Source organism: Salvelinus namaycush, chromosome 11, assembly GCF_016432855.1.
Source record: "Salvelinus namaycush isolate Seneca chromosome 11, SaNama_1.0, whole genome shotgun sequence".
Classification (NCBI taxonomy): Eukaryota; Metazoa; Chordata; class Actinopteri; order Salmoniformes; family Salmonidae; genus Salvelinus; species Salvelinus namaycush.
The window spans coordinates 10285564-10355000 of NC_052317.1; the positions used below are offsets into that span (position 1 = coordinate 10285564).

General features: G+C 42.3%; 2 protein-coding genes across 2 annotated transcripts; both read right to left on the bottom strand.

Annotated features, from left to right (window-relative positions):
- Nucleotides 1-2286: 2286 nt before the first annotated feature.
- LOC120055793 (MARVEL domain-containing protein 2-like) lies at nt 2287-8997 on the bottom strand. Its single transcript, XM_039003760.1, has 6 exons — nt 8857-8997; nt 6973-8193; nt 5200-5408; nt 4791-4962; nt 4430-4480; nt 2287-4106 (listed from the first exon to the last, which is right to left on the bottom strand). Exons 2-6 carry the CDS (start codon nt 8104-8106, stop codon nt 3990-3992), a joined length of 1683 nt encoding a protein of 560 aa, XP_038859688.1. The 5' UTR covers nt 8107-8193; nt 8857-8997; the 3' UTR covers nt 2287-3989.
- An 8847-nt stretch (nt 8998-17844) lies between these two features.
- Nucleotides 17845-56467, bottom strand: LOC120055503 (small conductance calcium-activated potassium channel protein 2-like). Its single transcript, XM_039003367.1, has 8 exons — nt 56099-56467; nt 51271-51366; nt 50230-50648; nt 36619-36760; nt 36241-36351; nt 24924-25051; nt 21966-22035; nt 17845-18150 (listed from the first exon to the last, which is right to left on the bottom strand). The coding sequence occupies exons 1-8, from the start codon at nt 56462-56464 to the stop codon at nt 17845-17847; spliced, it is 1638 nt and encodes a 545-aa protein (XP_038859295.1). The 5' UTR covers nt 56465-56467.
- Nucleotides 56468-69437: the final 12970 nt, after the last annotated feature.

A 69437-nucleotide genomic window follows, 5' to 3' on the forward strand; every position in this document is an offset into this window, starting at 1 on the left:
GGCCCCTGCCTGCCTTGACCTGTCGTTTGCCTGCCCACGTTGCTGTAATAAACATTGTTACTTCAACACAGTCTACACTTGGGTCTTACTTGAAACGTTATAGAAATATGGAAATTCACAAACAATATTCAGTTCATTAGCATTTACTAATAGGGGTAGGCAACCCTGGTCCTGGAGTGCTTCATGTTTTGATTTAACTGACTTGGAAGACCAGGTGTGCTGAATTTAGGCTATCACTGAACTGATCAATTAGCTCAGCAATAGAACGTTCATTTGAACGGAAGTGGTGCTGTACTGAACGACCAGTTGAAAAATGGGGAAGTGTTGGGTTGTGGGTTCAAAAGGATCAATATAGGATCAATCCCTTCTCTTTGAAATGTTTGGCCGAGAACTGAGAACTTTCTCTCTGTCCTGGTACCTCGGGAACTGGACAAGGAAGGGTTGTGGGTTCTGGTCAGGGGATGGGCGAGTGACCTGTGTGCCCGTTCGATGACCAGGGGCTCAGAAAAATGTTCTTTGCCCAGAAGGAAGGGGATAATGGCAGCAGAGAAATCAATGGGGTCCATCCCCTCACAGCCCTCGCGGAGGCCGATAATTCTAATGTCGCTTCGCCTACTGTAGTTTTCAAAATGGTCGACCTTATTCATCAGGTATTCGTAGTTTGTTGCGCAGTTTCTGTAATTTCGTCCCCATGCACTCTAGCTTGTCCTCAGCACTGCTGACGCACTCTTCAGCCTCTTCCATTCGTGATCCTAGCGGGTTGATTGATGTTGTCAAACCTGAGATGGAGTTGTTGATTTCAGCCAGCTGTGCTGAGATGCCGCTAATCTCAGCCGTTTTCAAGTTAAACTCTGTTGTGGGGGAGTTATTGCTTTCTTTGATCACTTTGAGGATGGGGGCTAGCCTAGCTTCTTCCTGAGGTGTAATGACGCCATCTTGGGTTTCCCATTAGGCCATTGTCAGAGGTTCTTTCTCCATCGTTTCTTGGTCTGTTTTAGTGCTTCTCTTGCCTTTTTTTTTTGTCTCGTCGGTATATCACCAGTTATCAAGTTTTAGGATAAGTTTGTTAAAGATTCATCGGGAGTTCTGTCAAGCTTCTTCCTAGCTTCTCTGCATCATGTGACCCCCCACATGTGGAGTTATTAAATGAAATTCCAAATTCCGTATCACCAAGCAAAAAAATGGTAGTGCCAACTGATAACGTTCACTTCCCTGAAACGTCTGTAATGTCATGTTTCTTCTCGCATTATCACATTGTTATATTTTAAAAGTTACGAATGTATTTTAAGTTTAACATTACAGTTATTCTCACTTCGAATATACTTTCCGAAGCTATCATCCATTTCTCATGCATGTACATCTCCTCAAACTATCAAAAACATTAGCCATGTAAACACGAACCTCACCACAGATGCTCGGAAATGCTAGCTCTGTCACGTGCAGCAGCTAAGATGGTGAGGAACCTCCTCACGCGGTACAAAACATGGATTTAATATATTTAGGAATTCTCTCAGTTTTTTGTAGATCATCTGCAACTGGACACGGACATTTATAAGATACACTGTTTTCACCAAATCGAGAATGAACAAAGTATCGCCAATACCAGGTTAGTTGAAAAATTATATGGTGCCGTTTTCCGTTAGCCAAGCCGTAATGTTGACTTTGGAGTCATCACATAACGGCGTTACAAGTCGTAACTACAAGAATGTGCACCCTACCTTCTCTTGTGGCTGCTCCAAAACGATCTCTCTCTCCTTCAAAATGTGGAGATATACGGAAAGGTGGAAGATATATGACACTTCTGGAAGATTTTGTAATTTGCACCTGCTGTATAGGCTAGCTGCATAACTCTTGACATTAATACATTTTTATTCAACACAAAACAAAGAAAATTGCTAAAATAAATGTTTATACATCAATTCTTATTGCTGCAGCTAGCACATAACGTTCTGAGAACCAGATGTTTCTTAGAGCTTGGTGAGAGCGTGGTTGTCCTATAGTTATTATTTTTAAATGTTTACCTTTATTTAACTAGGCAAGTCAGTTTTAAGAACAAATTCTTATTTTCAATGATAGCCTAGGAACAGTGGGTTAACTGCCTGTTCAGAAAGACAAATTTGTACCATGTCAGCTCGGGGATTTGAATTTGCAACCTTTCGGTTACTAGTCCAACGCTCTAACCACTAGGCTACCCTGCCACCCCATTTTGCATACAACCTTCCCACAACTTTCTGGGAATGGTGCAGGATAGTTGCTTGGCTTTGGAACATTCTCAGCTCATTTAAGGAAATTGATAAACAAACTTTATTTTCTTGATATTTTATTAATAATATAAGCCATTTAGCAGATGCATTTATCCTAAGCGACTTACACTCATGCGTGCATTCATTTTACATATGGGTAATCCTGGGAATCGAACCCACTAACCTGGCATTAGAAGTGCTATGCTCTACCAACTGAGATACAAATGAACATATTACTTATTTCTTTAACATAACCTTTCCTAAAATGTCAAACATTAAATGTTGGTAATGTTCTAGGAACGTTCTCCAACTGGTTTGACATTGGGAATATTCTCAAATAGTTCAGAGAATATTAAGAAAAACATTTCTGTGGGAATTTTAGTACTTCCGCATAACATTTTCTACAGGTTTCCACGTGGTTCTATTTAAAGTTATGTTCTCAAATTGTTCAGAGAACGTTAAGAAAACGTTCCATAAAAAAAACACAATAAAACTTTAGTAACGTTCAGAGGATGTTCTAATAATGTTATTTAAAAACATATATATTCCGTTCTCATCAGCAACAAAACTCTCTATCCTCTATCTTGTTAAGTGTGTTCAGGTGTGTTGGCCGTCCCCACTAATTGGCCACACCTGATCTTAATGAGTGCTTGTTTCCTTTGAAATAGGGTCTATTTGAATAGACTTAAAGGAACAGCCTTTTATGCGTAAAAAAAACATGGCACGCTATCTCCGACCTGGTGACTTAGTGGACTTATTCCAAGGATCAAGAACAAAAGATTATAGGTTTGGATCTCACTGATGCTGTGTCACAAGTTAAAAAAAAATCTGTTTGCACGATTAATGCCTAAGGAAATACATTTCCATGTGTCTTATTTGTGCTTGGAGTTCAAAAAAGTTAACCCAAAATAAGCTAGTAGTGTTATTAAAAGTCTTATTGAAACATTCAGTGAAAGTTTTAAAGAAGTTAATTAAAACCCTCCAGTTAACCAATAATTTCCATTATCAGAGCATTAATAAAACTCCTAGGAAAACATTCAAGGAACAAGGGTAAAACGTTCTCATAACCTCCCTGCAACCTAAAACTAAACGTTCCCAGAACAGGCGAAATTGTCACTTCTGTTCTCAGAGATTTTGTTTTTTAAACGTACAGTTTTACCGTTCAGGAAACGTATGACTTCATCTCCACAACCAATGTGGAACCAAAAACATACATTCCCACAACTTCCAAGGAACCAAATGTGCTAGCTGGCGCATGTCATTAGCCTATTGTTTTACAGCTTCAAATTGATTGCTGGTACTCAACTGCCCTTTTAGCATTTCATATTTTAAATTACATATGACAAACTCTCCAAGGATTTGATAGTGTATTGCCCTGTAGGCCTACAAGCGTAAATGCAATGTTTGTCGATGCAATGGGAATTGACCCTGTTAGCATTGTTCACAAAAGTCCAAAGGTATGTACACAACTGCACTCCGTTTATGAGTTTATGAGTTCATTCACTTCATGACTGAAACTCACACACAATATTCGTGGGAAAGTCATCTTTACAGTAAGCACAAAAAATGTTGCAGGCTATAATGTAACAACACACAGTTTACTGATTTGTACAGCCATTTACTGAAACCGACTTAAGTAACACACCAAAAACACAATTAGTGCTGAAATAACAGTCTCACAGAGAAGACGTGACAGGAACAGAATAATAATGTCCCCTTTGTTCCCTCTGTGTACGCGCTATTTCTTCACATCCGACCCTTTGCCATGGTGTCTTGGTCGAAATTGCGGATCCTGTTCTTGATGTGGCTTAATTTAGCTTTCAGATAGTCACATCGTTCCTTCTTCTCCAGGAAAGCAGGGTCCTGTGAAGTCACACAGAAACACACATCGTTTTGACTGCAGCTCTATCACTCCACCTCTCCCTCATAGCCCCAGATTTTGTTTGTAATGTAGATGTGGTAAATTACAATTTCCAGAGTCCCCATTTCAAAGTGGCAGCAATATTATTCGCATGAATGGGCAGTTTTATTGAAAAAGATAATACTACCTGGGTGTTTACACAACAGTAACAATTCTAATAAATCTCAGTTAAATGTGAAAATGATTGCTGAATGATTTTTGGAATTGTTTCAGCGTGAGCGAGGAAACGTGAGAGGAATGTTAGGGACCTCTGCCCATCACTTACGCTCTTTTTTTGCTCGTACTTCTTCAAAATCCGCTGGATTCTCTTCTGCTCCTACAGACAGAACAAACACCCACAATTCAATTGGTTAAAAGGATGACAGATATTTATGTTTAAAAATAGTATCATCCAGACGTCACATGCTATTTTTAGTGGAAGCCTTTGCTCAGAACATGGAATGTAACATACCTCTTATTGATCGGTGGCCGTGACGATGAGATAACAAAAATGCTACTTATATTGAGAAGTGCAGTTACACTTCCAGACAGAGGAAAGTTATCGTGGTGTATCTTATCATAGTGAGATTGAAAAAACACCATCAAGCCTCAGGCCCAGATTTAAAGTGGTCGATGAAATCACTCACCTCATGACTGTTGCCATCTTTGAGGAGTTTACCCATCATGGCATCCAGCTCTCTGAACTTCACGAGGGTGTCACTGATGTCTTTGTGAAGGTCCTTGTACTCCTGATACTGGTCGTTGAAGACAGCTTTGTATTTCTCCCTATCCTCCAAAGAGGAGATTTCTGGATACTTCCTTAAGGAATAAGACAAGACACAAGACTATGTTAGATCATGCTAATGTATTATTACCTGCCATACCATTACTACACCCAGCTTATTTCATTTACACAAAATACCAGCGCTCTGTCATTTTAAAAGTCACTAATAACATTTGAGTCTGTCTCTCCGTATGCACCTCAGCTTAAGTGAGAGCCTGACATCCTTGCTCAAAATCTGTCTCAGGATATTAGGCATAGGTCCTCTCACTCACATGACATAATCTGCGATGACTCTGGGCTTCTGGGCGTACCCTGTGGGGATGGCTCTGTTCCGGCTGCCTGGCTCCTCTTGCTGAAAGTCTGTGATGTGGAGGAGTTTGGTTGCCCTCACTGAGCTGTCCATCTCATCCTCAAACACAATCCTCTTGGTCTGCGGATTGGGAGATTTGGTCTGAGCCACAGGGATGGGCCTCAGATGCTCCTGAAGCCAAAGTGGAAGCATAAGGTATCATGCAGCAACTCAAAGTATATTAGCTACCAGAGCATCCAATGACACATGTACACTGTGCTGAAAGAGTGAAAGCAACATGTTTCCTTCTTACGCGATCCCTCTACAGTAGGGATGGGCAACTGGCAGCCCGCTGACCCCTTTTGTAGGCCCGAGGATTAAAAAAAAAATATTCAGTCGGGGTTACAGTTGAGAGTTAGAATAGTACAATACAAAAAGTTACATTGCCGAAATGTTGTTGCGCATCAGTAGTCTTTCTCTTGTTATGTCAGTCACTGACTGACAGTCACTCAATTAGCCATGTCAGCTAACATTTTTTAGATTGGTAAATTAGTCTAGCCAGCTATCTAAACTTATTGTAATCATGGTCGAATTACCGACCGGGGGCCCCCATTTATTTTGTTATAGTCACTCTCACTCAGATTATATCATATTAAAAACTGTGAGAGAAAATAATCTCCACCACAGGAGGTTGGTGGCACCTTAATAGGGGAGGACGGGCTCGTGGTAATGACTGGAGCGGAATTAGTGGAATGGTACATAATACATCAAACATATGGTTTCCATGTGTTTGATGCCATTCCATTTGCTCCGTTCCAGCCATTATTATGAGTCGTCCTCCCCTCAGCAGCCTCCTATAATCTCCACCCCATGGCAAAATGAGTAGAATTACAGGAAACTAGCTGTAAACTGCACATGTGGGTACTCAGACCCTCGAGCCACTTCGGCCCCTCATGATGAGTTCAGATTTTTTTGTGGCCCCCACACCCATCCCTGCTCTACAGTAACTGCAACTGTGTGAAGTTATGTATGTAACTGTATGACATTGTTCAGCTTTATCTAAATAAATCATTTTAACAGTCTCCCTCCTGAGATGCAACACGTATGGTCGAGAATCATATTGTTCCTATATGTTGTCTTCAGTTGGCAAACTAAGCTTATTTGGTTACATTAGCTCAGCTGAATGATGCAATTGCTGTTTTCGCTCCTCACATTCCGCCCGTGCTTATCTTATTAATACATGATCTCTGTTGTTTTTTTTACCTATAGTTGGTTGCTGCGAGAACTGATAAGCTGGACTATTTAAAAACAGTAATAAACTTGGGCTGTAACAGCCAGCTGCACTGCTTTATGAAACAATGGTGTCCCCATACGTATCCACATGAGTAGATTCACTGCTGTTGTTTTGAGACCCAAGGCATTGTGGGCTCATTCCCAGTTCGTAACGGTACTTTCCGTGACCTCTAAGTGCTGATTGATCTGACACCCTTCCCACAACAACTTCCAGATGCCAATGGGCAAGCGAAATACCATGAGTCAGGTTCCTGCTGTAATAAGTGTCATACCTCAGTCAGAGGAAAGGGCAATGTAGAGAGTGTCAAATTAGATTAATACACTAGACACTAGATTAATACACTAAATGTACCTCACTTGAATGGTGAGATGTGTGTCTGCTAAATGACAACCCCAAAAAATAAAAAAAAAGATGATAAAGGATCAGTGAGCACTGTGATTTAAAAAAAATCCAACCACCCACCTGGTTCTCAAAGAACTCCATCTCCCTGCGGGTGGCCTCGTGCCTCCACATCTTCAGACACACCAGGAAGCTGATGAGGTACATCAGCATGTTGATGAAGATGAAAGCCGTGCCAGCCATCTGGCCCCCGTCCACCCGACACAGGCTGGACATTATGGGGTTAATACCTATAGTCATGTAACACAAACCCCCACGGTTGAGATCATTCAGGTACACGATACCAGCAGCCATGTAGAGGAGGAACAGGGCGACGTTGATGACGCCTTCAGTGAGAGGCCACCAGGGTGAGTCCAGGAGGATGGTGCGGTAGTACATAGTCAGCCCTATTACCAGTAGGAGGATGGTTACAATCCACACCACCCCAACCACCGCTATCACAAATAGAGTCATAGGTCCATTATAGGACTTCCCCGATGTGCCATATCCATTGTTATACGCACCATTGTACAGTCCATACGCGTTCGACCACTCACTGTCCTTATGGATGTAGGCACAGACACAGGCAAGGACCATACCCCCAAAGAGAAGCTCAAACCCAGCCAGGAGTCTCAGTAACCCAGGCCATGATTTCATATAGGAGTATTTCAGCTTGTAGACCTCCACCTTCTCAGCATAGTACTCAGCTGGATGGATACTGGTCAGCTCTGATTCCTCTGGAAGATAATGGAGTAGGTCATTGTCTATAGGAACGTCCCTCAACAAGGGCCTATGGGAACTCTTGCTGGAGGTCCCCAGTGAGTCCTGAGTGTCCCAGTACCTCCTCTCCAGTATGGGACTGACAGGTGGACTCACCCTGGTCCCATTGGGCACAATCTTGACCCCTGTGGAGCCCAGGTCAGAGTCAGCATCCCCATTGCTCCATTTCTGGAGAATACTGCCCCATGATTGGGGGAGGAGAGTTCTCAACCTGTTCTTAAGGGTCCCCTCGTCCCCACCACCCCCCACTCCTTGTACAGATGGGGGTGTGCTGGATGAGTGGGCAGTGGAGTTTGCGTCATCTGAAAGGTCGTCATCTAAGGCCCTCTGAGGTGTTAGCTCCAGCGGGGCATTGTTCAAGGAGTTTTTCTTCAAAGAGGAGTTCCCATCCACACTCTCCGGGTCTCCTCTCTTGAATATCTTATTCCAGCTTTTCATACTATGGGCTGATATACAGTAAGGGGGCTCTGGGTTTAGTTAATCATTGAGGATGGAAGAAAGATACCATTTCTTGTCGTAGAGGAACTGTGTGAATCAAAGAGGAGCAAAAACACAACAGGGTTAGGCCTATCGTAATAAGGATTTAGCACTTTTGAATACGTGTGTTGTGTATTTTTTTGCTTGTAATAATGGCTGATATTGACAAACTTTTCGACCAATTAATCCTATATGACATCATTTTCTACTCAATCCCCTTTATGATGTAGCACAGATAAGTTATATGTCAGCTGTAAATAGTGCTCCATAAGAATCTTTGATCTTAAGAAAGAAAATGACCATGGTGGAATGTTTGTGAAACACTTTTTTTCTTTACAGCGTTAGGAAAGCAGCATACAATAGCCTCTCACAGGGCTAGAGGAAAACTCATTTATCACATTGTGCAGTCAAAGTCGCTCACAACTCAAAAAAGGAGAAAACCAAATTGCTTTATGGTCCGAACCCTGCATTTTTACAGTCGGCTACTCAACACACAAGACAGAAGAGACTTAAAACTGACCTTTGGCTCCTTCACAATAAATGTACACTTAGGCTTAACGTCTACACAAATGATCAACTTATATCTGTCAACATAAAACCTTCAAATAAAGTCTTAAATAAATCACTTGAGGATTTTATTTACAGTGAAAATCTGATTTATATAACATAATGTGGAAGTTAAAAATGTCCTTTAAAATGTAGGCAGCTTACCTTGTTGTGGCTAAGTGCAAGCTCCACACTGGTCAGTTGTGAGTTTAGCAGACATTTGAGTGCTGTGAGGCAAAAACCCTTCTCAAAATGGATGCCTCTACAGCAGGCCCAGCCAAACCTTCTCAGGTGACTCAGTTTTGTTATTGCAGGCTGTTGAGCTGAGAGGGAAGCAGAGCTTAAACATTAAACCTGAACAGCCTTCTGTTAATGCTGCTGATTGGCTGGCACCGCTAGACTCATTTCTGTGGGAGAACAGCTATAAACTTCTCTGACGCTCAGTGTATTTTACGTCAACAGATGTTTTGAATGTGTTTAAGAAGAGAACAGACTTCACATTTCCCTATGAAAGAATTACGTTTATTCTGAAAAGGTTATCTCTGGTAATACAAAATACATGTTAAACATTTATCGGGGGCATCCCCTCAGTTTGATATCAATCAAATGGTATTAATCACATTACAACCACTATCTAAGATCTACAAAATAGCTTATCCCATTATCTATAATTCTATTCTATTATCATAATCTAAACAGAGCCAAGTCTGGCACTAGAGGGCACCATACTCCAGTTCTGAGAGCACAACACCAGCAGCCATGTACCTGCCTCTCCTGCCTCTGTTTCCTCAGTCATGTACTGTATAAAAAGGCTTTGGACTTTCTCCGTCTGATTTGAGCACGGCTGGACTACAGGTCTGTCTTTACTCACTTTCAGATTTGTCAGGTTCAGTGCCGAGCCTGAATCCCTCCGTGCCTCGATCCAAACCAGCAGCTAGTAACACCTCACCTGTAGTGAGGAGTTTCCCTCCAGGGTTGGAATGATTTAGGAACTGCTGATGCTGAGCTAACTAGATCTTGCTTCCCCTGGAATGCCTAGACTGAAATAGAAAGTAAGGCATGACATTTGGGCCTCATGCATGTGTCTGTGTTCTTCAGAATCTGCCGCGACTGTAACATTAGTCAAAACAATGGCCAGCGCCACCTGTATTGAGCCATCCATCAGTCAATCAATCCGATTCCATCCTGCACCACTCACAGAGGTTGATGTTACATTCCACACCATTTCTGTATGGAATGAGATTTTTTTTATTTTAAGTAATGATATCAAGATATTATCGTCTTCTCTCAACAATGCACATAGATCAACTCCATTCCGTTGCACCTCACTGACACTCCAACTGACATTATCATGAGGACATGAGAGTGCGTTGCGCAATGACATTGTTTTATCATCCAGCTAGCTTTTCCTCCATGGTCAACAGTATTGTACAATATTAAGAACGTACCCTAAGCTCACTCCACAGCTAGCTTGAAATGTCACGGGTGGAGCCATCCAATACCTTCTGGGTGGCTCAAACCGTTGGAATGTTGTCGAGGAGCGTGGCCGCGTGTGTTAGCAAAGCAGAGGTCCCGAGTTTGAGCCAGGTATGAGCCGCATATTGCGGGGAAGTGGTACTCGTTAAGCAAAGCAACGTGACGTTTGTTCCATGTGCACATTTATATGGGGAGAAACCTCAAGTCAAGGACATCTGAAGTGAATAGCCCCAACCCCCTCACATAGAACCTCCTACCCCCTGAGTGAGCACTGTATCCCCCCCCCCCCACGGTCTTACCCGGCCTCAAGCCACCTCATCTGGTCCTGTCCTCTGCTGTCCTCTGTGCTGACACCACAGGGGCATGTTCAGTTTGGAACACATAGACATGGAATGCATAGAATAGATATGAATCTCTTTTCCAGGTGGCAGTGGATCTTGTCTGTTATGTACATTATGCTTCTAGTCAGCTGCTGTTGATGTTGTGTTTTTGAGCAACGTGATGGTCACTTGTTCAGTTGAGAACAACGTTGAGAGCATTGCAGATAGAAATGTAACGTAGATAGAGAATGAACAGTTGGGAACTCTATTCCACATGACAGAGGATCAGAGCTGTTCTTTACATTACGTTTCTCTGTAACTGATATTATGTTTTTGCTCTAAGTGACTTTCCCTGTTTATTAAACGGTATTGGTATCTCTGACTCTGATCACTGAGTAGAGGTTGTTGTAAGGGATGACAAAACACCAATTTAGATGGCCTCCGAGTGATGCAAGTGTTCGATATTACTGTACATGGACACGTTCTAAAAAAAACAATATGCAACATTTTAAAATTGTGAGATATGATCATGGATCTGAATCACTGGCCTTGGTTGGAGCGATTGTGCCAGATGGAGGACATGTCCAACAAACATGCACACACTGCTTCATGGCTCCGGTCCTGACGCATGGCTCAGGGCACCGGAATGGGCCTCTCTCTCCCTCGTCACAGCTAAATGAAGCAGAGGAGCCACGGCATCCTGCCACAGACAAGCTCATTTGTAACGTTTCATCCTGTTTCCCTCAGACCTCCGAGTGAGCAGGATGATGGATACAGAAATGGGAGACGCTCGCTCAAAGAAACATCTCCACAGGAAGCCCGTATACTTCTCCTCCTCCTCCTCCTATTCACCACTGTCCATCGAAAAAAGACAGAAAATATAGATACATTCCTATCCTCTTTGATGCCCCCAAGTGTATGCCCAACCACGTTAGTGGAAAGTGATTGGAGGAGTATAAGCATATTGCAGCTGGTAGTAGCCTCCAGGGCAGACAGGGAGAGGCAGTGGGCACATAATTCCATAAATGACTTCCTATGCCAGCGCTGGCGACCCAAAGGGACCTTTTTACACTTCAAGGCCTCTGTGAGTGTTGTGTAATACCGAGGGGTGAGTGGCCACACTTATTGGGAAAAAAGGTGTGTCATGATCTCTCCCATGATTGGCCACTCTGTATATAATTAGCGTCAGGGGATCGTTTTATATATGTAAACATAAATAGCCTCTTTAAGACGGGCCTGTACATTAGTGGGCGTGCCCCCGTAGCCTGTCCATTTGTGACGACAGCTCATAGTTCACCTTAGAATGGGGCCTAAGCAGCCAGATGTCCCCTGGAGGACTGTGTTTATGTTTCAATACAGACTCCGGTAATGTTTTAGGACATTCCCCTCCACAGGATTTATTTACAGGAGTAGCACACGTTTTCTGTGGCTGACACAGCACCATTCTGGCTCTCCGTCGGCACTTGGCACAGCATGTTCCAGTTTCTCTGCTCCTGGGGGCTCCACTCAAAAACAAATGTGCTCATGAGAGGTTGGGGGAAACTGTCAAATATGGATTTACAGAACTGATGCCAAACACACATTCAGTTACAAATACCACATGAAATGTGTTATGATGATACCTTATTCTATCAAAAGGGAATCTGAGGTGCAGTATGTACTGTAGGTGTGGTTGTAGAGGTAGTGAGGGTGATCAGTACCACACACTTGTTTAACTTAGAAATATTTACAGTACTATTTACACTGTCAAAAAAGAATTATTTCAAAATAGTATTTATCCCAATGTTTGTCAAAGATTGGAGAGCGAAATCATAGCTGAAGATAGTCTTTAATGACCAGACGTTCTCCTCTTTGTGGTACAACTGTTACCTGCAAATGAAAGAACAACAAACTGTATACAGAGCACATACTATCCCCGATTGCCATCCATTAAAGCTGGTTCATTCCGCTACTACAAATGCATTATGTGGCAGTGTACACATAATAATGGTATACTTTACTTTTCGAGTTTTCATCCTGTTTAACCCAGTTTAAACATAGTCAGATGCCAGCCTGTTATCTTTGATAGACCTACGAATTCTTTATTATATTCAGATTATTAGCCGAACCAGATATTATCAGCATATTAATATGAATTTCCCTCTTTCTCTTTGCAAATTTCTTGCATTTTTAGCGAGGACTTTCAGAAAACGAGGACTCTATTTTGCTGTAACAGCTATTGTAATGATATTTCGGCAGTTAGCGTGTAGAAATACCCTGGGGCGTGTCATAAGGAAATATAATGTCTCGAACTGAGTTCTCTAGTATAATGTGAAATACAGAGAGCAATACCCTCTCTATACATTACTTTATTATTTATATTTCTGTAATGTTCTGAACATTGCGCCCCGCTGCATCTGCCCCTTCGTTATTACATTTGTCCCATTTGCTCCGTGACTTCCACAATGAGGTCATATTCACGGGAAACCCACTCTTGCTGCTTCCAAACCCCATGGGGCAAAACAGAAATCTGCCAGTAAATTAGGTATAGCTCTACTCTTCCTCTCTGCAAGCTGCAGTACCTCTACTTTCTGGGGAGGACATTCAAGCACCTGTGATGTCTGTTTACTGGTACGGCAACTGCTCAGCCCACAACCGGAAGACTCTCCAGAGGGTAGTGCGGTCTGCACAACGCATCACTGGGGGCAAACTACTTGCCCTCCAGGACACCTACACCACCCGATGTCACAGGAAGGCCATAAAAATCATCAAGGACAACAACCACCCGAGCCACTGCCTGTTCACCCCGCTATCATCCAGAAGGCGAGGTCAGTACAGGTGCATCAAAGCAGGGACCGAGAGACTGAAAAACAGCTTCTATCTCAAGGCCATCAGACTGTTAAACAGCCACCACTAACATTGAGTGGCTGCTGCCAACATACTGACTCAACTCCAGCTCACTTTAATAATGGAAATTGATAAAAAAAATTATCACTAGCCACTTTAAACAATGCCACTTAATATAATGTATATGTATATACTGTACTCTATATCATCTACTGCATCTTGCCATCTTTATGTAATACATGTATCACTAGCCACTTTAAACTATGCCACTTTTATGTTTACATACCCTACATTACTCATCTCATATGTATATACTGTACTCGATACCATCTACTGCATCTTGCCTATGCCGTTCTGTACCATCACTCATTCATATATCTTTATGTACATATTCTTTATCCCTTTACACTCGTGTGTATAAGGTAGTAGTTGTGAAATTGTTAGGTTAGATTACTCGTTGGTTATTACTGCATTGTCGGAACTAGAAGCACAAGCATTTCGCTACTCTCGCATTAACATCTGCTAACCATGTGTATGTGACAAATAAAATTTGATTTGATTTGATTTGGTGCTCAACTAAGTATCACGTACTAAATGCAATCTGGAGAGGGACATGGGGGTTCCCCCATCTATTGACCGAATTTTCACACCATCAAAACGGTTGTTGAAGCAAAAACATAATGAAAAATATAATTCATTGTGGAGCTTTTATTTTTGGTGATGACAGATGAAGGAGTTAAATCTCAAACATACAAGGAGGGTAACCCCGGTATGCTTGGAACAGGTGAGAGCACAATGGAGTAGCCCTCCAATCATCTTGAAGGTGCAACACTGATTTAAAGAGAGACCGTACGTAATGGAGTGATATCCCTCAGTTGGAGAGGATGGTTAGAGTGTTGGGGGGGGCAGGGAAGAGTCATGCTTGATTAAATCAAGTAAAAAAAAATACAAATAACAAGATTCACGCTTGATTAAGTCCAATTCACATCAACCTGAACATGTTATTAAACCAAGAGCTCTCTCTCTGGACAGCCAGCGGACGCTTACAGGTACAAACTTGGTCGACTGGTCGGAGGAAGTCAGACTACAACGTCTAACTGACTTGCTGACATGGTTTGTTCTCCTTACTAAAGTCATATCGTAATACAGTGTTCTCTTGAGTGATAACGTAAAAATATATTTTTTTTAATGGGAGATCCATCACCTTTTTGAAGGAGGTCAAGGTAATGAGTATCTTGGACACCTTGGTACTGTGAACCAATTTACTGTCTATAACCATCCAAGTATTTATTTAGTACTTTTTTATATGTACAGTACTAGTCGAAAGTTTGAACACCTACTGATTCCAGGGTTTTTCTTGATTCTTACTATTTTCTACATTGTAGAATAATAGAAGACATCAAAACTATGAAATAACACATATGGAATCATGTAGCAACCAAAAAAGTGTTAAACAAATCAAAACGTGTTTTAGATTGTTCAAAGTATCCACCCTTTGCCTTGATGACAGCTTTGCACACTCTTGGCATTCTCTCAACCAGCTTCATGAGGAATGCTTATCCAACAGTCTTGAAAGAGTTCCCACATATGCTGAGCACTTGTTGGCTGCTTTTCCTTCACTCTGCGGTCCAACTCATCCCAAACCATCTCAATTGGGTTGAGGTCGGGTGAAGGCCAGGTCATCTGATGCAGCACTCCGTCACTCTCCTTCCTCGTGAAATAGCCCTTACACAGCCTGGAGGTGTGTTTTGGATCATTGTCCTGTTGAAAACAAATGATAGTTCCACTAAGCGCAAACCAGATGGGATGGCGTATCGCTGCTGAATGCTGTGGTAGCCATGCTGGTAAAGTGTGCCTTGAATTCTAGATACATCACTGACAGTGTCACCAGCAAAGCACTCCCACACCATCACACATGCAGAGATCATCCATTCACCTACTCTGCGTCTCACAAAGACACGGCGGTTGGAACCAAAAATCTCAAATTTCGACTCATCAGACCAAAGGACAGATTTTCACTGGTCTAATGTCCATTGCTCGTGTTCCTTGGCCCAAGCAAGTCTCTTCTTACTATTGGTGTCCTTTTGTAGTGGTTTCCTTGCAGTAATATTGGGGCTCCCGAGTGGCGCAGCGGTCTAAGGCACTGCATCTCAGTGCAAGAGGCGTCACTGCAGTCCCTCGTTCGAAACCAGGCTGCATCATATCCAGCCATGATTGGGAGTCCCATAGGGCGGCGCACAATTGGCCCAGTGTCGTCCGGGTTTGGCCGGGGTAAGCCGTCATTGTGAATAAGAATTTGTTCTTAACTGACTTGCCTAGTTAAATAAAGGTAAAAATAAATAAATAAATGACCATAAAAGCTTGATTCACACAGTCTCCTCTGAACAGTTGATGTTGAAATGTGTCTGTTACTTGAACTCTGTGAAGCACTTATTTGGGCTGCAATCTGAGGTGCAGATAACTCTAATGAACTTATCCTCTGCAGCAGAGTTGGGTCTTCCTTTCCCGTGGCGGTCCTCATGAGAGCCAGTCATCATGGCGCTTGATGGTTTTTGCGAATGCACTTTTAAAGTTCTTGAAATTTTCCGGACTGACTGACCCTAAACTAATGACGGACTGTCGTTTCTCTTTGTTTATTTGAGCTGTTCTTGCCAAAATATGGACTTGGTCTTTTCCCAAACAGGGCTATCTTCTGTATACCACCCCTACCTTGTCACAACACAACTGATTGGCTCAAAAGCACTAAGAAGGAAATAAATTCCACAAATTAACATTTAACAAGGCACATCTGTTAATTGAAATTCATTCCAGGTGACTACCTCACGAAGCTGGTTGAGAGAATGCCAAGAGTGTGCAAAGCTGTCATCAAGGCAAAGGGTGGCTACTTTGAAGAATCTGAAATATAAAATATATTTGATTTGTTTAATACTTTTTTGGTTACTACATGATTCCATATTTGTTATTTCATAGTTTTGATGTCATCACTATTATTCTACAATGTAGAAAATAGTAAAAATCAAGACAAACCCTGGAATGAGTAGGTGTGTCCAAACTTTTGACTGGTACTGTATATATATATATTTTTTTTTTCTTCATTTTAAAACAGGGAATGCATTTGTTATACAGTAACACATTACTTAAACTCTCTAGATTTACAACTATAGAAATTCTAGTTTCCTAATAAAAAAGAAATCTCTGTAAAAAAAAACAAAAAAAAACAAAAGTAGCATAAAATCTAAATGTAAATTTTCAAGCCATCCAAAAGGTTTTGCTCCATCGTCATTTTTGCACAGAACCATGCAAGGGGTGGGGTTGGTTTCTCAGTTCGGTCAGTATAGTGTGCCTGTCGCCATTTACCAGCAGACGTCAAGCCATGCCATTATCTGAAGACCTGTGGAAGCTCTGATTTGTAGTGATGGAAAAGGTAGACTACATTTCATAGTTTTGTGTGAGCATGAGCGCACAGCATCGAGCTTGAAGTGAACTCTCTCTCTCAGACACATTCTCACTCGTTTTTCTCTCTCTCACTCTCTTTCTCTCTGACCTATTCAGATTTTAGTGGTTAGTATAAGTAGAAAAAGAAGAAAAAAACTTTTCAAAACATTTAGAGATATTGTGTAATGGAGGCAACGTTATGCATTACATTAAGACAATTTCTTTGAGTTTTTGAAGAGGAATGTATCTGAAAAAGGAATGCAATGCTTGTATTCAGAGTGTTAATTAACATCATAAAAAAACTTGCTCTGAAATTAGTAATTAAATAACCCTCTACTATTTGTACATTCAGGCACTGAAAAATCATGTCAATATGTAACTAAAAAAGATAGTCACACTCAACTTTCCCTTGGTAAGAACAAGGGAACTGAAACGTTGAAATTGGCATTCGTGTAAATGTTCCTACTCAGTAGTAATGTCATGTGCATTTCCCTTGCTCTCCTTTTGTATGACCCCCCCACCCCCCCCCCCCCCCCCCCCCCCTCCCTTTAAGTGCGTTTCAATACTGAACTGACGTCAGAGCTTTCAGAGGCCCTCTTAAACCGCCACCTTGACTTACGGGGAAAACGAAGGCAAATGTCCACCGTTTTTAAGTTTCCCTCCGTGCAGACGCAGGTGTCCTCTGTCCTCCAGGCAGCGCCCCCCCCCCCCCCCCCCCCCCCCACCCCCCCCACCCCCCACCCAGGTGTGATAGCCAGCTCTCACCCCAGCAAACCTGAACTCAGTCAGTTTAACTATACAAGGGCTTTTACAAAAAAAGCTAACTTGAACAGCCATACAATGGCTAAAACATAAACCATATCTCTACTTGTCTCGGTTTAAGTCATTTAGGTTGTTGTTTAGAGGATGTGTCGAAGTTTTCACTCATTCGCATTGGAGCAGTTTCCAGTTCAGTCCTGCCCTGGGAGTTCAGTCACAGCGGTGTTGGTTTTTGGATGTGAAGGCAGAGGGGGTTTAGGGGGGTTAGGGGAACGTTATGGGGCTCCAAAGGAGAAGTTGTTGTCGGGGGTGGTGCGGTTTAGGGCAGGTTCAAGGGCTAGCCGCTGTCAGAGGAGGTGTGCGGCGCCGTGGAGGGCGAGCGGCGCCGGCGGGCGGTGGAGGTCCAGGAGCGCTCTGAGCGTTCGGAGCGCTCTGAGCCCAGCGAGGCAGGCCGGAAGCGGTGCAGGAAACCGTCCAGAAATTCCTGCTGCTGCTGGGTTATGGCTTGGGAGATGAGGCAGGGCAGCGCCTGTAGGCTGCCCGTCACCGAGTCCAGCTTGTCCTCCAGCATGCCGATGCGCTTGTCCAGCTCCTCGCTGCGCTCCTGCAGCTCCGATACCAGGTCGTACATCACGTTCTGGGTCTGCAGGAGGAGAGAGAGGTGGTGATGGATTTATTACGATATACTGTATGCTAACTGAATTTACTGTGTATATAAAAATGTCGTAGTCGTTTGACAGCCGTCATAAATTGCACTAAAACGTAAATATTGTATTCTATCAGTATTATTGTATGGTGCATCTTTCTGCCAACGAGCCAAAGATAGAAATTAGCCTAGTAGCTTTGATCTCACATCAGTTGCGCATGACCCCTTACGAGGTAATAATGAACAAATGAATGAATAAATAAATCATGTTAGAGTAAACAAGCAAACAACTAGAATCTGAATCTAAGGATCTCAATATCAGAGTTGACAGGAAAGAGGAAAATATCTGGGGTAGAAGGGGTAGTAACTAGGGCAAGAACAAATTGATGGGGATCTTTTTTTTATCAGCTATTTCTAAACACTCAATCACTGAAAGTGTATTCATATACAGCAGGGTTCCCCAACTGGTGTGATTTTGTTTCACTCAAATATTATATATGTTTGTGCTACAAGCGGTCAATTTGCAGTCTACAAATGATTATGTTCCGGCACCCTAACCATCCGCTCAACAAAAAATCATCTCACACATGAGTCTAGTTGATGATCCCTGATATATAGTGGGGCAAAAAAGTATTTAGTCAGCCACCAATTGTGCAAGTTCTCCCACTTAAAAAGATGAGAGAGGCCTGTAATTTTCATCATAGGTACACTTCAACTATGACAGACAAAATGAGAAAAAAAATTCCAGAAAATCACATTGTAGGATTTTTTATTTATTTATTTGCAAATTATGGTGGAAAATAAGTATTTGGTCACCTACAAACAAGCAAGATTTCTGGCTCTCACAGACCTGTAACTTCTTCTTTAAGAGGCTCCTCTGTCCTCCACTCGTTACCTGTATTAATGGCACCTGTTTGAACTTGTTATCAGTATAAAAGACACCTGTCCACAACCTCAAACAGTCACACTCCAAACTCCACTATGGCCAAGACCAAAGAGCTGTCAAAGGACACCAGAAACAAAATTGTAGACATGCACCAGGCTGGGAAGACTGAATCTGCAATAGGTAAGCAGCTTGGTTTGAAGAAATCAACTGTGGGAGCAATTATTAGGAAATGGAAGACATACAAGACCACTGATAATCTCCCTCGATCTGGGGCTCCACGCAAGATCTCACCCCGTGGGGTCAAAATGATCACAAGAACGGTGAGCAAAAATCCCAGAACCACACGGGGGGACCTAGTGAATGACCTGCAGAGAGCTGGGACCAAAGTAACAAAGCCTACCATCAGTAACACACTACGCCGCCAGGGACTCAAATCCTGCAGTGCCAGACGTGTCCCCCTGCTTAAGCCAGTACATGTCCAGGCCCATCTGAAGTTTGCTAGAGAGCATTTGGATGATCCAGAAGAAGATTGGGAGAATGCCATATGGTCAGATGAAACCAAAATAGAACTTTTTGGTAAAAACTCAACTCGTCGTGTTTGGAGGACAAAGAATGCTGAGTTGCATCCAAAGAACACCATACCTACTGTCAAGCATGGGGGTGGAAACATCATGCTTTGGGGCTGTTTTTCTGCAAAGGGACCAGGACGACGGATCCGTGTAAAGGAAAGAACGAATGGGGCCATGTATCGTGAGATTTTGAGTGAAAACCTCCTTCCATCAGCAAGGGCATTGAAGATGAAACGTGGCTGGGTCTTTCAGCATGACAATGATCCCAAACACACCGCCCGGGCAACGAAGGAGTGGCTTCGTAAGAAGCATTTCAAGGTCCTGGAGTGGCCTAGCCAGTCTCCAGATCTCAACCCCATAGAAAATCTTTGGAGGGAGTTGAAAGTCCGTGTTGCCCAGCAACAGCCCCAAAACATCACTGCTCTAGAGGAGATCTGCATGGAGGAATGGGCCAAAATACCAGCAACAGTGTGTGAAAACCTTGTGAAGACTTACAGAAAACGTTTGACCTCTGTCATTGCCAACAAAGGGTATATAACAAAGTATTGAGATAAACTTTTGTTATTGACCAAATACTTATTTTCCACCATAATTTGCAAATTAATTAATTAAAAATCTTACAATGTGATTTTCTGGATTTTTTTTTCTCATTTTGTCTGTCATAGTTGAAGTGTACCTATGATGAAAATTACAGGCCTCTCTCATCTTTTTAAGTGGGAGAACTTGCACAATTGGTGGCTGACTAAATATTTTTTTGCCCCACTGTACATATACATTTAGGAAGTGTTCTACATCTGTAAATTCCACCGGTCCTAGTTCTGGGACAATTCAGGATCAAGGATGTCTTGTCAAAATGTAGACTAATAGCCATGCAGTTAAATTAATGAGAGAATACATATCTCTGAGCTAATTGGTCATTTTTCATCATCATTATATATCTGTCATTAACAGAATCATAAAAAGCAAAGCCCTTCTGTGTGTTTAACTGAACAGGCTACTACCCAGCAAACAGGGGGCGTTCTAAGGACATTATTAAGCGACGTTCCTATAAGGTCCCTTTAAGGGTTTTGGCAAGACATTATCCAACATTATTACATTATTATTTATTATGTCCATTAGGGAATGATACGTAAAGGTTCCTATTTGGTTCTGATAGGACGTTATCCATGGAACATTTAATGACCACAAGGGGACGTCGCATGATGGTCCCAAGGGAACGTTCTCTGGGGACCTTTGTCTAGTTCCTTGTAAGTTACCAGGACGTCCGTGAGGACCATGTCTCAGTTTTACTAGTATGTTCTCGGTACGTTGTGTCATGGTTCCCAAAAATCTCCAGGGGACCATGACACAACATCTCAAGAATGTTCTAAAAATGGCCTTGGGGATGTCCCCAGAACAAACTTGGGAACTAGATAAAACTGTTGTCACACCCTGATCTGTTTCACCTGTCCTTGTGCTTGTCTCCACCCCCCTCCAGGTGTCGCCCATTTTACCTTTGCCCCACTACTCTGGATTGCCGACCTCTGCCTGACCTGACCCTGAGCCTACCTGCCGTCCTGTACCTTTGCCCCACTACTGTAATAAACACTGTTACTCCAACACAGTCTGCACTTGGGTCTTACCTGAAATGTGATAACCGGCAGGAGACTATGACACAAAATCCCTTGAATGTCCTAAAAACGTCCTTGGGGATGTTCCCAGAACAAACCGGGAAAATAGACAAAACCTCCAGGGGAACATGACAGAACATTCTAAGAACGTCCCATAAACATCCTTGGGGACGTCCCCGGAACAAACTGGGAACTAGACAAAAACATCCACGAGTCAATGATACAACGTCCTAAAAACATCCTAAAATCGTCCCTGAGGACGTTCCCGGAACAAACTAGGAAATAGACAAACCCTCCACAGGACCATGACCCAACATCCCAAGAAAATCCTAAAATTGTCCTTGGGGATGTCCTGGGAATAAACCGGGAACTACACAAATCCTCCACAAGACCATGACACAACGTACTGATGACTAAAGGCGACCATTTTGCGAGGTTCCGGGGACGTCCTAACGACTCATTTTTGTTTTGCAGGGTAATGACTACTGAGAAGTTTGAATAACGCACATACAGTTGCAGAGTTTACCTGTTATTTACATGGCTATCCAATGCTATATCCCCTAGGACTAGACAGACTGCTTTAACCACATGTGTAGAGAGAGGGGTGGGGGTCCGGCAGTGCAAACACACATTAAAGCACCATCTTCTGAACATTTTAAAACAGACACCTGGAGTGCAAATGCCACCCACATCAATGCAGTGGCTGGCGGCCAGCTGCGGCCCTTTGAAAAACCCCAGTCTTCTTACCTTCGCCAGGTCCACTAGCGTGTTGGCCTGATCGTTGAGTTTCCTCTGCTCCATCTTTACACTGCGTAGTCTGGGCAGAGGCAGGGGGGTTGGAGTGGGGAGAGAGTGGGGATAGAGGGCAGGGGTTGGTTGGTCGGTCATCAGGGTGAAGGTGGATGGGTGGTAGGGGGGGGGGGAGAAGCAACACATCTTTGTCAGGAGAACGCTCTCTGGGAGCACGTGGAGGAGAGAGAGCCTGCATGCATATATAAGCATTCCCAGTCTTGATCATCGCCATACCAACACATGCAAAAATGCAAAGAAATCTATGAGTCAAAACAAAATAAGTCTGTCCCCCACACATTTCTGTCAATAAAAATGTATAAATAAAGCCTTTCATAAAGGTGTATGCTTCCAGCTGTCACACCTTTCCAACTAGCTCAGTGGCAAGCCGTCAGAGAAACATCAGTCATTGGGTGAGCTTGCAATGACTTGTGAGTGACGTGCACTTATGGTGTGGAGGGTGCTAGTGGGGGAAGGGCCAGAGCCTGTGAATGTGACATACAATCATTCTTGCAGTGGCACTTTAAATTCAATCTATGGCACCGACCGATAAAACACAGTGGTTACGTTAAATTACTTTGTTGATTTATGATTTTGATGTCCTACACTTCCTATAACACTGATCGTCTTGATCTGGTCGCCCTTGAAAATGAGATTCCTTATCTAGGATAAGGTAAATAAAGGTTCAAGAATGGTGTAGCATGTTCAATGAATACGGAAATACCTTGGAGATTTGTGCGTTGGTTTGGAGGGATGACGCCAGTCAATCAATGGATCAACATTCTGGTGACTTGATCAGGTAGAAAGTCCTCTATAGGGCTAATTCTGATGCCATGACATTCAAGGACATTCATTCATGTGCAAATTGGGAGATCACAGCAAAGGCTCTGTTTTCGGCTTCATCTAACGAGAGAGGCTTAGTTTGGCACTGTCCTTTCTAGCTCGTGCCTGTGAAGGAAAGGACCCGAGCGGGGTACAAAAAAATATTCTAAAACTGTTTACCAGGGTACCACTATGGTGAGTAAAGATACCACTTGATTTGTGCTCTTTATTGTGAGTGTCTGATATGGCTGAGTGTTGATTTGCACGTTAAAAAAAAAACACCCCAAAACAAAAACAGACTTTTTAAACCCTGAAGATATGTGTTTAATACAAAATCAGGAGCAAGGATGGGTCTGCCAATGCAGGTTAATATAGCCTACATATTGTAGCTATATTAATCATGGTAACATCATAGATGGCGACTTCATTGATGAATGGACTCTGGCCAAGCCGACAAGCCCCAACAAGCTCATACTGCCAGATGCCTCTGACTTTCTTCAGACACCCCACTACCATGTCATCATCAGTGGTAATGTTGATGCTTTTTGTCATTCCATTCAGAGGATGAGGGTAAATGGAACATTAAAAGGAAACCAAAACAATCGGCATCCAGCATTTGAAGGTTCATGCATGTCAAACGTAGACATGGAGAGAGAGAATGTAGAGGAAACAGGAGGAGAAACATAGAAGACTCGACTTACTTCTGAGCTCTGCAGTGATAGAGCAAAACAAAGACAGAACACAGTACAAAGTTTTAAACCCCACAACATCCACGAAACAAGTGAACCATTACACTTCTCACTGTAAGCACAGGGTAAGGGTTGGGAGAGGGGAAGGGCAGGGCAGGGGAAGGAGAGCCATTACAGTGCATTGTAGTTTAGACTGAGGATGGTGTGTGTGTGTGTGTGTGTGTGTGTGTGTGTGTGTGTGTGTGTGTGTGTGTGTGCGTGCGTGCGTGCGTGCGTGCGTGCGTGCGTGCGTGCGTGCGTGCGTGCGTGCGTGCGTGCGTGCGTGCGTGCGTGCGTGCGTGTGTGTGTTAGAGCTTTGCTACCCAATCCGGGCCCTGTCATTATACATTGGGTTAGGGGACGTTTTTTTCATCAATAACTAGTGTACGGGCAGGGTATCACTAAGTTGATCACTAACATTTTGAAACTGAGCCATTTGCTTGTGCTCTGCTGCGCAGTACTAAGATCATAACATGGTGTCAGAAGTGCTTCAACCTCGTCAAATATAAGACATGAGAGATTATTTCACAGAAAGTAACAATGTTCCTTGAGTTTTGTCGGAGTTTAGAGTGACGAAAAGTAGCTAACTGCTCTCTCATGTCTCTTCATTGAGCAAAGCAGCCCAAACGGGCCGTTGCTATGGATACTCACAGACTCAGAGCACCATGAACAGAGGGCATGCAGAGCGAGCTGCACGCAGGGAGCGAGTGACAGACAGAGAGGAGCAGCTAATGGATTTACTAACAGAGGAAGTTATTTTAGATTTCGGGTTTCAGGCAGGGCCTTAAATTTGGCAGAAGCAATTGGGCATGGGTAGGGCTCGGGCTTAAAATTCATGCCCGTGCAGGGCTTTAGTTTGTGTGTGTGTGTGTGTGTGTGTGTGTGTGTGTGTGTGTGTGTGTGTGTGTGTGTGTGTGTGTGTGTGTGTGTGTGTGTGTGTGTGTGTGTGTGTGTGTGTGTGTGTGTGTGTGTGTGTGTCAGGTGCAGCTGCGTTTTGTGTGTGTGTGTGTGTGTTATTATTTTTGTATACTACTGAATAACACAACTAGCTAACTAAACACATAGGATATCGTCACAGGAAATGGCAGAGAGAGTAGGAAAAGTAGGACATTATAACGAATACTACCAGTAATGCTGCTGGCTAGGAGTGCTGTTAGGAATACACAAATACAGCTAACTACTGTTAGTATGACAGCAGTGCAACTAAAACCACTTTTACTTCCTACTGCTTCAACAACAAATAACAATAAAGACAATAACATATATTTAACAACTTTGAACAGGTGGTAAAATAAACAACTAAGTGTTCACATAGGCTTCAGGCATGCTTACAAGGAAGTCATATTCTTTGGGAAATGGTACTTACTGATGGATGGCCTGTAGAAACTTCCGCTGGTGTTTGCGCACTTTAGCGTGATCTATCTTCTTGACCAGCTTAGTGTGTTTGTAGATGAGCCATGTTTCCCTGAGTACATTGGCAGCTGTGTTCTTTACCTGCGGAACAATGAGGAAACCAATGTGAATCCTTACAACATGGGCAAGGTGTCATGCAGTGTTGTGTTCGAGACCACCTAAAGCGAGACTGATTCAAGAACAAGACCGGAGCGAATTCAGTCTGAGTCAAGACCAAGACCGGAAGGAGGGCGAGACTGAGTCGAGACCGAGACCAGAAAAATGGAGTTCAATTCAAGACCATGATTGGAATTTTGTCAAATCGTCACAATAATAAGAGTTCAAAATGTCTACTATTTCTGTGTTCATATTTCAGAACAACATATGGATTCTTTAGACATTCAGAATGGTGAAAAAAAGCATACTGAGGGAAAATAAAGCCACTATACACATTTTTACTAACCCAAAGACGGTGGGGAACAATTAGGGCCTTCTACACTTTAAGAGAAAGGCTAAGGATTTATAAAATAAAATAAAAATATATTTTCAATGATGTTCTGGTTTAATCTCTTATATTTTTGTTGGAAAGGAAAGGGTTAACACGGAATTTAAAAAATATCCAATCAGGATTTTTCTTTGGTGGTCTCTGGGGAGATACATCTAGCTAGCTAAGTCAGCCATTGGCTAGGCCATCAGAAGCTTGATAGAAGGCATCTGCCATTAACTGTATTAGGGCAAAATGTTGGAGTGACTTTGAAATCCACCAATCACATTGACTTGTAATGGGTGGGACTGTTTTTACAGAAAGTATGGAAACCTTTGCCTTCTCGAAGGCCAACAAGTCACTGTGCAATAGCGAGCAGTAGCTTTCCACGGTCTAGATGGCTAGCTTTTGTTGTAGGCTAGTTTGCAGCAGCTGCAGCAGGTGTTATCGAAGAGGATGTTGTTGCTAATTTGTTAGGTTCTCCCTTTTCAAGAATAACTTTCAACAAGAAGTTAAGTTTCAAATGATTATCATCTGGTGAGTGGAACTGTGTTCTTTATTCCAACTCGCAACATGTTTTACACTTTAGATCACTGGTTACTTTGTGTGCTATACATGAAATGTTCTTTTTGCAATGGGAAGTAATAGTTGTCCATTTCGACTGGGAAATGCTTATCCTAATGGTTGTGTTTTGTATTATGATTGGGACCTACTGGCTTATTATGTCTCAGTGAATGGACTGCTTTCTTTCGGCCCTATGCAGTGGTGTAGTGGTGCCTGGAGAAGTGGGTCCTGTGTGAAAAATCCCGTTTTCCTATAGATTTTTCTGATTTTCACTCTCAAAATCACACGTTTTCAACAACAAAAAAGACAAACATTTGAGGTCTGGGAAAAATCTAAAATATATATTTTTTGGGAGGGTGTCATTGCCCTTTAATTCAATTGAGCAAAACAAATGTCCTCCCATTGATACAAATCAGAATGATATAATTCTGTCAGGTAGGCCTACATTGCATTCAACATTTAATTGGAGCGGTTTTTAGGGGAAAGCCTTTAGAAATGTTCATGCTGTTGGATTCGGGGTGAAACAGTGTTATACTCAAAGGTATAGGAACATTAGTTACAAAAGAGACATGAGGGGTGCCATAATGAAGCTTGGGAGGGGCTGAGTGCAGGGGAAACGATCGCATGTGGCAGTACTGATAAGGGGAGAAACCGTTGAAGGATCATGTCACTTAGCTCCCTGCTTAGCAAGATTGATGCAATGTTTAGCGATAAGGAGGAGACTCCACCCAAAGTGGGGTATGAATACTACCACGGGGCAAGCCATATCTGTGTCTGAATTACAGCTGTATCGACCCTTTGGGAAGAATTAAACTTGGTTATGCTTCTCTAGAAACTAACAGTTGGCGTTGTCGGCAGGATTCACCACAATTTGTAGTCAAACCAAAGAGTCCAGATCAGTGGAGCAGGAGCTGGTAACAGACAAGGTAGGCAAAGTTCCTATACCTGTTTCCACTCATTTTGACATCTTGGGGAGATGAGAATTGTAGGCTAAACAATTATAGGATACGGACCTGGAAAGCAGAGTTTAATTCGGTAGGCCCATTGTGTAACGACAGGTCGTAAATATCTGGTATAGGGTAGGTTCAATAAGGATAGGTCCCAAGTGGAGGTTTTTGTCTGCGAGATCCAGGAGTGACAATACAGTGGAGGGTAGGTTCCGTATTAGGATAGGTCCCTAGTGGGGGTAATCCCCTGCGAGATCTGTAAAAGGGACAAAAGTCCCAGCTGCAGTGACAGTGAGTTTCAGGAAGACAAGAGTTCTAGCAACTAGTGAGTTTTTGTAAGATGAGAGTTCTAGAAGCTAGTGAGTTAAAAAACAAAAAGGAAAAATAAGATATTCGAACACTGTTTGATTTACATGTAGTAGCAGTATCAATACGGGGAGAGGTTGGTTTATGCACTATGGGGATGGGGAGCCATGAGAGATTGTGGGTTATCAATAATAGTGATATTTGAGGAAATACTGGAATAAGACATTAAGTAATCTGTATTCTCCAGTAATACATTTGCAGACGCTATAGTAAAGGTTCTAATACAAGGTATTAAGTGCCATGACCAATTAATTATTGTCCGGGGAAGTGGGTAGCGCTACCTTGGAAAATAGTTAATAGAAGGTGTGTATTATAGACAGGAGGGCATTGATAGAATTTGCACTTATGCTTTGATGGCAGGTATGAACCCTGTGATCAAAACGGTAATTGCGGGGTTAGTGGGTGAAATAGAGCAGGATGTTTTGAGAGTGTAATATAACTCCGCTCACTTCGCAGACATGCAAGGGGGTTTATAGGGCTATAGGGAAAATCACTAACTATAGTTTCAATGGCCAAGGTAAACCAAAGAAATGTAGCGGAAAAACATCAAAGCGTAGGGAGACAGAGTCCTGTTTCATGTGTGGGGCTATTTGGTCATTGGAAAAGGGAGTGTAAAGTGGGTATGGAGCCTGCTGTATTCGGGGGAAATGCTGCCAGGCAAGTATTAGCATCTTTTTCAAAAGAGCAACAACAAATTGTTTTGAGATTAGCAGGAGAGGATTATTGGTTCATAGAGATTACAGTTTCTATGTGAAGGAAGACCTATGAGATCACGTCTTAGCTAACTTTTTAGTGGAGGCCAGGGATCAAATATCGCGGATTCCTTACGATGAGAAATTAGCTAAATTTGCCACAGGAAAATGTATTTTGGGTTGAAGAATCTAGGCGAAATGCCAGGGGAATGGATTCTAAAGGTAACAAATTTGAATTATATGGCCAAACACTTGCAAACTCAGAAAGCCTTAGGGTGTTTTTTTGATCTCATGAGACATTTTATGTGGTTTAATTTTGAAATAGATTTACGTTTTATGTCATCTTATTCTGAAATAGATTTCTAGAATATACGAAAGGGTGGAGGGGTAACAAGGAATTAGCAAAGGAGTTACTAAACCTAAAATTAACTTTTACATTTTTTAGTTAGTTCATGAACATTGTGGTGGATTAAAACAAACATTTAATGATTGGATTAAGGACAGTGGATTTACAATTATCATGTTTGGTTTGTAATGAATACTTTTGGATTGCTGATGAAATTGTAGCATAATGAATGCTAATGAAATGTACACATTCTGTTCCAAAAGAGGGGGTCTCTCGTTAGAGGTATTGGGGAGAGCAGTTAGTGATATTCGGCAAATTTAAGTCTAAAAGTATCTGAATTAGGCCATAAACGGAGTTCCAGATAAGTGAGGCCTGCTCATGTGTGTTTTGGACCTACGGTTCACCACATGCACACACAATTTACTGGTTATGAATATGCGTTAGTGGTGTTGATACTGTGGGATTTATTTTGGATGGGGGTCTTTTCAATTCAGTTTTAAATTGGGTATGCAGAAGTGTGGAAATGTTTTGAAAGGCATTTAAATGGTTTCGGAAGGTCAGGGAAAGAAAAGGGAAAGGAAAGATTGTAATGGTGTCGAATCCTGACTTTCTGGTGAGGCCTGATCAATCTCACTAGAAATGATCGGAACAGGTGGGATTTAATTATTAAATCAATGAGAAACACTAGTCTCTATTCAAAGTGTACCATTACTTTATGAGATACTATTATTTCCTTAGGGAGTTATAAAGAGTTGTAATTCTAAGTTGATTAGTTATTCGAATTTGTTTATTTTTGATTTAACATGTTGTTTTTGAATCACGTGTTCGAAGGGGAAAATTGCCAGTTCCCTGGGGTTATGGTCTTTGGGTAAATATACAAAAGTGCTTTGTTCAGTCTGCATATAGAAGGGAAAATATATGTTAATAAGGGATGACAGTTACACCAAATGGATTGTGACATGTATTGCTGATTTCATTTGATTGTTTTTGTTTCGATACAACGGTTCTCTCCCCCAGTTTCAGTCGCATTAAGTGTGGTGTGAAGTTATTAAACATGTACTTTTATTTCTCTTTCCTTTTCAAGGTTTCGTGGAACATAAGAGTGATCATTGTTCCAGAGGAGGGACTGATGTATATTGACTAATTGATTTGAGAATGTTTTAGTATGTTTATAACTGTAGAAATGCATTAGGAGTAGTAACTAGTGTGTTATGGGTTAGATGGAATGATATATGTGCAAATGTATCTGTAGCAGGAGGAGAGGTGTTTGAGACAGAATGTTAACATAGGGCTGTTAAGTGGGATGGAAAGTGACTGCAGTGAAGATCTGTGGGGGCTCATAAATAAAGGTTGTGGTGATGGAGAAGTATCATTCCCAGAGACTGTATATTGTTACAGGAGATAGCGCATAGGAGAGGAAGGACAGCTAACTGTACACAATATAGGGATTTAATTAAGTTAAATTGAACATTACACATACCCAGAGATAGTGGTGGCATTTCAGACACTATGGTAAACTTTCAAGAAACCTGTGACTCAGAGTTTTGTTAAGCTGGATATTCTTCCAACTCATTAATCTCTTTCCCAATTTCTAACCGCCGGCGAACACTTGACAGATTACATGCAGAAGTTATTCTCACGGCAGTCGCTCTAGCGACCGTAATTGAAGGAGGCATGTTAGTAGTAGCAGGGGTTACTTTAGTAGCATTGTTGGGATATCAGGTTATGAGTACTCATGCCACATGGCATGGTAACTGGTAACTGGGAGACTGATGGGAGTACAGGGGTGGCTATTATTCAAATGTCACAAATTAGTGATCTTGCCATAATAGGTGAGTCTATGTTGTCAGGAAATGACCCATGTGTTGCAGTGTGTATATCCTCAGGTGAAAGCAGAGATAACCAAGGGCACGGACTGAATTCTCGAGATTGAGTGTACATCAAGGTACACCAGGCGGGGGTGTTGGGACAGCGTTGGTATGGTCCACACACACTACTCCTTACAGCACCTGCAGCGGTAAAGATCGTCATGTCTCTCCTCGGTGGGTGCATAGTTCTCATGTGAAGTGAGGTCCAGCTGCATAATCGGTGAGCTTGAAGACACCATGACAGAGGAAGCGGAGCGAAAGAGAGAGAGAGACTAGATTCCACTGTAAGACATGCAGATGGGTTGGGTCTGGGAGCTACGTTAACTTCTTTGTGATAGGGGGCAGCATTTTCACTTTTGGATGAATAGCGTGCTCAGAGTGAACTGCCTCCTACTCTGTCCCAGATGCTAATATATGCATATTATTATTACTATTGGATAGAAAACACTCTGAAGTTTCTAAAACTGTTTGAATGATGTCTGTGAGTATAACAGAACTCATATGGCAGGCAAAAACCTGAGAAAAACAGGAAGTGAGAATTCTGAGGCTGGTCGATGTTCAACTCATCGCCTATTCAAATCCCTGTAAGATATGGATCTGTTTGAACTTCCCACGCCTTCCACTAGATGTCAACAGTCTGTAGAACGTTGAATGAAGCCTCTACTGTGATGTGGAGCCGGATGGGACATCTTTCAGTCAGTGGTCTGGCAGAATGCCAGTTCCTGGTTACGCGCATTCCAAATGATATCGTCTTGCTTTCCATTACTTCTAGAGACACAAAGGAATTCTCCGGTTGGAACGTTATTGGATATATATGATAACAACATCCTGAAGATTGATTCTCTACTTAGTTTGACAAGTTTATTCGACCTGTAATATAACTTTTGAAGTTTTCGTCCGAGTTCGCCTGCATCTGCGCGAGCGTTTGGACATGTGTACTAAACGTGCTAGCTACTTGGAGATAAGTAATGGACATTATCGAACAAAACAACGATTTATTGTGGAACTAGGATTCCTGGGAGTGCATTCTGATGAAGATCATCAAAGGTAAGGGAATATTTATGATGTAATTTCGTATTTCTGTTGACTCCAACACGGCGGCGAAATGTTGTTATATCTGAGCGCCGTCTCAGATTATTGCATGGTGTGCTTTTTCCGTAAAGTTTTTTTGAAATCTGACACAGCGGTTGCATTAAGAATAAGTGTATCTTTAATTCTATGTAAAACATGTATCTTTCATCAAAGTTTATGATGAGTATTTCTGTTATTTGACGTGGCTCTCTGCAATTTCTCCGGATATTTTGGAGGCATTTCTGAACATGGCGCCAATGTAAACCGAGATTTGTGGATATAAATATGCACATTATCGAACAAAACATACATGTATTGTGTAACATGATGTCCTATGAGTGTCATCTGATGAAGATCATCAAAGGTTAGTGATTAATTTTATCTCTATTTCTGCTTTTTGTGACTCCTATCTTTGGCTGGGAAAATGGCTGTGTTTTTCTGTGGCTATGTACTGACCTAACATAATCGTTTGGTGTGCTTTCGCCGAAAAGCCTATTTGAAATCAGACATGTTGGCTGGATTCACAACCAGTGTAGCTTTAATTTGGTATCTTTCATGTGTGATTTAATGAAAGTTAGAATTTTATAGTATTTTATTTGAATTTGGCGTGCTGCATTTTCTCTGGCTTTTGGCCAAGTGAGACAGTAGCGTCCCGCCTAAACTCAGATTTGTGGATATAAATATGCACATTATCGAACAAAACATACATGTATTGTGTAACATGAAGTCCTATGAGTGTCATCTGATGAAGATCATCAAAGGTTAGTGATTAATTTTAACTCTATTTCTGCTTTTTGTTACTCCTCTCTTTGGCTGGAAAAATGGCTGTGTTTTTCTGTGGCTATGTACTGAGCTAACAGAATCGCAAGGTGTGCTTTCGCCGTAAATCCTTTTTGAAATCAGACACTTTGGCTGGATTAACGAGAAGTTTATCTTTAAAATTGTGTATAATACTTGTATGTTTGAGGAATTTTAATTATGAGATTTCTGTTGTTTTGAATTTGGCGCCCTGCAATTTCACTGGCTGTTGGTTAGGTGGGACGCTACCGTCCCACATATCCCAGAGAAGTTAAACATCATAGTTGGGTTGGGGTTAGCTGCTTTATTGGTTAGTGCATCATATGAAAGAGGATAGATGTTGGGGTAATTAATTGTACTCTAAACAACATGTTGAAGGCATTGATGTGAAAGCATATACAATGCTGAGTTACCTCAAGAGGATGTAGGGTTGTGGCAATAAAGGAGATGGGGAACAAAGTGAAGATGACATGACTTGGGAACACCTCTCGGAACCTGGGTCCGGAAAGCGGAAGACTGGGCAAAAGCATGAGGAGGCTTTTTAGGGCTTTCATTTTTGTGGAATCCAGCAGAAAAGTATCCTGGAGGCATAGAGTCAGGTGAAGAGAGAGTGGGAAATTTCATGGTCTCAGACTTTGCTTTTTATGCATATATAATTATGCGTAGCTTATCACATTGTTAATACTGTTATGTTTTGTGTGTCTTTTTGTTGCTTTCCAAGTCTTATGCTATCACTCTCTTAGGAACCAGATGGAGAAAGTGGAGAAACAAAAAGCCGCTCCAGCTGACATGGAACAAGACAGCAGATTCAGCTGGAATATCATTTTGTTGTGTGCTGAGAGATGGAAATAAAATTGTGTATGGTGTGATCATAGAACAGAGGCCATAAGTCTCTGAGTTTGTAAACCTCACGGTGAATGTTTTGTTATCATTGTTCGTTCATTTATAATTATTTTTTTAGTTATTTTAATTCATGTTTAATTATCATTGTTTGTCTATTTATAAGTAATTTCCAACTTTATGTAAGTTGAACAGTAGGAAGCTATTGTTCAAGAGGAGGGACTGTTGGATTCGGTGTGAAACTTTGAACATTGTTATACTCAGAAGTATAGGAACATTAGTTACAAAAGAGACATGAGGGGTGCCATAATGAAGCTTGGGAGGGGCTGAGTGCAGGGAACATGATCGCATGTGGCAGTACTGATACAGGGAGAAACCATTGAAGGATCATGTCACTTAGCTCCCTGCTTAGCAAGAATGACGCAATGTTTAGCGATAAAAAGGAGACTTCACCCATTGGGAAAAATTTCACTTGGTTAAGCTTCTCTAGTGTCCGTGAGTTATTTACTCTGAAAATTAGAACCTAACAATGCAAACAGCCATGATGACTGGATTACACATCACAAATAGCCTAATAACTAAGACTATGGACCAAACTTTTTCAATACGTCTTTTACATACCCATTGTTGACTTAGTTAGCATTTACTGGTGAATATAAGTCGAAATGTCTTTCCTACCTACCGGCTAGAGATGTCATTCTTCTGTGAGCTGCTCCGTGGACAACCAGTTGAGAGCTGCGTGCTCTTGCTGCCTGCAGATGATATTCCGCTGAAACTAGGCTATGTGTGCTGAGCGCATGTAAATATATGCTTTGCGATTGTGTAGGCTTAATAAATCGTATACATCCACTATACTACTTTGATATGCAACAGTGGGGATTAAGAAGTGAGTATAGGCAATTCCCACTGGACAAAAAGTGGGTATAGGGTGTATACCTGCTTGTAGCCTCCACTACACCACTGGCCCTTTGTGCTTTACAAAAAGTGCACTCTCCTACATAAGTAAGCTGGTATTATGGTTGCTGTCCTTTCAGAATCACAAACCTGTCACACACCGAAGGCCTATGTCCAATAGGTTCGCCACTGCTCCAACATGTCTATTACAAATATAAAGACCGTTACAATTACTCACACTCTTCCCTACCAGCAAGTCAAGGAAATGTGGACAAAGTTTGAGGATATTTTTCAACGAAAGTAAAGGACAGTAATGTTATGAGTAAAGTAGGAATCCCAGGTGTCAATAGGCGATATGATATTAATGTTTCAAGAAAGGAGTGTATATATTTTTGGCCTGGCTAATCACTTTTATGCGCTGAGTCCAGACCATGTAAAAATGTATCTGAAACAAAGACAAGACTGAGACACTCAATATGTGGTCTCGAGACCGGGCTCGAGTACTACAACACTGGTGTCTCGAATAACACCTGCTTTGTAACATATGCTCTTTATGGATTTACTTTTAGAGGAATTGAGAAAGGTAAACTGCATTGAGAAAGGTAGACTTGTAGGGAACTGAGAAAGGTAAACCGATTAAAATACATCTTATCATAATAATATTTAATATATGCCATTTAGGGGATGCTTTTAGTCAAAGTGACTTTCATGTCACGCATGCATACTGAAGTATAGTATCTGAGGAGTGGTAGGCTGGTTTTTACATCAGAAGTTATTGGTTTTCTGTAGGAGCCAGATGGCTTTGGAATGTGTTGGTTGGATGTGAGGAAGTCACAGGATCCCTATAGGGGATACGGGTGGACATCTGTGGATTAGGCAAATGAGGGGTTGAGGCCAGGTCAGATCCCCTTAAACCTTATGGTTTATTACCCAATTACTTCGTCTTCCTATCGGACCATAATTGATGTAAGGATTGGAGAGAAGGAGGAGTGCCTAAATTGGAGTATATATACTTGTGGTGGTGGAAACATGTTTTGTCTAATGCAGCTATATTTATCCTCTGGTCAGAATAAACTTGGTTAAGCTTTCATAGTGTCCGTAGAGTTTTTTAACTCTGAGAATTAGAACCTAACAATACATTTTACGTATGGATTGTCCCAGCAATCAAACCCACTACCAGTAGTGTAAAGTACTTAAGTAAAAATAGTTTTGTCATTTTTTGGGGTATCTGTACTTTACTTTACTATTTATATTTTTGACAACTTTTACTTTTACTTCACTGCATTCCTAAAGAAAAGAATGTACTTTTTACTCTGACACCCAAAAGTACTCGTTACATTTTGAATGCTTAGTAGGACAGGAAAATGGTCCAATTCCTCCCTGGTCATTCCTACTGCCTCTGAGCTGACGGAATCTAAACACACATGCTTCGTTTGTAAATTATGTCTGTGTGTCGGAGTGTGACCCTGGCTATCTGGAAATGTTTTAAACAAGAATGGTGTCATCTGTTTTGCTTAACATAAGGAATTTGAAATTATTTTTAGTTTTGATACTTAAGCATATATTTTAGCAATTACATTTACTTGTGATACTTTATAGAAATATTTTGATTTACATATTTCGTGACTACGATCTTGTCTCATCACCGCAACTCCCCAACGGGCTCAGGAAAGGCGAAGGTCAAGTCATGCGTCCTCCAAAACATGACCCGCCAAGCCACACATCTTAACACCCGCTCACTTAACCCGGAAGCCAGCTGCACCAATGTGTTGGAGGAAACACCGTTCAACTGACAACCAAGTCAGCCTGCAGGCGCACAGCCCACCACAAGGAGTTGCTAGAGCGTGATGAGCCAAGTAAAGCCCCCCCGGCCAAACCCTCCCCTGGATGATGCTGGGCCAATTATGCACTGACCTATGGGACTCCCGGTCACAGACGGTTGTGACACAGCCTGGGATTGAACCCCAGGCTGTAGTGACACCACAACACTGCGATGCAGTGCCGGAGTCCACTGCGCCACTCGGGAAGCCTTACTTGTGATACGTAAGTATATTTACAACCAAATACTTGTGAACTTTTACTCAAGTAGTATTTTACCTGGTGACTTTTACTTGAGTAATTTTCTATTAAAGTATCTTTACTTTTACTAAAGTTTGACAATTGGGTACTTTTTCCACCACTGTTCATTACATGCGTCATGGTCTACCAACTGAGCTACAAAGGACCACCAGGGACATGAATTTGTTTGTACTTTTTAACAGTTATTAATACCATGTTCCATCAATACCATGTTCCACCATAAACGACAGTTCTTGTATTATTTTTAGACAACCTCCCATACAGTAAGTGATGTGACATTTACTTTAGTGCTCCGTGGTGGAAGATCAATGGTGCCACTAAAGCGAGAGCGGAGTGACTCACTCGTTTGCAGAGTTGTGTGTCCATCATGAAGTTGTGGACATGCTTCTCAGCCTTGGTCAACTCCAACTTCCTGGCTACCACGGCGACCACCAGCGCAGTGCAGCCCGCTCCCTATTGGTCAGAAACATAGTCAGGGCCATAAATCAATTAATCAATTAACCTCTGAAAGGTGACTGCTGAGTTGGGTCATTGTGTTAGTACTGTATGGGTGGTGACAGTTTGGAGGAAATGTTGAGCTGCTCTAGAATAAAGCAAGTTGAAGAAACACAAGATTTCAGATTTCAAACATGGCTGTTTCATGGGAATAATATGCCCATTAGTCATGAAATAGTGCATGAAACAAACACACAACCTCATTTCCAATGACCGATAACATACCATGATCCCTGTAAGCAGACATACGCCTTTCCCACAGTACGTGTTAGGTACCATGTCTCCGTAGCCAATGGAGAGGAAGGTAATAGAGATGAGCCACATGGCTCCCAGGAAGTTACTGGTCACTTCCTGTGTGTCATGATACCTAAAGTAAGGAAGAGAGAAACAGAGGAAGATACCCATCAGTGACACCCAATACTGTAAAGGGAACCTGAGCATGCTGGACAGGCCATGAACTAACAGAGGTGGTTGCTGTTAAAGAAGCTATACAATATGTGCAAAGTGTTTCACCTTTCATCATGCCTGCACTAAACATCTAAAAGGCACCCAATCCATGTTGGAAACAAAATGGTCAAACGTTATGAAGTTGTGCCATTGCATTCCAATCTACCATAGTTTTTTTGTCAATGCTCTGTGGTAAATTAAGTTCAACATTCAATCATTCAATGAGTAGCCAAATTATGGTGATGGTGGTTTGAGAATTCTCCACAGCAAAACACTGAACATATACTATATGTATCAGTGTCTATCAATCAACATGAGAAGATAGATGATTTCAATTGAGAAGCATTTAAAAATGGACATAAATCCAGACGTACACCTGAAATTACAAGATGATTGGAATGAGGAAGTAACATACAGTAAGTTATGCAGCTATGCATTTAAGCATTATGAGAACCGCAGGCAATTAGCTTTAAGTTTTACAGGATTTTAATACGAACTAACCACTGGCATTCTAAAATACTATAACCATTTTGATCAGCACTCATCTCCAACAAATACAAAATCAATGCACCAAAATATTGACCATCGACATAATTTTGGAGAGTCAATTCTCGTTTCTTCCAACATGATAGGGAAAAAAATACTTTGGATCTCTAATGTGAAGAGTTTTAACTACCCCAACAAAGGTTTGGTTATGAACATCATCCCTTCAAACTTCGTCACTTCACAGTTTTTGTTTTCTTCAAAATGGCAGACAACCATGCGATAGCCAAATGCTCCCAAAAACACAGTAAATATATAATTGATTGAACATTCATAAAGACATTCCCATCCCCTTGCATTGTGGGGAAAAGTCCCAACATATGCATGTCCAGCCCAACCCTCCCTTTCTTTACATAACATTTCCCTGATTGGCTAAGGAGCTGTCTAGGAGGAGTCAAAATACTGAGGCTCATTGTTCAATTGTATTACTGACAACTCTCAAAAGTACACAGGGTGACTATTAAGGATATAGAGCAAATGCCAAATGGGCTGGTCCATTTTTTATGTATTGGACCTGCAACTTTTTTTGTGCAAAATAAGAATTATCTGGCGAATAATGGGAGCCTCAAGGAATACAATGGGCCAGTGTGGAGGCATCAAGGAAATAAATGGGCCATAGTGGGGGCCTTAAGGGAAAAAAAGGGCCAATGTTTTGAAATGCCAGAGATGACTTCTGGTCTGAGTCCGCCCCTGATATAGAGGATGATGTTTTCTGCTCGCAGAGATTTTATCCGAAAGGGACCTTTGTTATACCAATTATAAATATGCTAATGCCTCGATTATGCAGTTGTGACCCAGCATGTGGAATTCAAATGGCCGGAACAATTCCACCTATTCAAGGCATAAATAGAGTTTGGAACAGCTGGGGCAGATGAACTATGTTGGAGCTCAAAGTTTCCTCAAAAGAAAGGCTTCTTAAAAAATCTCCTCTTAGACAGTTCACTTTCATTAACCAACTAATCATGCCTTCAGCAGCTGCTAAACTCTTATATGCTTAACTCAACTCTGGTTTCATGCTCAATGTCAGGAAAAACAACATGATCCTTTTTTCCTCAGAGTGAATAGTGTGGGTTCAAGCTACCGTATGGCATGCAAAAAAGCAAGTCGATACAATACCATGCAGGCGTTAAAAAGATGTCCGCATCCTGCATGCTGAAAAGCCAGTATATTGAGAGCAAAGAGAGCGACAACAAAATCTGAGATCTATTTAAAAATGAAAACCATCCTTGACAAATATCGCAATATTGTCTAGTGGATGGGGGTTGAATATTTACTTTGACAGTGTTTTATCTGTAAGCAGGAGTAAAAACGCATTAAGAAGCTCAATGTTTTTGACGTCCCTGTCTCTTTCACCTGGACTCTTCGCCTTCAATAGCATGCCTCCTGACAAGGCTTAGAGCAAGGAGGGGACCACAATAGTGACTAATGTGCTCATTTTAGACAATCTACGATTTAAAACGGGCAGAGACATGAGTCATTCCAGGTCACAAATGATGTGACAGAACCTGATGGAAGTCGTTCGTCAACATAATACACGGATTCCTATTTTACCCTCTGATTAATGTGACGTTAAGTAGTAAAACAGAGGTGAAATATGTCCTTAAGAGTCATTTGCTTCTACGTCGTGTTAATTGTTTAGTGAATCATGAGTTCCACTCAATCAGCTCGGTTCATCAGGGTTGGGTAGATCTGTCGTTTGCACACTGGAACTGTCTCAAATTGCATGGATGCTCTTGACGGCACCAGTGACGCCTTTGTAGGAGGAGTACTTTAAATGCCGTAGTGTCCAAATTATTCCAGGCTGGTGAAAGCGATTAGAGCATTACACAATGCTAGAGGTTGCTAGAGGGTTCTCAATTTCCGTAATGGTATAACATTGCACAGTGTATGTTTCTCTGTATCGGGATATATTTGCTTTAAGAATACGTTTTATTGTGAATCTCTACATTTAAGGCTGGACTACGTTGGGTGTGTAATTACATTTTTTTTTTTGCGTACAAAACTGTAGGTAGGTTTTCACAAAAATCTATGAATCTTGAAAAGGACACAAATAGACAAATGTCCATAGACTACAGTGATATAGGCACTAGAAGCTACGGACGCAGAACCAATCGATGGCATTTTGAAGCTCTCAATATACTGTGTAGTGTTGGCATTGCATGGAGAAGAGCTGGCACCACTTTCGACCTAGTGCGAGACAATTGGAATTGTCTGAACTAAAATGTCTCCCACCCTTGCAAAATATCCCATAGAAGTAGGCTTTCAAAACATCCTTGTGTTATAGACTTTTCATTGTTTGTATGATCACTCCATCAAAAAACTCTGCATTTCCTCACTTCGTCAGCGACTCTATTTGCAAGTACACACAGCTGAGAAAACTAGATATAAATACACCTTCCAAAAAGGGCTTTAGAACATGTGAATACGGGAATACTACTTGATTCACACTGTTGAAAACAACCTAACCTGTGACATCACCATATATCTACCGCATCAGCCAACACAAAAGAGACCATTGAAGAATGTAATTGTCATAAACAACATCACTGTCCTGGGTGGTGTTGAAATACCAGCCTGGTCTCATAGACTAGATGTAACATAACAAATGTAAATCCGGGACACTCAAATTAGTACAATATACAGTAAGTTACATTTGGTATGGTTACATACCTCAGAATTTTGGCAATGAAGCCCTTTATCTATTTCCACAGTCAAATGAACCAGTGGATACCATTTTTATGCCTCTGTGCACAGTTTGAAGGAAGTTGCTAACTAGGGTTAGCACAATTACTAACTAGCGTTAGCGCAATGAATGGAAGTCTATGGGTACCTGCTAGCAAGCTAGTAGATACCATAGACTTCCAGTCATTGTGCTAACGCTAGTTAGAATTGGCTAGGAAACTACCTCTAACTTCCTTCATACTGGACGCAGAGACATAAAAATAGAAGTAGGTAAAGGGCTTCATTGCCAAAATCCTGAAGTATGCCTTTAAGGCAAAAACAAAAGGAGGGTGGATGGGGGCATAAAACGTGAATGTTTAGCTGTCACGTTCCTGACCTATTTCTGTTAGTTTGTTGTATGTGTTAGTTGGTCAGGACGTGAGTTTGGGTGGGCATTCTATGTTGTCTGTTTCTATGTTGGTTTAAGGGTTGCCTGGTATGGCTCTCAATTAGAGGCAGGTGTTTGGCGTTCCTCTAATTGAGAGTCATATTTAGGTAGGTTGTTTCACAGTGTTCGTTGTGGGTGGTTGTCTCCTGTGTCAGTGTTTGTCGCACCATACGGGACTGTTCGGTTTGTTTTGTACATCGTCATTTTGTGTAGTCTATTTTCCCTGTTCGTACGTTCTTCGCGTTATTTGTAAGTTCGTATTGTTCAGGTCTGTCTATACATTTCGGTTTTGTTATTTTGTAGTTTATTCAAGTCTAGGTCGTTTTCTGTCTTCATTGTTTTGTCGTGTCTTTATTAAATTATGTATTCACAACCCGCTGCGCCTTGGTTCAATCACTACTCCTCCTCTTCGGTTGAAGAGGAGGAGAACCATCGTTACAGAACCACCCACCAATCCAGAATCAAGCAGCGGTGTAATCAGAGGAAGGGACAGCGCAAGAAGGAGGAATGGACTTGGGACGATGTTTTGGAGGGTAAAGGTTGCTACACATGGGAGGAGATCCTGGCTGGAAGGGATCGCCTCCCATGGGAACAGCTGGAGGCACTGAGGAGAGCAGAGGCAATCGGAGAAGGGAACCGGCGTTATGAGGGGACGCGTCTAGCACGGAAGCCCGAAAAGCCCGTGAGTACCACCCAAAAATTTCTTGGGGGGGGGGCTAAGAGGTAGTGGGCCAAGGGCAGGTAGGAGACCTGCGCCCACTTCCCAGGCTTACCGTGGAGAGCGGGAGTACGGGCAGACACCGTGTTACGCAGTAGAGCGCACGGTGTCTCCTGTACGTGTGCATAGCCCGGTGCGGGTTATTCCACCTCCCCGCACTGGTAGGGCTAGATTGAGCATTGAGCCAAGTGCCATGAAGCCGGCTCTACATATCTGGCCACCAGTACGTCTCCTTGGGCCGGCTTACATGGCACCAGCCTTACGCATGGTGTCCCCGGTTCGCCTACATAGCCCGGTGCGGGTTATTCCACCTCCCCGCACTGGTCGGGCGACGGGGAGCATTCAACCAGGTAAGGTTGGGCAGGCTCGGTGCTCAAGGGAGCCAGTACGCCTGCACGGTCCGGTATTTCCGGCGCTACCTCCCCGCCCCAGCCCAGTACCACCAGTGCCTACACCACGCACCAGGCTTCCAGTGCGTTTCCAGAGCCCTGTTCCTCCTCCACGCACTCTCTCTATGGTGCGTGTCTCCAGCCCGGTGCCTCCAGTTCCGGCACCACGCACTAAGCCACCTGTGCGTCTCCAGAGCCCTGTACACACTGTTCCTTCTCCCCGTACTCGTCCTGAGGTGCGTGCACTCAGCCCGGTGCCACCAGTGCCGGTACCACGCACCAGGCATATAGTACGTTTTGAGAGTCCAGTGTGCCCTGTCCCTGCTCCCCGCACTAGGCTTGAAGTGCGTGTCTCCAGTCCGGTGCCTCCAGTTCCGGCACCACGCACCAGGTCTACAGTGCGTCTCAGCCGGCCAGAGTCTGCCGTCTGCCCAACGGCGCCTGAACTGTCCGTCTGCCAAGCGCCGCATGAACTGCCCGTCTGCCATGAGCCTACAGAGCCTTCCGCCAGACAGGATCAGTCTGAGCCATCCGTCTCCGCAGCGCCATCTGAGCCATCCGTCTCCGCAGCGCCATCTGAGCCATCCGTCTCCTCAGCGCCATCTGAGCCATCCGTCTCCCCAGCGCCATCTGAGCCATCCGTCTCCCCAGCGCCGTCTGAGCCATCCGTCTGTCCCGAGCCATTAGAGCCGCCCGTCTGTCCCGAGCCGTCAGAGCCGTTAGTCAGTCAGGAGCCGCTAGAGCCATTCGTCAGTCAGGATCTGCCAGAGCCGCCAACCAGACAGGATCTGCCAGAGCCGCCAACCAGACAGGATCTGCCAGGGCCGCCAACCAGACAGGATCTGCCAGAGCCGCCAACCAGACAGGATCTGCCAGAGCCGCCAACCAGACAGGATCTGCCAGAGCCGTCAGTGAGCCATGAGCGTCCAGAGCCGTCAGTCAGCCATGAGCGTCCAGAGCCGTCAGCCAGCCATGAGCGTCCAGAGCCGTCAGCCAGCCATGAGCGTCCAGAGCCGTCAGCCAGCCATGAGCGTCCAGAGCCGTCAGCCAGTCATGAGCTGTCCCTCAGCCCAGAGCGGCTATTTGTCCAGAACTGCCCCTCAGTCCAGAGCTGTCTCTCTGTCCGGAGCTGCCTTTCAGTCCGGAGTTGCCCCTCTATCCTGAGCTACCTCTCTATCCTGAGCTACCTCTCTATCCTGAGCTATCCCTATGTCCTGAGCTATCCCTCTGTCCTGAGCTATCCCTCTATCCCGGTGCTGCCCCTTGTCTCGATGTTACCCAAAAGATTAAGTGGGTGTAATATGAGGGTGGTCATTTGTAGGGGGAGATGTAAGCTGGGATTGACTATGGTGGGGTGGGGACCTCGCCCTGAGCCTGAGCCACCACCGTGGTCAGATGCCCACCCAGACCCTCCCCTAGACTTTGTGCTGGTGCGCCCGGAGTTCGCACCTTAAGGGGGGGGTTATGTCACGTTCCTGACCTATTTCTGTTAGTTTGTTGTATGTGTTAGTTGGTCAGGACGTGAGTTTGGGTGGGCATTCTATGTTGTCTGTTTCTATGTTGGTTTAAGGGTTGCCTGGTATGGCTCTCAATTAGAGGCAGGTGTTTGGCGTTCCTCTAATTGAGAGTCATATTTAGGTAGGTTGTTTCACAGTGTTCGTTGTGGGTGGTTGTCTCCTGTGTCAGTGTTTGTCGCACCATACGGGACTGTTCGGTTTGTTTTGTACATCGTCATTTTGTGTAGTCTATTTTCCCTGTTCGTACGTTCTTCGCGTTATTTGTAAGTTCGTATTGTTCAGGTCTGTCTATACATTTCGGTTTTGTTATTTTGTAGTTTATTCAAGTCTAGGTCGTTTTCTGTCTTCATTGTTTTGTCGTGTCTTTATTAAATTATGTATTCACAACCCGCTGCGCCTTGGTTCAATCACTACTCCTCCTCTTCGGTTGAAGAGGAGGAGAACCACCGTTACACTAGCAACCCAAAGGTTATGTGTTCAAATCTCTTCAGAGACCACTTAAGCATTTTAGCTAATTAGCAACATTGCAACTACTTACTACTTTTGAGCTACTTTGCAACTACTTATCATGTTAGCTAACCCTAACCTTAACCTTCACCCTACCCCTAGCCTAGCTAACGTTATCCACCTAGCTAGCATTAGCCACTTAGCCACATAACTAACATTAGCCACAACAAATAGGAATTTGTAACATATCATACGTATTGCAAATTCGTAACATATTGTACTAATTGCAATTCGTAACATATCATACGAATTGTGTTTCATAACATCTCATGAAATGGATGATGGACATCCATAAATGAATACATACCATACGTAACATATCATACTAAATGGAGGGAGACAGATTTAGGTCCAGGTTGGAAGTACACAACCCATCCCTGATGGGAATGGGTTAAAAATGGATGCAGTTATATGGCCGTGGGCTGCTTTTTCCTCTTTGTGTCATCTGGTCTTTTAACCCTGGCCATCTCCCCCAGATTTCTTTATCTCCCTCTCTCACCATGTTTGGATGAGCTCATGCAAGAGACAGATGGTTTGTCCCGGGGATATACAGTAGCAATAACTGACAATGCGTCCTCTAAGCTATTGGAGGGATTTCATGAACAAGGCCTCTCTCAGTCATGAGTATTCAAAACTTCCCAAAATCCTGTTGTCAGTTCTATGCAGTAATATAATGTAACATATATACATTTACCAATAAGATTGGTTGGAAGGAATTGTAACTGTTACATACAGTATAAAGACAACATTACACAGTAGACAATGATAATGCCAAATAAAGCATTATTTGTTGCTTGTATGGCATGCTGCATGCAAGTCTGATTAAACCTGAAATTGACAAAAACGGGTTTAACCGGCAATTGTGGACACAATACTGTATATGGATCAGCAAGCAGCATTTTTTTGCCACGTGTTATATTACAGACACTTTAATACATACTTTTAAATTAAATTATGTGAGCTAAAAATATAAATGTAATATAAAAAAGTATACTTTTTTTATTACTAATGTTACTGTTCCCACTACAACATTTTTTTGGTTTGTAATTTTGTCCTTGAAACATTTCATTCATTTCTATGGAGGAATGCTTTTACTGGGGAGTGCCAATATGGCCGACCGGTGGTTTCAAAGCCTCTCGATGGCCAATACATAGCATCAGCAATCCATGGTTTATAAACATCATTGCAGGTAGGCCATATGATCCTACTTGCTCTGGACTTTAGAGAAGTGACAATGTGACATGATATCCCCAGTTGATATTAACTGATAACATTAAAGACTTTCAGCTCAAAATGCAGATGTAAAACACTGTTTATTTCTGTATCTGTATTTATTTCTGTATGCTTTTTGAAAACGCATCACCGTTTATGGCTGAAATGACAGGCTACATTTGCACAGGGATTTCGCGTTCGAGTTTACCCTGTGTGCGTGTGCGTGGGCTGCAAGCTTTGAACCACTCCTTTTTTGGAATCGCAGGTCAAAAAGTGTGAAAACCACTAAGCTAGCGAACAGATTGCTGATTTGCTGTACAGCTATATGATCGGGTGCAGCGCAAACTTCAAATTGTAGGGAGAGAAGAAATATGCATCTCCAAAAATAGTTTGGTGATCCAGAATATGAACTGTTTGGTTTGCAAGCTCACCAACAATGGGGCATCACGCAACAATTACTAGCATCTTTTGGTATTTCAAAATTGCTTGAAATTGATAATTTACTAATGAAGCTTGCATTTAGAATTTGTTGTTAAAATTAATTCTTGCATAATCAAAATGTGTTGAAGACAAAGTAATATATTTTTAGTTGAACAAGTCATTGCCTGTATAGAATTTTCTTTACTTGACTTGAAAAAACATATGACCTGACCTGACTTGCTCTTAGAATGCACAACTTGGACTTGACTCGGGAGTCGTCCGTTCTACTTGTGACTCGACTTGAGACTTGGACCTTGACACTTGAGACATGCTTGTGACTCAAATAATAATGACTTGGTCCCACCTCTGCCTAGAGCAGGCAACATTTTGGACAGGTTAATTTGCTCCTAATATAAGCCTCTGCATGGGGATAGAACATTCAAATGTGACTTGTCATATGCCTTAGCTTGTCCGTGTAAAAACAGCAGCCTTTTTCTACAGTAATTCATCATACTGTATCAAGCAAAAATAAATCGTAGCACATTTAAGGATTTTGAACGAGTCTCCTTGATTTTGAGCAGTGGCATAGATTATTTTGGGACAAATATGTTGAAATGTAAGAGGGGAGGATGTCAACGGCAGTAAACAGATACAGATAGGTTTGCAGTTTGCAGTTGAGTTTAATCCTAATTGTGTTCGCACATCAAGCCAAAATGCAGAGCAAGCACTCCACAAGGATTGTAGCAATCATTTCAAGGATTCTAGAAATTCTCTCTTTTCATTGCCATTTACTAAACGAAATTGTAATAAAATCGATTTGAAACTAAGTCTAATTACGCCGCAAGCGAAGCAAGCCATACCACAGCAAACGCAACAAAAAATAAGAAACCCAAGCAAAAGTATCAGATAGCACAAGACAACACAGAACATATCTCCTTTAAACAGCAATTTTGGCCTGAAGAGGAAAGCTTTTGTATAGCCTCATGGAAAAGTACTGTAGTGACTACAAAAGCTCTCTTTGATAAACATAAACATCCTCCATGTTTCAGAATGTTGTTAGGTCAAGCTTGTCCATAGTCAGTAATAATACTGCATGGACTATCAATGGCATGATAAATACAGAGAGTGGGGGTATACTCCAATAGTACACAAAATACAACTCAGAATAACTTTTCTTGAAGGTCTAGAAGTCTACCTGGACCATCTTCCACACAACATACAGTGTGTTCAGTTCGTGTGTGTGGAGTTAAATGTTATATTACCACATAATGAGAACATTTTGAGAGTTTATGAAAGGCTAGGAAAATGAATCCAAGAGGGCCATTTCTGAAACCCGAGCAGCATACGTGCAAACTTGAACAGACCCACATATCCTTCATGAAATCTTTGTGGAATTTCAAAGTTTCACACACATATCTCTCAAGTCAGGATATGGCCTGTACATCATTAACAGCCAAATCCAAACTTGAGAAAAGCACACAGAACGTGAACTTTTTACCCAAACACCAATGCGTGATTTACACAAAACTTTTGAGTTGCCGTGAAAGTTCAAGTTCAAGCACACACGTCTCTCAAGTTAGGATTCCACCCTTGCTGTGAACTGTATCTTGTGGCTAAGTGACAACAACACACACTGGATATCAGTCAGTAAAAGGCTAGTAACTCAACCCTGTTCATCTGTGGCGAGGGAAAGTCTCCTGACTTTCCAAAGCTTGTTAGATGACCAGAGGTCCTCAGGAAGACCGAGATGAGAAACAACGGTCTCATGTAGCCTCGAAGAAGAGTGTTTCGTTTTCAGAGAGAGAGAGAGTGAGGGAGAGAGAGTTGGAGAGAAGAGATAGGACTGGAGGGGAGACAGGCAAGGCATGCAAGTGTATCTGAGTTCTGACTGGATTAGGCCTGCTGGTTATGGATAAGGAAAGAGAAATAAGTGGGGAGGATGAGGAAAAACTGCAAGCATGCCACGTTAGATGGTTACAGTAGTAGGATATCCATAAAGGATCATGACGTAAAAGGGAGGGACTTTGATAGGAAAGCCAAAAGACTGAGGAGCTTAGATAAAGTAGGGAGCTCTGGAGCTGCAGTGACCAGCAGTGGTTCCATCTACTGTACCGTCACGGTTCCTGCCAACTCCGCCACCCACCCCTTCCCTCCACCCACCATGTGTCAACCCTTCCCCCCGGCTAGGTGTATTGCAGATAGACTCTGTGCTTGTCCAATCTCACATCGTTCTGCCCTTTGGCTCAGGAGCGTGGCCAATGTAACAGCGCATCAGCAGATTAATTTCCTAACTCACACCCAGCACTTTGGAAAACAAGCGCCTCTTTTTTGGGTGAGTTGGAATGATGTGATCGAGAGCAGTAAACATGAAGACCCCCATGCTGTTTCATTGTTTACCACAGGTGATCACTCAATCCATGTTTTGAAACCTCAAACTGGAGACACTGCCTTTGCCTCGAAGAAAACAATCTCCTCATGACTCCATTTTTGAAACTGTGCTAGAATGCATAGCAACACTCTCACTATTCCCCATCCTAGCTGTAGAGCTTTTTGTATAATGTTTACGGGTTAATGGGGTTATTATAATATGGTTAAATGTTAGAACTTTGGTTAAAAAAATGTGTCCAAATCAAGCTCAAATCCACATTAACGATTTTGACCAGACAAATGACTTGACGTTTATTTTCACCTCAAATAAGCACGGATGTCTTGTGTGAATATTTATCTCAGATGAATTTCCTTTGCCACGTCTGGAGCAAACTGAATCAGCTGGGAAAAAGTGACAAAAACCTGTTGAATACCTAACCATTATGACATCATTCAATCAATTCTGTGAGGGGAGACACATAATGAAATGGTAATGTGTGTGAACCCAAAGGACTAAAAAGCTTTTGTTCCTCAGCAAAATCTTTGAAGTAGATGCTGGAAAGAGTGGGCACATTATGGATCTATAACAATTGCATAAGGAAGAGGAATAAAAATTTAAAAAACGAGAATTGCCCTCAGGCTTGCTCGTGAAGGTGACTTGAAGGAGCTGCTCCAATTTTATCACAAATTCCCTCCGCCTCCGCTTCCTCCTCCTCCTTTTTGCTACCATAAAACAGTTTAGAAAGAGACGCTTGGTTCAAAGTGCTGCTCAAATCATAGGTTTCCCCTATGCTCCTAGCCACTAAAAGCCTGGATGGTTTTTTTCTGATTACATTTTTTTAAATATATATATAGGTGCCACATTCATGCCAGCTAATAGGGAAATACCTAGTCCTCCTTTGCCATACTCTGTTTGGAAAGGATAGCAGTTTTTTGGGGATGGCTGCCCCTCGCCCCCCCCCCCCCCCCCCCCCCTCCCCCACTCAGGGCAGCAGTGGCGCCAGCTCGGTGCAAAATGATACGTTTTCCACTAGAGAGCGAGAACTCACATGGTATCCCTATGGAGCAGCATAATGGGGAAATAGAAAGTACAACATAACATTATAGACACACACACACACACATGCGCACACACACACACACACAAGACAAACACATACACACCCAAACACACGTAAACATGTTACTTTCAAATTGAACCCATAATTGGACTGTCTCATATAACATGCACTGCTGCGGACTAGTTTGGCACGGAGTGGTGATGGGGATATCATCTCTCCTGACCCTATTAGCCACTCTATTGTGTTGACTCCAGCCGCATGTTGGGCTCAAGTACCATACATATCCGTAGTACCATAGATACCATAAATATTTACTAAAGAGCTTGGTTAAATTTCTCTGTGGTTCTATAGTTTTCCTTTGTAGTGTTGGGAAATTACTAGACAAATAGAACACCATCAACAATGCCATCCATACTTTCGATTCATGATTTTCACTGTATTTGGCAACACATGTGTCTCTCATTGTTAAATTAAGACTTAAATACCAGTATATCCATTCTTGTGACAGTACCACTTTAAAATGGTGTCATGCAAGTAACTTCAGCAAAACGCTATTCGTTCCTGTAGACTATGATGAATAGAGTGTTCTTTTGAATGTGTGCCAACAAACTACTTGGTGAACTAGGATGCGAGTTCCACCTCACCCTACTGCTTTCCTTTTTCATGTGGAGGTGGAGCCAAAGGTCAAACACTGTTTTCTCTGCTGGACCCTATGGCTCGAGGGTGCAGGGGGAATTTGTTAGTAGTGTTAACAGAGGGAGGAAGTACGGGAGGAAGTGGGAGGGAAAGGGAGAAAATTTTAAAAAAGCAGGCAAGACGTAGGAGAGCAACTGACCGAAAGACTGACTGACAACATGACAGACTGACAGCGAGCATTCCTGTTGACTGATTTGTCTGTTTAACTTTTTGACTTGCAGCCATTTCTCATAACGAGCCTTACGGGAGCTGACGTCAACCCATCCCACCTCCCTCAGCCCCTGCAAACTAAACAACTTAACATCAAATAAATTATAAACCTCAAATTTTCTCGGCATAAAGTGCGGGGTCTGAAAAAAAAAAGTACGCTCTTCCCTGCCTCCTCCCTTTTCTCTGAGAATCTGTGAGAATCCCCACCGCCCCCTTGAGATAAAGCCTGATGTGCAGTTTTGGAGGGAACGGGGATCCTTGGGGCTGCTCAGCATTACCAAAACAAACCATTCAGCAAACAAACAATTAGACACTCATGAATTATGGAAAAGCTGCTAAAATAGCATAAAAACAAGGAGCAGGGACTCGTGTAGTGATCGCTGAGCTAATGAAACTCATGTTTTTTTTCTCTCACTCAGTCAGTAGTGTGTGTTTGTGTGTGTGTGTGTGGGGGGGTACGACTAGTGAGGACGAACAGAACACGACAACACAACAGGACACCGATAACAGAAAATGAGACTGAGGGAGAAAGAGAGACGGGGGAGTGCCGACACACACAGTGCACAGCGGTGGGGCGTGCGTTTCTGTGGCGCGCGGCAGTGGTTTGCCCTCTCTAGGGAACTCCCTAGCTGTTGTTTACCTCTCGCAGACGCGCACCGTCCAGGCGGCAATGATCCAGGAGGAGATGCTGAAGACAAGCAGCACGGTGCCGGGGCAGATGGTCATGAGGGTCTTCATGACGAAGCGTGTATTGAAGTTGATCTTGTTGAGGGCGCCGATGCTGCGCGACGAGGCGTCCGTGAAGAGCTTGCTGTGCAGCAGCATGACACGGCCGATCAGGTAGAGGCGCAGGAACATGGGAATGGAGAGGATGATGTCCACGTCGGCATTGGCCGTCGACGGCGTGTAGGTGAAGGCAATCCGCGCCGTCCACGTGAAGCGGTAATGGCCCGGGATGGGGTGGATGGCGCACACCAGCAGCTCCAGCACGATGAAGAAGATGCGCTCGTACGTCATGGCTATCCTCCAGTCGTCCGCCCCATTGTCCACCATGAACAGCTGCAGAGGAGCACAAAATAGCTCAGTTATGCTTTATTTTACAGTCTTTATATACTTTATTTGACAGTCTTCGTTGGCCACACTTAACAGATGCGGTGCTAAAACCATGCATTTACCAGGTAATTATATAAGAAGGTAGTTTCTTACTGCAGTGTAGGTACACATTGTTCCACAGTGCTTAGCTTTATACCAGATTTTTAGACCGTACAAACTTTATCAAATATTTTATAGATGCCCCTCTTTATTTAAAATATGGTCTTAAAATAAGTACCAGAGAGCACCTTGTTGAGAGTACATTGCATTGTTGTCTCACAATTTCTTAGTAAATATCATAATATAAATCAACTGAAGTAAGACGGTAAAATATCTAATATACCCAATTAAGCTGACCTGTATAACTGTTGAATCCTAAAAAAAAAAAAAAAACTTTAAATATTACGATTTATTAGTAATAGGCATCATAATCAATGCAATAAGATAATCAAACTCAATTACACTGCATGCATTACTGCATCCATGAAATGTCATTTTCGAGCAATTCAGGCAATCACCACATCACCACATAAATGATGGCATAATGAAATGGTATTTCCTGCAACATTGTTCCATTATTTCGACTCACCTGGATTTCCCGGGCATGGTACATTATTATAAGACCAAGCAATATAACAGTGGAAAGGCTGATAAGGCATTTCAGTGCAAATGAGTACGAAGATTCCTGCAGTGAGAGACAAAGACATAAAATATTATTTTAGAGACAGTAATATTGATGACAAATATAAATATAGAAAATATATTAACAATATATTTAGTTCTTTATTGATGATTCATGTAGAACCTACGTTGACTTTCAGAAGAGTGGTCATACCTGGGTCATACCTAAAAGCATTAATATAAACTGCCTAATAAATCTTCACCTGTGTCAATCAGTCTCAAGCAGTCTTAATGGGGTGGCAGGTAGCCTAGTGGTTAGAGCAGGTAGCCTAGTGGTTAGAGTGTTGGGCCAGTAACCACAAGGTTTATAGGTCAGATCCCCAAGCTGCCAAGGCAGTTGCCCCTGAACAAGGCAGTTAACCCACTGTCCCTAAGCTGTCATTGTAAATAAGAATTTGTTCTTAACTGACTTGCCTAGTTAAATGTAAAAAATGGTGGGCAAAGCATGTTGATTTCAGATTTCTAGTTGGATGGAGCAAATAAATCCTTCCAACTTTTAACTTCTTTGGAGTGACTGTAGTAGGAGAGAAAAACAAGCAGAGCGGCTGGGGAGAGAAACACTGACAGCGCGGGCAACAACAAACTGGTGAAAACCACCTTTTATTAGCTTAAAACCTAACGAGAGAGCACCACAAAGTGTTGTCTCAAAACATGACAGTGGCAGAAAGTAGAGGTGAAACAGTGGCTGTCTACAGTATGCTAACTACTAATTAATAAACGCTGCCACTAAGAGGGGAGAGAGGTATTTTCAATTTAATAGTAGATGCAGAAACGGCGCAGGTCTGTTGTGCATATCCTGGCATTAGCAAGACGTGACCCTAGATGAGTGGTGCGAGTGATGAATTGGTCATTTGGATGCTAGAGCTGCAACATATACAAAGGAATCATAGATCTTTGGAATGAGGGCCTGCACTACTCGAGTTCCCTCTGTGGGTAAAAAGCAATTTGATAAATCAGCTGTAATAGTGGTGGGGGGTAAAACGTGTTATGGTAATGACGTGGGGTTGTAATCACGATCCCGACAACAGCGGCAAAAACAACAACGGGAATCATCATTCATAAACGCCACTAGCGATTGTAAAAGCTGCCCATTACTCGGTTGTCAAGGCCCGCAGACGTCCAAGTTGTTGTAAATGGATATTGATATGCTCTCTTGGGGTGGGGTCAAGAAAGCATGCATTAGAATATGAGCCATTACACTGGCCATGCAGCCAATAGACATAGTAGGCGGAGAGAAAATTTGCAAATGTATTTTTAGCAATCAACTAAATTGCTTTGCCCCTCAGGTCTCTGGTACCTCCCAAGACACTCTAATGTCTGAAATTGTTTTGAGAAGTCCCCAGTGAAATAACATTGAGTAAACCAATTAATCCACCTGCCAGAAGTTCAAGGATTTTTCAGTCTCAAAGCTCACTCCCTTTAACGCATTCCCCTCCTTAAGGGCTCGGAAAACCTTGATGTCCATGTGATGTGACATGCAAGATAGAAAATGGCTCATTCTTATTGTAGCCCGTCTTATGTGGGAGGAGTGCCGTGTCGCTCAGGGATGGGGTCAGTTCAATTTGAACTTAGGTCAACTCCGAAAATGAATCTAAATTTTCTAAAACAATTGGTTAACACCCAGCAAACAGGGGACGTCCTAAGGAAATTAGGTGACATTCCCATTAGGTCCCTTTAAAGGTTTTCCTTCTGAGAACGTTCTAGGAACATTAAAACATGACGTTAACCTAGGGACCATAAGAGGACGTTCAGTACAGGTCTGGGTTTGGTCGCAGTATAACGTAATAATGAAGTATTTTGATGTCCATTAGGGAACGTTACGAAAAGGTTCCTATCTGGCTCTGAGAGGACGTTATCCATGGGACATTCAATGATCACAAGGGGACGTTTCATGATGGTCATGAGGACGTCACATGATTGTCCCAAGGGAACGTTCACAAAATATCTGCGCATGTGCACGGGTTCGCTTCATGCTGTTACAGCGTGGTAGCCATAGGACCAAAAAATCAGCTGAGAACCAAAAGATTGTGAGTTTAAATTCCAGATGAGGACATGTTGACTAATAATTACTGTATAAATAAGACAAAGAGCTGTGAATGGATCAGTGGTTCACCAATCAGGTCCTTGATAGGATTGGCAACAGTAACAAGGGGTGATTTCTAATGAAGCTAGGGTGCCCGTTCCCTATGTATAACTTTATTTTTTGAGAGCATCTGCAGAGAAGAATGGGAGAAACTCCCCAAATACAGGTGTGCCAAGCTTGTAGCATCGTACCCAAGAAAACTATATGCTTTAATCACTGCCAAGGGTGCTTCAATAAAATACTGAGTAAAGGGTCTTTCTTTGCAACCATCAGGTGACGTCCCCGGGACTAACCGGGAACTAGACAAAAACCTCCAGGCGACCATTTCGCGAAGTTCTGGGGACGTCCTAACAACTTATTTTCGTTTGCAGGGTAGAAACCTTATAAACACCTATAGGCAATATTGGATTCATCAATTAAATTCAAATACATTTATGGATTTGGCTGGACTTGACCAAAACATTGCTGCTGTATCTTTACCTCATGCAGTTGTAAAAAAAAAAAATAGAGTAGCCGTTCCAGCTATTACTTAGGGCAATCAATGCTGGCTCGTAGCATTGACTATGTGGTGACGCTAGCCAACAGTGCAGCCTTGTAAACATTGGGGCCGAACCTCTCCCCAAGTGCACTGTGAAAAAATGTCTGGACAGAAAGCACTGCCCAAATCCAAATTGATTGGTTGATAGAGCGAATGTTAGGTCTGGGAGTCACGACCAGGCCGATGCGACTGTGAAATTACAGCAGCCTGCCCCCATGTTGGGTTGTTCTGACACTCCCATGCGCTGGTCAGAGATAATGTCCCAGAAAATACAGGACGTCCTGAGGACATTCGATGACCTTCCCATTAGGTCCGTATACGGTTTTGCCGCTACATTATCTTGTTATCACATCGCGTGATGGTCCCAAAGGGAACGTTCTCTGGGGGACCTTTGTTTAGTTCCCTGTATGTTTTCAGGACGTCACTGAGGACCATGTCAGGACCTTTTTAGGAGGTTATCAGGGCTTTCATTTGACTAGTTCTTAGGACATTGCGTGATGGTCCTATGGGAACGTTCTGTGGGGACACAATGTCCCAAGAATTTCCTAAAAACGTCCTGGGGGACGTCCACGGGACCAACCGGGAACTAGAGAAAAACCTGAGGACGTCCTAACAACTCATTATTGTTTGCAGGGGTCAGACACTTTGAAGTAGCTCGCTCTATTGCTTGATTGTGCAGCATCTTGTTCGACTGTTGTCTTCAAAGAGATTCTCAGAATACCATCAGCAGCCTAGTGAAAACAGTCCTTTGGCCAAGCTCTGCCCTCTGATACTGCAGAAGTTGTCTATTCCAATAGGAAATCAAACCTTTCAAAAAGGCCATCCTCACAAATATAATGTTGAGGCAGGTTTTTGTTACTTTAATACAGATATATCTTTATGAAATTGACTGTGTGTTCACCATGTTTAACATTACTACATATCTACACATAGCATAGGAGGGTCGTTCCACCGATAGAGTATGTTTTGGGTAGTGAAGTTAAAAAAAGAAAAGGAAAAGAAAAGTCACCTAATTTTAACATTCTGACAAAGAGCAATTTAATAAATAACATGTTTTTACCATCTCAAGACGTTGAATAAAAAATACAACGAGCTAATGAAGTGCCAAATGAAATAACAGGGTTGATGTTTTCATCTTAAATCAGCCATGAATCCGCTTGTGACAGGGGGAATGGAAGCTTGTTGTGTGCAACAGGGAGGGGCAATTAAATGCAAACTTCACCCCCCAAAATGTTTTGTTTAGATATTTCTAGCCTATCCTATCTATCTATTGGGTAACAGGTTGGCATGTTATGTTATGCTCGACACACCCAGTTTTCCACCACAAAACACCAGAAATGGCTAAAATGAGTAGAAAAAGCTCACCTGCATTTACACTATGATTTGACTATTATACAGTGCCTTCGGAAAGCATTCAGACCCCTTGACTTTTTCAAAATTCTTTTACGTAACAGGCTTAATCCCAAAAATAATTTAATAAAATAAATTCCTCAGCAATCTACAGACAATACCCCATAATGGCAAAGCGGAACAGTTTTTTTTATATTTTTGCAAATGTATTAAATATAAAAAACAAGAACAGAAATACCTTATTGTGTGTAGATGGATGAGGGGAAAAAAACAATTTAATCCATTTTAGAATAAGTCTGCAACGTAACAAAATGTGGAAAAAGTCAAGGGGTCTGAATACTTTCCGAAGGCACTGTATGTTCACAACTGCAGACCACGTGCAACTACGCCAGCCCAGGCCCTCCACATACAGCTGCATCATCTGTGGGATCGTCTGAGACCAGCCATCCGGACAGCTGATGAAACGGAGGAGTATTTCTGTCTGTAATAAAGCCCTTTTGTGGGGAAAAACTCATTCTGATTGGCTTTGCCCCTGCCCAGTCATGTGAAATCCATAGAGTAGGGCCTAATGAATGTATTTCAATTGACTGATTATCTAATATGAACTGTAACTCAGTAAAATCGTTGAAATTGTGTAATGTTGCGTTTAAATTTTTGTTCAGTATACTTAAAATATCTAAGGGACGCAAAACGTACACTATATGTGGAACGACCCAAGAGTATTGGAGGTAGGCAACAAACAAAAAGACCACCCACACTAATTACCTTGCCGTAAACTCCCCAGGACAGTTCCGTCTCCGTCACCATGACGACAATTCCAAACATCCCGAAGATGAGTGCGTAGTCACTGAGTCTCTTTCGCTTCTCAAAGAGCGCCCTCCGGTGGCCGAGCCTATAGCCGATGTCTTTGTTCTTCTTCACAGGAGCACCGTTCCCGTCCCTGACCAGGCTCTCGTTGGACGCCTTGCCGGGGTCCTCACCGTTGCCCTTGGAAACCACCACCTCCAGGCCAGAACTGTGCAGCGTCTGGAGGGGCTGTGTTTCGGAGTCGAGCTCTGCTAGGTTGCGCCGCGACGACGCCAGGCTGCCCAGTGGTCTCACTACGCCGCCATTGTGCTTGCAGGTGTTCATGGCTATCTGAGGGAGTCGGCCGCTGCTCTCGGAGAGGGAGGGGTTGGATCCAGCATGGCTCAGCTTCTTTTGCTCAGTGGTTGCCTGGCGGAAAAAAAGACAAGAGGATGTTAGAGAAACAGAAACCAAACTCAACGGTGCATCAGTGGCTGAGGGTGGAGGGATATCTCACCAATCGGTCTGGTGTCAGAGAATGGGAAACTACAGTATAGTCCTCTTTTGAGGACCACCTTTTCTTTATAACTTCAATTTGAGCAATACCCCATGGGCCGGAGTCAGAAGCACAAACTAGAAACACTGCTCTGCACTAAATCAATGCTAAGGGATGACAATATCTGTGTTATTGTTCTGCTGTACATGGCACACATCAGCTGTCCCTCACAAATAATGCATCCAGATCAACAGAGCAAAAACACACAGTGAATGAAGATGGATGCATAAATAAAGCCATATAACTAATAGTGGACCCTACAAAGTGCAGAACGTTTCATCTTTGTGCGGCACAAATTTCAGTATGAAAGATTTATGTGCTGCGTGACCTTGTTTCCTGATAAAGAAACACTTTTTCCTGCAGAGACGGGTTGTCCAAAAGACTGAGTGACTGAGTTGCTTTTCTTTAATCAGACAAAGGGAAATCAAGGAAATTCTTCAGCCAAAGACGTGTCTTCGTCATCTGTTTGTCAAAAACAGCATCTAAATTGAAGAGGCTTCCTGCTCAGACCTTTCGGTGCTATCTTTGAACCAGAGTGTGATTGCATTGCATCACTGGTTCAAGGAGAAGCAAGAGTTAAATGGGGTGAGAAAGCAGAGGAAGTGCAGAAAAATGTACAGTATACGTACACTCCCGTTCAAAAGTTTGGGGTCACTTAGAAATGTCCTTGTTTTTGAAAGAAAGGCTCATTTTTTTGTCCATTAAAATAACATCAAATTGATCAGAAATACAGTGTAGACATTGTTAATGCTGTAAATGACTACTGTAGCTGGAAACGGCAGATTTTTTATGGAATATCTACATAGGCGTACACAACGGGCCATTGGAACACAGGAGTGATGGTTCCTGATAATTGTTTCCATTATCAGGAACCATCACTCCTGTGTTCCAATGGCCCGTTGTGTTAGCTAATCCAAGTTTATCATTTTAAAAGGCTAATTGATCATTAGAAAACCCTTTTGCAATTATTTTAGCACAGCTGAAAACTGTCGTGCTAATTAAAGAAGCAATAAAACTGTCCTTCTTTAGACTAGTTGATTATCTGGAGCATCAGCATTTGTGGGTTCGATTACAGGCTCAAACTGGCCAGAAACAAAGACCTTCTTCTGAAACTCGTCAGTCTATTCTTGTTCTGAGAAATGAACAGTGCAAACTGGCTCTAACCAGAATAGAAAGAGGAGTGGGAGGCCCCGGTGCGCAACTGAGCAAGAGGACAAGTACATTAGAGTGTCTAGTTTGAGAAACAGACGCCTCCTCAAGTCCTCATTAAATAGTACCTGCAAAACACCAGTCTCAACGTCAACAGTGAAGAGGCAACTCCGGGATGCTGGCCTTCTAGGCAGAGTTGCAAAGAAAAAGCCATATCTCTGTCCAGTGTCTGGGTTCTTTTGCCCATCTTTTCTTTTTATTGGCCAGTCTGAGATATGGCACAGGAGTGATGGTTGCCGATAATGGGCCTCTGTACGGCTATGTAGATATTCCATAAGAAAATCTGACATTTCCAGCTACAATAGTCATTTACAACATTAACAATGTCTACACTGTATTTCTGATAAATGTTATGTTATTTTAATGGACCAAAAAATGTGCTTTTCTAAGTGACCCAACATTTTTCACGGTAGTGTACAATGCTAGCTAGTACAGTACTACACTGGCGTGCATTCCAGTGGCATCTCCACAGCTTTTCAGGCAGTTCACTCAGTTTATCATAATGGCTTGTAAAACTTGACTTCACATGGAACAGTGCATTTCCCCAAAATAACGGGGGTGTTTGACAATACTGCCTTTTATTTGGCTTGAGTGAGCTCCCTAATGCCTCTAGATGTGTTTAGAAAAAAAGTCTGATTGCCCATAATGGAAATGTACTAAGTCCAGCCCTGTCATGCCCTGACCATAGAGAGCCTTTTATTCTCTATTTTGGTTAGGTCGGGGTGTGACTAGGGTGGGTTATCTAGGTTATTGTATGTCTATGTTGGCCTGGTATGGTTCCCAATCAGAGGCAGCTGTTTATCGTTGTCTCTGACTGGGGATCATATTTAGGCAGCCATTTCCCCACTGTGTTTTGTGGGATCTTGTTTTTGAGTTAGTGCATGTAGCACCTCTTATGTTACGGTTCGTTGTTTGTTTCCTTTTGTTTTGTAAGTTTCACAAAAAAATAAAGATGTGGAACTCAGAGCACGCTGCGCCTTGGTCCGTCTCTACACACAACCGTGACAAGCCCAGTGACACTATCGCCTGACACAGACCAGACTAAAGGTTAAGGATTAGAGGGGGACAGGGTGTTCTAATCCCCTTTACTGTATTAAATAGTTTTATCATTGCGTCATTAAGACCCCTTTTGAAACATATCTCAGATAGTGGCACATTCCTACCATAAGGTTGCTTGAAGGGAATTGGAAGACCTCAAACTTCATTATATATACTAGCACCTCCCTTTTCACCTAGAAAAGGTGGGACAATTACAGTTCCCTAGCGACGCCGATTTGTCATGATTCATTTCCCCAATAAAATTACCCTTCTGAAGCTGAAAATAAAACACAATGACAAAGTTTGCTTTGTTAAGTGATTAAATGACAATCAATCAAAGCAAATGGATAGGACTGCCGTATCAGACCAAGGAGGTAAACAGAAAGGAGCCATGACAGGTTATGACAGGTTATTCCAATAACATACTGAACATACAGTATTGATGGAAGGAGATTGAGAGAAATGGAGGAATACGCTTCTCCCCTTGGCTTCGGTCACCATTTCTGACCATTATGCTGCAGGCTCTCTTGGTGGCTGAAAATATACCACTGACCACTGACTGACTAACTAACTCCTAGATGGGGGTGTCCATACTGTATAGGAGATGGTTCAGGAGAAATACAAGAAGGTAAGATGAAAGTACAGTAACACATAACCTTTTTCTACAGGCAAATCTCACATGGATATCCCAAAAGAGCTCATTCTGTACCATCCTCCCAACTCACAACACATAATCTATTCCATTTTGACATTTGAACTACTGTTCCTCTATTGTGATGCGTTTCATTTCGGTGAATTTCCATGCATTTCAGTTAATTGTATTTGACTTCCATAGAAGAAATCAAAAGTACGATGCATGTCATAACACCCGACTCTTTGCCATGCAGAGAGTGCTCTCTCCCGTTTTCCACAGCTGAAGAATTGTGTGTCCCAAATGTCACTCTATTGCCTAAATAGTGGACTACTCTTGACCAGAAACCACACCCAGCTCTTTACCATGCAAAGGGTGCTCTCTCCTGTTTCCCACCCCGACAAAAAGTGTGCGTCCCAAATAGTGCATTACCCTATATAGTGCCCTATGGGCCCTGGTCAAAAGTAGTGCAGTATATAGGGAATAGGGTGCTATTTGGGACGTGAAGGGCACAACAAGCCGTGGTTTCCTTTGTCCGCTGATCCTCCTTCAGAAGGAGACATGGGGTAGTTGTCTGTCCCGGCGAACGCTTCAATTTTCATTCTGAATGGCACACAGCATCCAGCCTGTATGAAATGGAGCCTCTTAATCAAATTGAAAAGCCACAGTGCAGAACAGTTGAAATGAAGCACTGCAACTCTCTGCCTATCTCCTCCTCTAGCTCCCTCCCTCCTTCACTTCCCTCTCCAGCCGGCTCCAATCTAATAGAATACCCTCCTTCTTTTGGGCTTGATGGAGCAACTGCACCGCAGTTTTGAATGCACACACAATCCCTTGAAATTGAAATAGTGCACTGTACAGCCAACCCATGTGTGTGTGTGTGTGTGGAGGTGTGTACGTGTGCATAAGAGTGTGTGCATCACAGGAGGCTGCTGAGGGGAGGACGGCTTAAAATAATTTACGGAACGGTGCGAACAGAATGGCATCTAACACCTGGAAACCATGTGTCTAATGTATTTGATACCATTCCACTGATTCCGCTCCAGCCATAACCATGAGCCTGTTCTCCCCAATTAAGGTGCCACCAACCTCCTGCGGTATGCAGGAGTGTTTGTGTGTTTGTGTGTGTTTGTGTGTGCGTGCGTGCGTGCGTGCGTGTGTGCGTGAAAGCCTCGGCCAAGCATCAGACCAGGCCTGAGACTGACACAGAGACAGACGGTTTGCAGCCAGGGATAACTGAAGAGCCCAACTGAAAAATGTTGGTGGAGCGTGCCTGCCTGCCTGCCAGCCTGTACGCCTGCATGCCTGCCTGCCAGCCTGCACGCCTGCCTGCCTGAATGCCAGCCTCTACGCCTGCATGCCTGCCTACCAGCCTGTACGCCTGCCTGCCAGCCTGTACGCCTGCCTGCCAGCCTGTACGCCTGCCTGCCTTTGTGTCTGCCTATGTGTATTCGGACATGAGGCGCATGTGTGAAGGAGGGCCGACTCATACAAAGAAAACGGAGGGACACGAGGGAGGAGGGAGAGAGGGAGGAAAAGACAGAAAGACAGGACAGACCCCTGGGGACCTCCCCAGCCTGCTCCTGTTGAGACAGAGCGCTGTAGGCTATAGTTGCCGGTTTGTCACATTGCACAGACGCTGTCATATTTCTGTGACAGGCCAGCAGGCACCAGGGCTGGGCTGTCCAACCCGACCAAGAGCACCAGCCAGGATCTAAGCACGTCTAATTAGTAAAGATATAACGCACCACCACCTATTCAGACTAAGCCTGTCTGCGTCCTTGTCAGAAAATGTTCTAAGGAAAGATCTTAATGTACTTTGATACAGTAAAACTACAACGCTTTAATGTAAACACTGTGACCAATTACTTACAGAATCCTTGCTGTATACTATCCAGTATACACAGTAAACAGTATAAACTCACTGTATACTGATATATGTTTAGTCTTTCTAAGGCAGTACAAGAGGAGTTTTCCTCAGTGGAATCAGTATGGGCCGTCCTTTGAGAAAAGCCTGTGGTGAAAATGACTGCAGTTTGATAGCAGGCACAATTACAGGCTTCCTGAAGCAGCATTCTCCTCCCCATCTCCTCCTCGGAGATGAAAAGAAAAATGAATTATGGCTTAAACAAGACAAAACTCCCCACGGAGACGACAAGACAGGTATTTTGCCGGTGTTGAATGGCCATTGTTAGAGCTAATAATGCACTAGGCGTTCAACAGCATCACAATAGTGCACTAATTAGTATGCACCAAGGTGTCACAGTAGACACAGAGAATAATACTGAGATCAGAGTGATATAACTAAAGGGTTTAGGACTCCCTTGGGAGAAAAATAGGACCTCATTAGTAGCATGTTTAACTTGTTCAATTCCAGACAATTCGTAGAATGAGTTGGAATTCAGTTCTTGGTTTCAAAAATTGTCCGTAGATCTCACAAAGTCATGAATTGAAATTGTGATCGGTGTCACGCCCTGGCCTTAGTTATCTTTGTTTTCTTTATTATTTTAGTTAGGTCAGGGTGTGACATGGGGGATGTATGTGTTTTGTATTGTCTAGGGTTTTTTGTATGTTTATGGGTGCTGTGGTTTAGTTGGTTAAAGTGTCTAGTCTAGGTGTATGTATGTCTATGGTTGCCTAGATTGGTTCTCAATTAGAGACAGCTGTCTATCGTTGTCTCTGATTGGGAACCATATTTAGGCAGCCATATTCATTAGGTAGTTCGTGGGTGATTGTCTATATGTAAGTTGCCTGTGTCTGCACTTATTGTAATTATAGCTTCACGTTTGTTGTTTTTGTATAGTCTGTTTAAGTGTTCTTCGTCTTCGTTATAATAAATAGAAGATGTATTGTTATCACGCTGCGCCTTGGTCCTCTCTTCATCCAAAAGACGAACGTGACACTCGGTTCTGGAATTTACTGGAGTTGATAGTTGACTTGACTCCCTGAATGTGATTAATACGTAAATCGATTGCAGAATGTAAATGTAAACATAGATATTGCTAGTGCGCACTGCCCGCGTATTAGTACATACAGATTTAATTTTTTTATTTCAACTTTATTTAACCAGATAAGCTAGTTGAGAACAAGTTCTCATTGAGCCAGTTTGCTACATCAGGAAAATAATCCTGCAGAAACAGGAAATGTGAATTATTATGTGGATTATAATTAATGGAGGGGTTGATATATTTTTCATGGGGGAAAATCAAGTAAAAAATGTCTAAGTGGAAATTACAAACTTCAGAAGCCTTTGTAAACCTCAAATAAACTACAAGTTGAAAATGCCCTGCATTGCAGGATTCTTCATCTGTACACTATAAGACTTTTCTGTAATTTCAACAGTAAAACACTTTAAGATGCACAGTAAAAAAAACGGAATATGTTTTATAGAATTAATGCTGTAGATTGCATGAAATGCTGAAAAATACTTATTATTATTGTTATTACAGTAAAAACGAATACTACATTAATAGCTTAGGCCTACAATAGATTCACATTTTCAATTTCAGGTGAGGTGCATGAAGCTCAGACTGTTAAAAAAAATCATTAAGATGAAAAATATCACCCAGATAATAATTGTTGTAATGATTAGGCTTTCGCTATACTGCAGCCTCTGGGTGCCACAGTGAATAAACGGACTGTTATGTTTGCACCATTACTACAGAGAAAATGGTAGTATTGTATTTCAAATGGCACTGTAAATCCACCCCACAGAATACAGTACCCTACTGTATTTTTGGAGCACCAAAAACATTTGACCACTAGTGGGTGCATGGTATTGTTGTTTCTGGCTCATTAACATATTTTGAGGCATGTCTTGCAAGAGGTTACATTTATATATATATACATACAGTACCAGTCAAACGTTTGGACACACCTACTCATTCACAGGTTTTTCTTAATTTTGACTATTTTCTACATTGTAGAATAATAGTGAAGACATCAAAACTATGAAATAATACATATGGAATCATGTAGTAACCAAAAAAGTGTTAAACAAATCAAAATATATGTTATATTTGAGAATCTTCAAAGTAGCCACCCTTTGCCTTGATGACAGCTTTGCACACTCTTGGCATTCTCTCAACCAGCTTCATGAGGTAGTCACCTGGAATGCATTTCAATTAACAGGTGTGCCTTGTTAAAAGTATATTTGTGGAATTTCTTTCCTTCTTAATGGTTTTGAGCCAATCAGTTGTGTTGTGACAAGGTAGGGGTGGTATACAGAAGATAGCCCTATTTAGTAAAAGACCAAGTCAATCTTATGGCAAGAATAGCTCAAATAAGCAAAGAGAAATGACAGTCCATCATTACTTTAAGACATGAAGGTTAGTCAATGCAGAACATTTCAAGAACTTTGAACGTTTCTTCAAGTGCAGTCACTAAAACCATCAAGCGCTATGACGAAACTGGCTCTCATGAGGACCGCCACTGGAAAAGAAGACCCAGAGTTAAGTTCATTAGTTACCAGCCTCAGAAATTGCAGCCCAAATAAATACTTCACAGAGTTCAAGTAACAGACACATCTCAACATCAACTGTTCAGAGGAGACTTCATGGTCGAATTTCTGAAAAGAAACCACTACTTAAGGACACCAATAATAAGAAGAGATATGCTTGGGCCAAGAAACACGAGCAATGGACATTAGACCGGTGGAAATTTGTCCTTTGGTCTGATGAGTCCAAATTTGAGATTTTTGGTTCCAACTGCCATGTCTTTGTGAAAATCAGTTTAGGTGAATGGATGATCTCCACATGTGTGGTTCCCACCGTGAAGCATGGAAGAGGAGGTGTGATGGTGTGGGGGTGCTTTGCTGGTGACACTGTCTGTGATTTATTTAGAATTCAAGGCACACTTAACCAGCATGGCTACCACAGCATTCTTTAGCAATACACCATCCCATCTGGTTTGTGCTTAGTGGAACTATCATTTGTTTTTCAACAGGAGAATGACCCAACACACCTCCAGGCTGTGTAAGGGCTATTTGACCAAGAAGAAGGGTGATGTAGTGCTGCATCAGATGACCTGGCCTCCACAATCACCCGACCTCAACTCAATTGAGATGGTTTAGGATGAGTTGGACTGCAGAGTGAAGGAAAAGCAGCCAACACGTGCTTAGCATATGTGGGAACTCCTTCAAGACTGTTGGAAAAGCATTCCAGATGAAGCTGGTTAAGAGAATGCCAAGAGTGTGTAAAGTTGTCATCAATGCAAAGGGTGGCTACTTTGAAGAATCTCAAATATAACTTTTATTTTGATTTGTTTAACACTTTTTTGGTTACTACATGATTCCATATGTGTAATGTCATACTTTTGAAATGTGTCTTCACTGTTGTGAAATGTTGTGGTATTGTTGAATATTTTGTCTCGAGCCTAACAACACCCATGCCAATATATCCTCCAAACAACACCCCATAATGACAAAGCAAAAACAGGTTTTTAGACATTTTTACAAATGCATAAAAATACACTTAAATATCACATTTACATAAGTATTCAGTCCCTTTGCTATGAGACTTAAAAATGAGCTCAGGTGCATCCTGTTTCCATTGATCATCCTTGAGATGTTTCTACAACTTGATTGGAGTCCACCTGTGGTAAATTCAATTGATTGGACATGATTTGGAAAGGCACATACCTATCTATATAAGGTCCCATAGTTGACAGTGCATGTCAAAGAAAAAACCAAGCCATGAGGTCGAAGGAATTGTCCTTAGAGCGCCGAGACAGGATTGTGTAGAGGGAACACAGTGGCCTCCATCATACATTCTTAAATGGAAGATGTTTGGAACCACCAAGACTCTTCCTAGAGCTGGCTGCCCGGCCAAACTGAGCAATCGGGGGAGAAGGGCCTTGGTCAGGGAGGTGACCAAGAACCCGATGATGGTCACTAACAGAGCTCCAGAATTCCTCTGTGGAGATGGGAGAACCTTCCAGAAGGACAACCATCTCTGCAGCACTACACCAATCAGGCCTTTATGGTAGAGTGGCCAGACGGAAGCCACTCCTCAGTAAAAGGCACATGACAGCCCGCTTGGAGTTTGCCAAAAGGCACCTAAAGGACTCTCAGACCATGAGAAAAAAGATTATCTGGTCTGATGAAACCAAGATTGAACTCTTTGTCCTGAAGCCAAGCATCATGTCTGGAGGAAACCTGGCACCATCCCTACGGTGAATCATCGTACTGGCAGCATCATGCTGTGTGGATGTTTTTCAGCGGGCAGGAACAGAGAGGATAGTCAGGTTTAAGGGAAAGATGTACATATTACCTCAATTACCTCGACTAACCGGTGGCCCCGCACATTGACTCTGTACCGGTACCCCCTGTATATAGCCACGCTATTGTTTTTTTACTGCTACTCTTTAATTATTTGTTACTTTTATAACTTTTTTTTGGGGGGGGGGTATTTTTCTTAAAACTGCATTGTTGGTTAAGGGCTTGTAAAGTAAGCATTTCACTGTAAGGTCACCTGTTGTATTTGGCGCATGTTTTGATATTTAAATATTTATCTGAATTCCCCACCCAATTTGTCAGTGATCATTTTGATTAACCTTCGATCACAGATTCATTTTAGGAATGCTTACCAAATTAAATAAATAGTTAAAACAATTTTTTATACCTGCTTTTCAAAACCTTTCAAATGAATTTGGAGAAACATCAAATCTATTGTTCTCTGTAAAATATTCAATGTTGATTGTATGAATCTGAAACTTGTTGATTTATTGAATGACTTATACATCTAATTCATTATGATGCTAGATGTTTATCACTTTACCTATCTTTATTTTGGCAAAATAAAAGGTGTCAAGTGTCAATCATAGAGATAAATGGAGGACTAGATCGATAGAAAGGGGCACCCGAGTGGTGCAGCGGTCTAAGGCACTGCATCTCAGTGCAAGAGGCATCACTACAGTCCCTGGTTTCGAATCCAGGCTGTATCACATCCAGACGTGATCGGGCGGGGCACAATGGCCCAGCATTATCCGGGGTAGGCCGTCATTGTAAATAAGAATTTGTTCTTAACTGACATGCCGAGTTAAATTTAAAAAATATAACTCATTTTAGTATAGACGTTGCCATTGAGGGCTTCCACCATTTAAAAGTAGTCAACTGGGTAGGGATTCCTATGGGTTGGGAGTGATTAGCCAGTTATCATAGAGCATCATCTTCTTTCAAATTAGGTTGCCCATGCTTTGTAAGCCACAGACTAAGATAATATCCAGGAGCCAATATTTATATCAGGACATTGGTCCCAAGATCCAGACCCAGTGAGTTGAGACCATGACAAGTTAAAGACCGAGAACAGTAGAGGACAGTAGAGCACCTTAAAAGCACAATACAGTACAGTATAATACAGTACAGTAGAGCAGTGGTTCCCAACCGGCACACTTTTCCTAACATTCGCTCACTTACAAACGTGACCTGTGGAGTGCACCAGTGCCACTCAGATAATAAATTGAATGGCACATGGTTAGGCTACATCTGTATCGTTGTTTCAAGTCCTGTGTGCTTAGGCTGTTGTTAAATGTGTATCATTTGAGGGGCGCGCATCACAAGCAAGTAATGTATATCATTTTACTTCGACTGTGAGAACCATTAGCATTGATTAGGCTTAGCTGTACCACAGCCTCTGCCATAGAAACAAATGGAGCATGGCTTTGTTTCCGTGGTCGCACCTTTACGACGCATAAAACTGCTCAAACCGTTCCAAACTCAATAACTATTTTACAGGAGCTGGCGCAGGTTGCGGGAAATTAGTCATAATGAGTAAAAAGGAAAATAGTTCAAATAGAGCCTATTTAATGTATTTTAGAAAAACTGTCACAGAAAATAGATGATTTGCAGTATGGATCAGATGAGATGGAGGTCATTACAACTAAATAAATTAATTGTAGGTGTGCTGCAGAATTGTTTTGCCTATCAAATGGTTCAATAAAGGTTGGGAACCACTACAGTAGAGTACAGTACAGTACATTACATTACAGCACAGTACATTACAGCACAGTACAGTATAGCACATTATAGATGTCTAGGTTTTGTCAAAATAGATGTCAATGTTTGGCCTCTTGGCGGGTTGGAGCCCCCCTGCTGGCTATGCATCTCAACACTCTACATTTGTGCGTGCACTTGTCCACTATCCACATGGTGGTCCTCTTCAGCTCAGTTGGTAGAGCATGGTGCATGCAACTTTAAAATGGAGATAGCCTCAAAGGCGCTGCCCGTGCTGTCACAGTCGCCACAATGGCACAGATACAAAGATGAGACCTCTATGTATCTCTATGGGGTGAACGTTTCGGTTGGGTCAATTATTTTGGACTTTAAAGAAGTTAACATATAGCTGGCTATCTTTCATTTGGACATATGTACATCCCAGCAAACATATATTTTAGTTCCTAAACCGTACTTTGCATATTTACTGATATATTAGCTGTTCGGTAGTAACACCTCTTAAAAATACATGAAGATTTACCAACATGCTCATTCATTTTCAAAAAAATATTTGCAGACAGACTACTCACCATGTGGCCATGCTGGAGAGGGGTGCAATCCCATCACCTGGTGATATTTGTAGGGGTGTGGCTTAAGGCACATTTTTATTTTGTATATTTGCATTCTTCTTTTCACTCTGTCATTATTGTGGATTCACTACGTTGTTGATCCATTCTGAGTTTACTCCCATCACAGCCATTGAACACTGTAGCTGTTTTAAAATCACCAATGGCCTCACATCCCTGAGCAGTTTCCTTCCTGTTGTGCAGCTCAATTCAATACATCGTTCACACCATAGTTATTAACTTGACCATGCTTAAAGAGATAGTCAATGTCTGATTTGTTACTAATACCCATCTACCAATCACTGCCCTTCTTTGGAAGGCTTTGGAAAATCTCACTGGTCTTTGTAGTTGAATCTGCACTTGAAATTCAATACTAAACTGAGGGAACTTACAGATGTTTTATGAATGGGGGACAGAGGAAGGGTTAGTCATTCAAAAATCATGTCAACCCCTATTATTTCAAACAGTGAGTCCGTGTAACTTATTATGTGATTTGTTAAGACAAATTGTATTCGTGAACTAATTCAGGCTTGTCTATGCAAAGGGGGGGAATACTTATGCAACAACAATTTTAGAGTTACTTAATTGTTTTCATTTTGTTTTAATTATTGCACGTTAATTATATAATACAGCTGTGTGGCTGTAGGCTCATTTACGGACATTGTATAATACAGCACTGTTTTTCGTATTGTAAAACATATTACAGCATCCCTGCTGTAAATCAAAGTACAGTATTTAGCTGGCAACTCAGCTGCCAGTATAATGCTGTAAATGTACAGGGAAAAGTTGTACAGTGTAATGCTTCACAGCTCTGTACTGGCTGGCAGAATTTCTCTAGGTCCTCTCAGAATTTGGAATTGGAATGTGACAGAATGTGACAAAAACAAATCATGACTTTTCTCACTAAACTAAAGATTGATGTGTGACCCCAATCCTAGTGTAATTTAGCCTTGCTGTTGAATATGTAAATGGTATGGGGCCAGCATTTTAATGCTCTGCTTATCCTCTCTAGCACATTCCTCTTTGCTTTTGCTAATCTGTGCTATTTGCCCATTCCCCTCCATAGACTCAAATTACTGCGTAATTGCTTGATTGATGTAGATAAAATCTAGATTAGGTGGAATATCCTACCTATACACAGAGGCAGGTAACCTGTGATACAAGTCAGTATTCAACGGACATCGGGAAATGAGGTGGAAACCGGCTACTAGGGTCAATAGTGAGCGCTGTTACCTTCAAGTAAGCTTTGGTTTTAATAGGATGTTGTGGACAGGAATGGCAGATGGGCATAAGTATAAGCATCTGCCTCTGGTTCAAAAGGGCCAGAT

Coding starts and splice junctions, on each gene's coding strand:
- LOC120055793 (XM_039003760.1), bottom strand. CDS start 8,106: ATGAAAAGCTGGAATAAGATATTCAAGAGAGGAGACCCGGAGAGTGTG. Junction 5,409..6,972: donor TGGAGTTCTTTGAGAACCAG/GTGGGTGGTTGG, acceptor CTTTGGCTTCAG/GAGCATCTGAGGCCCATCCC. Junction 4,963..5,199: donor GTCATCGCAGATTATGTCAT/GTGAGTGAGAGG, acceptor TTATTCCTTAAG/GAAGTATCCAGAAATCTCCT.
- LOC120055503 (XM_039003367.1), bottom strand. CDS start 56,464: ATGAACACCTGCAAGCACAATGGCGGCGTAGTGAGACCACTGGGCAGC. Junction 36,761..50,229: donor ACGGTGCGCGTCTGCGAGAG/GTAAACAACAGC, acceptor TCCTTACTTTAG/GTATCATGACACACAGGAAG. Junction 18,151..21,965: donor CGCTAGTGGACCTGGCGAAG/GTAAGAAGACTG, acceptor CTCCTCCTGCAG/ACCCAGAACGTGATGTACGA.